This window comes from Bos javanicus, chromosome 29 (genome assembly GCF_032452875.1).
Source record: "Bos javanicus breed banteng chromosome 29, ARS-OSU_banteng_1.0, whole genome shotgun sequence".
Classification (NCBI taxonomy): Eukaryota; Metazoa; Chordata; class Mammalia; order Artiodactyla; family Bovidae; genus Bos; species Bos javanicus.
This window is the reverse complement of record NC_083896.1, coordinates 5,542,225-5,614,313: the sequence shown is the minus strand read 5'-3', so window position 1 is coordinate 5,614,313 and position 72,089 is coordinate 5,542,225. Positions and strand designations below refer to the sequence as shown.

Genomic DNA, 72,089 nt, shown 5'->3' with positions numbered 1-72,089 from the left:
TTCTCCCTATTCAGAGAAGAATAGTAGCATGTTTGATCATTAACATATCAGCCTGTTGTCAAAAATACTTCCTATATACATCTTAGAATTCATAATCAACTCTCACTTCCACATCCTGAGGTTTAAGCACCTGCAGTTGGGGTACATTTATTCTAGAAAAATGTCCTAGAGTAACAGGATCTGAGCAGTTCAAAGGAATGCCAGTCAAGAATGCTGTGTATATGCATTAAGATGGATTATTATGTGAATAGAGGCTACAGAGTTCAAAGAGGCTACAGAGATGGAGGAGTCTCATGGTCTGCTCTCTCTAAAGGAGAGGACCAAAAGATCCCCTTGATAACTCAGGCCAGTGCTTAGGACTGAAAATAGGAGGAGCTCGTGATGTAACTCCAAGTGGGAGGCTAAAGGCCTGAGAACCAGGGCACTACTCAGGTAGGTCCTGGAGTCTCAGCTCAAGAGCCAGAAGTAGCTATGTTCACGGGCAAGAAGAGAATGAGGGAGAGAAGACAGTACCTTGTTCCGTTCAGGCTCCCAGAAATCAGATGAAACCCAACTGTGTAGGTGAGGGCGGATGTCTTCACTCATTTGATGGGTTTAAATGCTGCTCTGTTCCTGGAACATCATCTCAAAAATACCCACTCTTATAATGTCACATAAATTTAACCAACACAGAGATCATAAACAAAGGGCACCCAAATGGAAGCTCCTGCTGAAGATTCAAGAGCTGGTATTGTTGGCTCTGGGGATGGAGTGGATATTGGGCTGGGGGGAATACAGTGGGTTGCTATTCCCTTCTCCAGGGGATCTTCCTCACCCAGGGATTGACCCCAGGTGTCCCACATTGTAGACAATTTCTTTACCATCTGAGCCACCAGGGAAGTCTTATCCTATAAATCAATTAGATGAAACATGTTAAGGCCTTGTCACTGGACCTGTTATAGAGTATGAGCTCAATAAATGAGTCTTTGCCTTCTTTTCCCTTGCTAGCAGACACCCAAAGGATTCCTCATTCCTCAGGCTTACTCTACATTCCTATAACAGGAAGGAAAGAAGGAAGGCTCAGCACGTACGTGAGGCCATGAATGGATCAGAATTCCCCTAAGCTGCTTTAGTAGCCATCAGAGGAAGGGACAAGAGTTGCTCATAGGAAAGATTCCCCTCCTCTCTGGGGACAGACATCCTGAGCCTTAGAACTCCTAGGAGACCTGCTGGTACATCAGCCCAGAGGACATGAATTAATGTTGCAAGCAGGGCTATGGGGTTCAGCATCCTATAAACATCTGCTGTAAAGTAAATGCATTTGTGCTGTGATTTATATAAACATAAGGACTTCCCCTTAGCTCAAATGGTAAAGAACCTGCCTGAAATGCAGGAGAGCAGGGTTCGATCCCTGGGTCGGAAAGGTCCTCTGGAGAAGGGAATGACAAGCCACTCCAGTATTCTTGTCTGGAGAATCCCATGGACAGAGGAGCTTGTCAGGCTACAGTCCATGGGGTTGCAAAGAGTCGGACATGACTGAGCGACTAACACACATTATATAAACATAGAAGATATACACTGTCTTTTAAAATTATAAAGGAAATTTAGTGAAAGGATGCATGTGGATTTGGAGTCTCCAAAGAAAAATTTCATTAAAATGGATTTCAAAGATCATTCAAAAAATAGTTCCTTTAAAAATATTTAGAATAATATTTCAGAACTGGATTTTAATTATCCTTTTTAAGGTAGACTTTACATTGAACAGCAATTTTGTGTTCAAAGTAAAATGGAGGACACGGTGCAGACAGTTTCCACTAAACCCTTCTCCCTCCACATGCATTGCCTCCCCAGCTGTCAACATTCCATATTCTACTGGTATATTTGTTATAACTGATGGGCCCACATTGACATATCATCATCATGCAAAGTGGAGAGTTTATATGGTACTTCCCTCTTGGTGTTGTGTGTTCTATGACTTCTAACAAGTATATAAGGACAGTGTAAAATCACACAGAGTGTCTGCTCTGCCTGTTTATCCCTCCTCCACCTCTACCCCTGGAAAAAATACTGATTATTTCATTGTTCTCCGAGTCTACCTTTTTTAAAATGTCATGTGGTTGAGCTCACTGTATGTAGGCTTCTCAGATTGGTTCTTTCACTTAGTAATAGACATTGTGGTTTCCTCCATGACTTTTCATGGTTTAATACCATTTCATTGTCTGTATATATCACAGTTCATTGGCTCTTTCACCTACTAAAGGACAGCTTGGTTCCTTTCAAGCTTTGGCAATGAGGAATAAAGCTGCTCTAAGCTTCCATGTGCTTGTGTTTGCATGGAAAGAATGTTTCAAGTCATCTGAAAGGAGCAAAATTGTTGGATTGTAAAATACCAATATGTACTAATTTTTTTTTTCTTAACAAACTACCAAGTTAGATATTGTCCAATAAATGGTAAGGACAATGTCCCTGTGGTCTCATAACTGATCACAGAGACTGGCAAATCAGTAAATGGTTATAAATGCATGATCCATAGAAAATTTTATCATTAGCATTTGGTGAAATATTATTGTTTACTAAAATGCCAACTCGAGGTAAATCAATGCTAGGCCAGGTGCCAATACCACAAATATAAACATATAGAAGAAATAACTCTTCTGGTAAATATATATGTTCATGAAAATTACTTATGAAGGAAAACTCCAATTTTTACCATACTTTTTAGTTTCTCCCAAATAAAAACACTTTCTAATGCTACAGATAGAAGAAGCATCTCTCATGAACTTCTTTCTCGTAAGTGTGTGTGTGTGTGTGTGTGTGTGTGTGTGTGTATATACACAAACGTGTATATATGTATTATTATGCCATGAAGAGAAAGATATCCTACCATATTCCACAAAGCAGGATGAATTTAGAGGGCATTATGCTAAGTGAATTATGTCAGCGAAAGTAAATACCATATATGCTTCTTTATCTGTGAAATCTAAATAACTGAGCTCCTCTTTCTCTTTCTTCCTGTGAGCTGTTTAACCCTGTCTCCATTTCTCCAATTCATTGTGTGCTTGCTCTAGATTTTCCAAAAGGATCATGGCTTTATTTTCAACACTGGTCATTGAAAAGACTGATAACAGAGAATATTCAATAAAATACAGAAAGTTGAGTGGAAATACAATAAAAATTCCCAGAACTTTGCAATCACCAGTGCTTTCATCTTAATGAAATTTCATCTTAATGAATCTTAATGAAATTTCATCTGGACATTTCAGCATGCTGATCATGATGCTCATAGATATGAATTTCCATCTTTGTGGTAATTATCATATCTGTTAATATATCTGTTTCATTTTCCTGAGAGTGAGCAAGAAAAACAATAAAGTTCTGATGCTTGCTTCTTGGATAGAAAGCTATGGCAAACCTGGTCAGCATATTAAAAAGCAGGGACACCATTTTGCCTACATCACTTTGTATAGTCAAGCTACGGTTTTTCCAGTAGCCATATACATGGCTATGTGAGAGTTGGACCATAAGAAAAGTTGAGCGCTGAAGAAATGACTCTTTCAAATGGTAGTACTGGGGAAGACTCTTGAGAGTCCCTTGGACAGCAAGGAGATCAAACCCATCAATCCTAAAGGAAATCAGTCCTGAATATTCATTGGAAGGACTGATGTTGAAGCTTAAACTCCATTATTTTGGTCATCTTATGTGAAGAGCTGACTCATTGGCAAAGTCCCTGATACTGGGAAATATTAAGGGCAGAAGGAAAAGAGGACAACAAAGGATGAGATGGCTGGATGGTAACACCAGTGGAATGGACATGAAATTGGGCAAACTCTGGGAGACAGTGATGGACAGGAAAGCCAAAGAAATAAGCAAAGGACTAAGAGGTGCTCTTAACAGAAGAAAGAATGTGCAGGAATTGTAAGGTTTTGGATCATAGACAACACAGTGCTTTTTTAAAAAATCAATAACTGGAGATTGCTGAGGTATAAGCTGAAAAAGAGAGTACTAAATCAGGGAAGGCAGCAGTTGGTTTTCAACAGCAGTTTCTTTATTTATGACAATTGCTTTAGAAGCATCTACCCAGGGAAAATTCCAACATGTGGATCTCAAACCCACATGCAGCTCCAAAAATTGAAGTGCATATTTGATTGTATAAATACATATCCCCCAAAGTTCCAACATCTCCCAGAGTCTACATTTCCCATTGCAATCCAGCATCCCCACAGGATCGTCTTTCCTCTCCCTTCCTGTTAAGATGATGTCTGAAACCGTCGATTGGTTTTCCGTTCCTGATGCATCTACTGCCTAGATTTTAGTTTGAAGGTGGCCAGAAGTGAACTCTGACAGATGCATCCACCTAGGCAGGAGTGTAACAGTGGTACAGAAAGGGCTCCTCAAGATCGAATGTCTTATTGCCCCAGTGAGGACACAGGCTGGAGCTAAGCCAGATGGACCTTGCATGTCATAAATCCCACAAAATCTCAATGAGTTTATCTTGAAGCTGGACGAATCAGCCCAGGTGGAGGGCTCCATGAGAGCTGCTGCTCTCCTGAGGGGCAGGATCAAACTCATCACTTAATTTGCTCAGCCCAGTGGTGTGACTCAGAAGCTTCTCCAGGATGGTCAGAGAGGATATTCCCACACAGACTGAAGGTCACAAGCTTGAACAGCGGGTCAGGGCAGACAGAATGGACTCACATTTGGATTCTGTGATCCCACACCACTCTAAGTTCATTCCTGGAGGGTGGCTGCAACTTGTTCCAGAAGTGGAGGATCTCAGGACTAAAGTCCGTCATGGTGACCACACTCAGATCCAGGCCTTTGAGCTGACACATGTTTGGGCTCTGGAACAGATGGGGCAAGTCCGACTCTCTAAGCTGCCAGTTAGTTACTGCCAGGTGGGCCAAGGGGGTCCTTGGGCATCTGAGGAGAAAGCAAACAATTAGGTCTTAGAACTCAGGGTTACAGCTGAGCTAAACTTGTCAGATAGGTGATTTGCCCTAAGACAAGGTCCTTCTAACCACCTCCTGAAGGTCAGTACCCAGAATGATCCATCTCATTTTGGCGTGGCACTACCTCTCTGCATCTCCTGCAAACCACCTGCAGCTTTGTATGATCTCTGGCTCCTGCTCCACTATGATCCTCTCAGAATTATGCATAACTTAGTATTAACTAACTTATTGGGAGCAATAAGTCTCAAATCCCTTATTATTATGCAGTGGAAGTGAGAAATAGATTTAAGGGCCTAGATCTGATAGATAGAGTGCCTGATGAACTATGGAATGAGGTTCATGACCTTGTACAGGAGACAGGGATCAAGACCATCCCCATGGAAAAGAAATGCAAAAAAGCAAAATGGCTGTCTGAGGAGCCCTTACAAATAGCTGTGAAAAGAAGAGAAGCGAAAAGCAAAGGAGAAAAGGAAAGATATAAACATCTGAATGCAGACTTCCAAAGAATAGCAAGAAGAGATAAGAAAGCCTTCTTTAGTGATCAATGCAAAGAAATAGAGGAAAACAACATAATGGGAAAGACTAGGGATCTCTTCAAGAAAATCAGAGATACCAAAGGAACATTTCATGCAAAGATGGGTTCGATAAAGGACAGAAATGGTATGGTCCTAACAGAAGCAGAAGATATTAAGAAGAGATGGCAAGAATACACAGAACTGTACAAAAAAGATCTTCAAGACCCAGATAATCATGATGGTGTGATCACTGACCTAGAGCCAGACATCTTGGAATGTGAAGTCAAGTGCGCCTTAGAAAGCATCACTATGAACAAAGCTAGTGGAGGTGATGGAATTCCAGTTGAGCTATTTCAAATCCTGAAAGATGATGCTGTGAAAGTGCTGCACTCAATATGCCAGCAAATTTGGAAACTCAGCACTGGCCAAAGGACTGGAAAAGGTCAGTTGTCATTCCAATCCCAAAGAAAGGCAATACCAAAGAATGCTCAAACTACGGCACAATTGCACTCATCTCACATGCTAGTAAAGTAATGCTCAAAATTCTCCAAGCTAGGCTTCAGCAATATGTGAACCGTGAACTTCCTGATGTTCAAGCTGGTTTTAGAAAAGGCAGAGGAACCAGAGATCAAATTGCCAACATGTGCTGGATCATGGAAAAAGCAAGAGAGTTCCAGAATAACATCTATTTCTGCTTTATTGACTATGCCAAAGCCTTTGACTGTGTGGATCACAATAAACTGTGGAAAATTCTTCAAGAGATGGGAATACCAGACCACCGGATCTGCCTCTTGAGAAATTTGTATGCAAGTCAGGAAGCAACAGTTAGAACTGGACATGGAACAACAGACTAGTTCCAAATAGGAAAAGGAGTATGTCAAGGCTGTATATTGTCACCCTGTTTATTTAACTTATATGCAGAGTACATCACGAGAAATGCTGGACTGGAAGAAACACAAGCTGGAATCAAGATTGTCGGGAGAAATATCAATAACCTCAGATATGCAGATGACACCAACCTTATGGCAGAAAGTGAAGAGAAACTAAAAAGCCTCTTGATGAAAGTGAAAGTGGAGCTTACAGCTCAACATTCAGAAAATGAAGATCATGGCATCCAGTCCCATCACTTCATGGGAAATAGATGGGGAAATAGTGGAAACAGTGTCAGACTTTATTTTTCTGGGCTCCAATATCATTGCAGATGGTGACTGCAGCCATGAAATTAAAAGCGGCTTACTCCTTGGAAGGAAAGTTATGACCAACCTAGATAGCATATTCAAAAGCAGAGACATTGCTTTGCCAACAAAGGTCCGTCTAGTCAAGGCTATGGTTTTTCCAGTGTTCATGTCTGGATGTGAGAGTTGGACTGTGAAGAAGGCTGAGCACTGAAGAATTGATGCTTTTGAACTGAGGTGTTGGAGAAGACTCTTGAGAGTCCCTTGGACTGCAAGGAGATCCAACCAGTCCATTCTGAAGGAGATCAGCCCTGGGATTTCTTTGGAAGGAATGATGCTAAAGCTGAAACTCCAGTACTTTGGCCACCTCATGTGAAGAGTTGACTCATTGGAAAAGACTCTGATTCTGGGAGGGATTGGGGGCAAGAGGAGAAGGGGACGACAGAGGATGAGATGGCTGGATGCATCACTGACTCGATGGACGTGAATCTCAGTGAACTCTAGGCGTTGGTGATCCTGGCGTGCTTCGATTCATGGGGTCACAAAGAGTCAGACATGACTGAGTGACTGATCTGATCTGATTGGGAGCAAAAGGCACCCTTTTAGGGACTGGTGATTTGAGACAAGTTCATTGTGTTCAGGAATCTGGTAAGCACAGAGCTTTTCTCTCTGTCTCTCTCCTGAACTTACTGTTTTCATTTTTCTTTTCTGTGCACACTGCACAGGTTGTGAAAATTCTTCCCTCACCGGGGATCAAACCTGAACTTTCAGCTCCAAAAGAGAAGAGTCCTAACCACCGGACCACCAGGGAATTCCTCAGACCTTGTCTTTCAAATTTCTCATATCTGAAGTGGTTTCCCTTCTTTAATGCCCTCTTCACTTACCTATTTTTTAGTCATCTGACATAGCTTTCACTTCCTAAGGAAGAATGCATGCCTGCCATCACTGGATCCAAACTGCCCCATCCAGAGATTTCTAGTGTGTTGTCTCTGCTCCTCCCCCTTGATTTCCGAGGTGGAGTGATTCCACAGCTCAGGATAGAAACACAAAGGACCCAGTGTGCTTGACATGCCAGTGTTGTGTTCACTGTTTCCCAGGCAGCGGTCCACCCTCACCTGAACGTTTGGTCCAGGCAGGTTCAGAGAAGGAGGGAGAGTCCAGGTAGTCAGAATGGAGACGGTGCAGCTTAGAAACTGAGGGGGAAATTGAACAACTTCCTTTTGCTGCTTCTCTCGGGCAGACTGTGAATGTGGGAGAGATGGGGTCTCTGCACATTGCTCGTCTGACCCAGGAGAGGAGCAAAGGTGGCCAGGATGGACAGATGCCAGATCCAGGTCACTTGCACCTCCTGGATGCAGTCCAGCTGCACCATATTCAGGACCTTCGTGATACTGTCCAGGGTCACTGTAGAGATCATGAGCTTTTTACAGCACAGGTATGTGCAGTGTTTTCTTTAGTCAAAGCAGTGGTTTTTCTAGTAGTCATCTATGGATGTGAGAGTTGGATCATAAAGAAGGCTGAGCACTGAAGAACTGATGCTTTCAAACTGTGGTGCTTGAGAAGACTCTTGAGATTCCCTTGAACTGCAAGGAGACCAAACCAGTCAATCCAAAAGGAAATCAACCCTGAATATTCATTGTAAGCACTGATGCTGAAGTTGAAACTCCAGTACTTTGGTCACCTGTTTGGAAGAGCTGACTCATCACCTGTACATCCATGGCCGCTTCATGTCAATGTACGGCAAACACCACTACAATATTGTAGTTAGCCTCCAATTAAAATAAATTAATTAATTTTAAAATTATAATAACTAATCTTAAACACCATTAAATATATACCATTATGAAAAAAAAAAAAACCTGACCCTGGGGAAGATTGAGGGCAGGAGGAGAAGGGGTCAACAAAGGATGAGATGGTTGGATGGCATCACCACTCAATGGACATGAATTTGAGCAAACTGTGGGAGATGGTGAAGGACAGGGAAACCTGGCATGCTGCATTCCATGGGGTCACAAAGAGACGGACATGACAGAGCAACTGAACAGCAACTCAGTTCTACTTCCAGTCTTCTCCTAATCCATTATCCACTGCAGCACCCCCCCGCCCCCCAAGACAGTGTGCCCTGAGGGGAATTCAAGGAGAGGAAAACAGGACAGTGTCCTGAGGGAGTTAAGAGGCATATCATAAACATGACTTCAATAAGCCCAGACTCTTGCTTCTTTTCACAGAGAAAATCATGAAAAGAGACTTCCCTGGGGGCCTGTGGTTAAGAATCCACTGGTCAGCACCAGGGATACAGGTTGGATCCCTGGTCCAGGAAGACCTCACAGACTGTGTAGCAACTAAGCCCAAGTACCACAACTACTGAGCACCCGACTAGAGCCTGGGGGCCATGACCACTAATGCCCACACCCTGGTCCCAGAGTCTGCGATGAGATGCCATCAAAAGGAGAAGTCAACACATTTCAGCTTGACAGTAGCCCCTGCTTGCCACAACCAGAAAAGGCTGCCCTCAGAAAGGAAGAGCCAGCACAGTCAAAATAAGCAAACAAATAAATAAGATTATAAAAATAAATAAATAACAATTGTTTAAAAGCATGAAAATCATTAATTTGAAATGTATCAAGTTTATCATCCACAATAATCTTTTGATGCTTTTGAATGTTTGCTTTTGAATCTTTTGAATGTTTTTTCAGCCCATGACCTTATGCACTCTGGCTCCCCTTAATACTTTTGAACAGTTCCTCAGAGCCACCTGAGAAGACACCTTTCTGGCTACAATCTTCCGTAAAATCACTGAATAAAGCATATTTGCCCTGTTTTAGTTTGTTCATTTTTTTGTCATTTGACCTGCTCTTCCAAGACCTTTTCCCAACCCACAGTGTCTTGTCCCTGCTCACCTGAGTTCCAGGGATTAGATGGAAACTGTCACCTGAAAGTAGAGTCATTTTATTTCATGGGAGAATTTAAGAACCAAGCCTGGGCTTCCTTGGTGGCTCAGAGGGTAAAGAATCTTCCTGGAATGCAGAAGATCTGGGTTTGATCCCTGGGACTGGAAGATCTTCTGGAGGAGGAAATGGCAGCCTGAGAATCTTGACAGGTGAGTCCCTGACCCCTCTTGCCTCCTGCTGCTGCCCTGCACCTGTCCTTCTACAGGAAAGGGATCAGAAGTCCACGTTCTGGGAAGGAAGGTCTAATGATGTGGAGCAGCTGGGTCCCACAGCCGAAGAGGCAGAAGTATCTCTAGGGTTGAGCTGCAAGACTCCTGGCTTCAATTTCATTTCTGGGATAAAAGGGAAAAGCTGTCTGGCAGGCACTGGGCAGTGCTTCCTGCTTTCCTCCCTGTCTTCTCAACCAAAATATATGTTTAGATTTTCCTAGGGAAAAGAAATCCACTTAACATTTTGTGGGTGTGAATGAACTGTGAGCAAGACATTTTGGAAGCACAAAATCTTAATCTTAAATTAGATCCTATAGGACTGGAGTTTCATTCCCAGTTCATGTATATGTGAAGCAACAGATAAATATATATTTTAGTATTTTGACCAATGTTGTCTTCTTCTATTAGAAAATACAGAATTTTAGCCTATATTCATCTAGTTTTTGTGTTTTCCTGCATGTTTCTTTAAACAATTTTTATTTGTATTGCAGTATAGCCAGTTATAATTCTGTGGTAGGTCTTCCCTGTTGGTCTAGTGGTTAAGAATCTACCTTCCCATGCAGGGGACATGGGTTTGATTCCTGGTCCCAGAAGATCTCACAGGCCCTGGAGCACCAAAGCCCATGTGTCACAACTACTGAGCCATTGCTCTAGGGCCGTGCTCCAAAACCTGGGAAACCACCCCAGCGAGGAGCCCAAGCACTGAGTTGCCTCAGCTTCCCCTGACTGGAAACATGCCCTGCACAGCAAGAAGACTGAGCTCATTGAAAAGTAAGGAATTAATCTGTAAAAAAAAAAAAAAAGAAAGAAAGAAAGACAGAAGGAAAGAAAGAAAAAGAGAGAGGATAGAAGTAATAATATTCTGGTAATTTGGTAATTTCAGGTAAAAAGCAAAGAGGCTTGGCCATGAATATACCTGCGTCCATCCTTCACCACACTTCCCTCCCATCCTGGCTGCCACACAAAACTGAGCAGAGTTCCATGTGCTCTACAGTAGTTCCCCAACTGTATATTCATGGGGAATAAAATACTCCACTAAGACATCATGGATGAACAGGAAGTCTCCAAATTCAACACTTTTCATATACAAGAACAATACTTGTGTGATATTATTTGTCCACAAGAATAAAAAATGAAAATAGTCAGCAACGTTTAGAAAAAAAAGTTTAATGAGATGGCACTAGCTTTAAATACAGTTGCAAATACATCAATAAACCAAAATAAAAATGTGTCACAGTGGTAGATGAATTCCCAAACAGTTTAATAACTGTGAATTAAAATAGTGACACACAAACTATAAGTCATAATATAATACAATTTGAAAGTGAAAAGTGAAAGTGAAGTCGCTCAGGCGCGTCCCACTCTTTGCGACCCCATGGACTGTAGCCTATCAGGCTCCTCTGTCTATGTGATTTTCCAGGCAAGAGTCCTGGAGTGGATTGCCATTTCCTTCTCCAGGGGATCCTCCTGATGCAGAAATCGAACCTGGGTCTCCCATATTGCAGGCAGACGCTTTACTGTCTGAGCCACCAGGGAAGCCCATGCAATTTGAGTCTATGGTAAAAACATGATTCACTTACAGCCTGGAGCAGGAGGAAGGTTGTGGGGCAGAAACCTGCAGAAATTCAGACATGGCCTGAAAACTCAGGGCCACTGGGTCAAAGGAGGCTGGTTTTAAGGAAAAGCTAATTCAGGTGGAGGGGTTACATGTTTTTAGTTTTGAGGTTTTGATCAGTAAGAAAATCTCATGGACAGTTCACAGGATGCACACACATGGAAATGCTGCTGTCCACGTGCCTGCCCCACTTTGAAGGTAAGGAAAGGCCAGCTCCTCACTTCAGAGAGAAGGGCCAGAGACATCAGGGCCTGACAGCTTTCTTTAAGGCAAGTCTCCTGCTCCTGCTGCTTCTGCTAAGTCGCCTCAGTCGTGTTCGACTCTGTGCGACCCCATAGACGGCAGCCCACCAGGCTCCGCCATCCCTGGGATTCTCCAGGCAAGAACACTGGAGTGGGTTGCCATTTCCTTCTCCAATGCAGGAAAGTGAAAAGTGAAAATGATGTTGCTTAGTCGTGTCCGACTCCTCGAGACCCCATGGACTGCAACCCACCAGGCTCCTCCATCCATGGGATTTTTCAGGCAAGAGTACTGGAGCCTTACCCAGCTCACTGCCTGAGTCCTGAGGGACAAGGTCACAGAGAAGGGGCTCACAGCCCCCTGGAGCCCCTCACACGTCTGGCAGGCAGAGGGTGAGGAGAGCAAACCTTTCCAGTTCAGGGAGCTCAGTCTAGTCCAGGGTGCCCTGCAGCCCAGTCAGCTCAGGGTTTATTCCACGAGGCGTCATTGCATTGACTCTCTCAGGGTGAACATGGGGTGGATGGAAAGGCTAGAAATTACAGTACAAAATTCATTCTTTCCAACAGGTCCCACTTTGTATGAAGAGGGAGGGAAAGAAGGAAGGCAATGAAAAGGCGTGGAGAGAGAGCCCATGGACTTTTGCTGAAAGTTCTGTCCCTTCAGGTTGTGAACTAAACTCAGTTGGAATCTGAGTCAGAGGAGTCCCCCGAGGACGATGAGCTGGAGCTGCTGTCCTCCGGCTCAGAATCTCCATCTTCATCCTCACTGCTTGGGGCTGAGCAGCGGCTGCCTTCCTCCTCTTCCTCATTTTCTTCTGATCTCCCTGAGGCAGGAGAATGTTTTCCAGTCGTGTCTGATGATGCTAACTCTGCAGCCTGAAGCCCCGGGTCCTCTCTAAATCTTCCTTGCAGATTCCCTGATGATGGGGACTGCAGACCCATCCTTCTAATCTTGGGGTTCGGGCCCCCTGTCACGCTCATGTTCTTACGCTTAACACAGGTCACCTCTCTGTAAGCAGCATATTCTTCAGGAGGCAGAGTCCTGAGCCAGAGATGAAGGTCCACCTTGTACTGTGTCTGCAGTCCCTCCGCCTGCTTCTTATAAAGCTCCTTCTGGTCCTGGGGGACCCGCTGCCAGCATCTACTGATCTCCACCATGTGCTCCCTCCGGGGCACCACTTTCAGCTCCTTGCTTGACCAGAGATCCTGGTGGAACTTGTGATAGCCATTCATCGGGAGCTTCTTGGGCTCTCCGTGGAATTTCCACTTCATGGGTAAACTCTTTTCTGGGGGAGACTTCACTGTTTGAACATTCTCCTGAAGCTTCTCTGGCACTTTCATTTCACTTCTTTGAAGGACACCGGATTTCTCGGGGTTTGGGACTAGATCAGGGTGCTGTGCTCTGAACAGAGCTATTTTCTCCCTAATATCCTCTTTCTCTTTCTCAAGATCCTGACTTTGTTTCACCCTCAGCTGCTCAGGCACCTTCCTGTGTTCCTCAGAAAGAACCCTGGTCAGCTCCTGGTTGCTTATCTTGGGGTGTTTTGGGATGTACTGAGGTCGCATCACTTGGGAAATGTGCCGGTAAGCTTTCAGGGATTTCTGGAACAAATAAACACATTTCTTGTGTTTTCTGGTGTTTTCTTCTGTTTTCTGTGTTTTCTTGTGTTTTTTTTTGGAAGGATTGCTAACATTCTCCTTAGCTTCCAGGACTAATTCTTTCAGCGTGTGGAACTTTCTCACCTTATGGGAAACCTCTAACCATTTGAGTTTGCACATTTCCCCAGAAAAATCTTTAAAAGCTACTTTTTCCCAGTCCATCACTGACTGGGTTGTTTTGAACATGTGTCCGTCACTGGATGGAATGCTTTTCTCCATACTTTCCAGTAACTGCACAATGTCTTCCTTGGACCAGTCATCTTGGCGTTTAGGCATCGCCATTTCTAGGTCTTTGGGACAGTTATTTGATTCCAGCAGTTCAGACACCTCAGCAGAATCTTCAGCTTCTTCACTCTCAAGATTCAGCAGGTGAGTTATTTCTGAAGTCCTGCAGTGTGTGTGATCCTCTGTTTCTGTGGAGAAAGAAAAGGAAAGTTACTCTCCTATGTGACACAGGAGAGAAGCACAGCCTGCTTGAGATATGTCCCTTCTGTAATTTCATTTACCCTCAAGAACGTAAATGAAAAATCTCTCAAAATCTGAGTTGAGAGTCCTGTTGAGCATTATGAAGCTTCTTTTCACAATTAAAAATCCTCAGGCCTGAACCCAACTTGCCTTCTAGTCTCACCACAGTGGGTTTTACATAGAAATGAACAAGAGCCTGAGGATTCACTCACAGGACAAAGGATGAGAGAAAAGGAAGGGAAGTTAAAAATTGAAATGTCTGACAAGCAAGAGGGCTTTAAAATAGCAATGAGATACCACAGCACATGGAGAAGAATGGTCAAAATCCCAAAGAAGGACCAGGTACTGAGGATGGCTATCAGGAAATTGGATTTATTTCCTAAGGCAATGAGAAACAGTATAAGCTTTCTGAAAGAGAATAAGGCAATTTGTTATAAAACTAAATATCCTCCTACCACATAAGTCAGGACTCATGCTCCTTTGTATTTGTCCAAATTATTTGAAAACCTATATCCATAAAAAAGAAAAACAGACCTGCAATGGGATGTTTATAGCCACTTTGGGCATAATTACAAAACTTGAAAACCACCAAGATGAATGGATAAAGAAACTCTGGTATATCAAGGCCAAGAAATAGTACTCAGTTCTAAAATAAATGAGCAATCAAGCCAGCAAGAGACAAGGAGTATTATTTTATTCATATCTCTAAGTGAATGAAGCTAAGCTGAAAAGCATACATATTTCATGAGTCCAAATATACGACATTCCCGGAAAGAGGAATATATGGAAAAGAAGAGAAATATATGAGGACAGTGAAATAAACTTTGCTTCCCAGCAGTTAGGGTGGTGGGTCTGATGAATAGGTGATCACAAATGACTTTCAGCAGTCTAACCCTTCTGGATATTATAAAGCTGGATACTTGTCACTGTATATCAGTGAAAACTAACAGAATGCACAACACCAAGAGTGAACACTAATGTGAAACCATAGACTTGGGGTGATAATGAAGAGTCTGTTTAGGTTCCTAAATCATAGTAAACACACCACTCTGAGACATAATGTGATAATGGGGGGAAAATGCCTGCTTATTCTGGGGAGGCAGGATGTAGACAGGAATTCTGTACTTTCTGCTCAGTGTTACTGTGAATGCAGTCTTCTCTAGAATGGTAATACTCCTTAGGACTCTGAGCATACCTCTCTTCTAAGAAAAGTCCAGAAGGCCATAGACTGAATGTGCAGTGAGATGATAATAGATATAATTCGTCTAAGAAACATGTCATAGAAGTACAAAGGGAAGATGAAGAGAGGAGAAGGGTAAACATGTTTGTGTAAGGATTGTAAAAGAGTTTAAGTGATCAATATTTCATTTCTAGGGAGGTCAATAGACATTATAATAAGGCATATGAAATACAACTGTATACAACAAGACCTTTCCTTGTGACTCAGCTGGTAGAGAATCCGCCTGCAATGCAGAAGACCTGGATTTGATCCCTGGGTTGGGAAGATCCCCTGGAGAAGGGAAAGGCTACCCACTCCAGTATTCTGGCCTGGAGAATTCCATGCACTGGATAGCCCATGTGGTCGCAGAGTCAGACATGACTGAGAGACTTCACTTCACTATTTCACAATAAGCCAGGGACTCTATTTTGGCTGAGATATAAAGATGACAAAACATGTCTCATCGGAAGCTCATAGAAATGAACACATAGGAACACTGACCTGTGGAGGAGGCGCAGGTACTTCAGGCACTGGCAGGGGAAGCCCTTCTCTTCACGTGTCTCCTGCACTCACAAAAGAAGAGTCTTCTGACCGCCTCTGACAGAGCAACCTGAGAAACAATGACACATCACACACAGTGTATCACACACAGTTATCTACACTAAACAAAGGTACTTACATTCAGTGTTCTATTTTATTCTGTTAAAACTCAGTCCCTTCTATCTCTAATAAAAATGCCTCTTAAGCATAACATTTATCTTTAACTACAACTTTCAGTTCTGAGAACTCTAACAATTGAAATTTCTCTTCTCGTTGAAAATGACACTCTTCAGTTTAAGTGACCTTAATGTAAGGGGAATCCATTTCTTTGATTAGCACATCAACATAGTCCCAATCATATCAGATTTGCTCTACTATCAGAAAAGTTTTTCCATTTGGAAACATACAAATTCCAGGTTACAATAAGATCAGTTCTGGGACTTCCTCGGAGGTTCAGTGCTTAAGATTCTGTGCTCCCAGTGGATGGGACCAGCATTTGGTCCTTCCTCAGGGAATTAGAGCCCACATTCCACAGCAAAGTGTTCACCTGCCAAGACACAGAGTTCCTGTGTGGTGACTAAGAGTTTGCATGCCCCATCTAAAGATCCCTCAAGGTGCAAGAAGGATCTGGTGCAGCCAAATTCATTAAATCCATCAATCGATAAACACACCGTTCCATCTAATATTGTAGTTGTTTAGTCCCTGAGGCCTGTGTGACTCTTCTGAAACCCCTTGGACTGTAGCCCCACCAGGTTCCTGTCCATGGGATTTTCCAGGCAAGAATACTGGAGTGGGTTGACATTTCCTTCTCCAGGGGCCCTTGAGATCCACAGATCAAACCTGTGTCTCCTGCAGGCAGTTTCTTTTCCCCTGAGCCACCAGGGAAGCCAGCCATCTAATATATTGTGCTTAAAAATATTACTGAAGTTAATAAAAGTTTTCACTTCTATATTAGAGTGAATACAGAATTTCTTTTTCTTTCAGGTATTTGGTGTGTTACCAATGTTGTTTTGAGAGCCATCATCAGGTCTGGATTGCTATTGGACAATTTAAAGGCAGAAATCCCAACTTTTCCTTACAAATATATTACTCTTCATGTTCTATAGCACAGTTTCTCAATCAAATTTTAGGTAGCACGCTAAATGGAAAAACTGTCTAGGACTTCCCATCAAGAAACTCATATTTCCCTTTTATATCATGGAATCATAAGTTCGTAGAATCACTCATGTTCATTCACAAATTCTAATGATTTGAGGGTAAGTCTATAGTTTCAGAGTGAATTCTAAGTAATTACATAATTCTTATGAACCAGTATTTTTCATTTGCTTAAGAAATTCTTAAGCCTGTTACTGCTGAATTAAAATTATTCTTTTTAATTTTTGAGAGAAATAAATATGAATCCATCTACTCAGAACAATTCACTCACCAGAAAGCTGTAGATTTGGTCTCCTCAATGTTGGTACGAAAATCAGTCCCAACCAGTCAGGAGTTCTGTGTTCTCTGGATGGGTCAGCAGCTGTAACACTCAGAGTTGACCATGGTCCAGCCAACTCATAACACGTCTGAACAGAAGAAACAGTGTGTCTGAGATCTGACTATCAGGACCCTTGAGGCCCCTTCCTGATTAGATTACCACAGTTCCCTTAGATAAACCCAATCAACACTAACTGCACAGAATCTCTTTCTAATTTCTCTGTGTTAATAGGATCTACAATTTAAGTCCCAGTCCTCATCATTGATTTTATACTGAATACCCATTCCTCTCTGATTTTAACAATGGCAACCCACTCCAGTATTCTTGCCTGGAGAATCCTAGGGACAGAGGAGCCTAGTGGGCTGCCGTCTATGGGGTTGTACAGAGTCGGACACGACTGAAGTGACGTAGCAGCAGCAGCAGCATTCTCCTTAAATTCCCTCCATATTTGATTATAGTTTACTAAGATATTTGAATATGTATCCTTCTGTTATTTCATAATTTCTGCCCTTTATTCACAAGTTCTAGGGTTTAGTAACATTTACAATGGTCATTAAAACCCCTTCAGTTCTAATCCAAATTCTACCAGTGTGTAGAATAGATAAAAATATGAATAATTATTGTAGATTAGTTTAGGAATTTGAGAAAAATAGGCTCCAAATTCTGGCATCAATGATTGATTTAATTCTGATTCTAGAGTGATTAAATAGGAATATTGCATTTTTTAAAATTCAGTTGCATTGTTGAGAACAATTTGATTCAACCCAACATGGTCAAAAGCATATCTGGCTTGAAATGACTAGTTAATAGACCAAAGAATGTTTTCAATAACAGATTTCATAACTGTCTTGAAATTGACTTCTTCTATTTCCAAAATTATATATAAATACACTTTGCAACTAATACTTGTGAAACATGTAACAGTAGGATATCATTTGGAAAAAGCTAAATCAGTGAACTATTTTGATACTTAGCTCCGAAAAACAGTCAATAACTATGCCATCATTTTGGGTATATACTTTTACTTATGGATGTGCACAGGCAAAGCTGAAATCATATATCAAAATATACACTGGATTGCTAAATTTTTGGAGAATTCCATAGTAGCTAGTAGATGGGATTTGCTAAAAGTAAATGTTTTGCTTTCTATATATAATTCATAGATTTTGATGAACTGCTCTTGAAAAAGCAGAGCTATTTTTATTACATACATAACATTCACATAAATAGTTTGCAGAGGTCAGTAGTTCTAATTAGTTTTAATAAAATATTTTATCATCCATAAAAATTAAGGGAATCAACAATTGTTGCATTATTTATAATGCAAAATTAAGATTAAATATTAGTAGATTCACTATTAGAGAAAATTAAAAAAAAAAAAAACTTCCAAAATGTTCAGGTTCCAAATAGGGAAAGGAGTACGTCAAGGCTGTATATTGTCACCCTGCTTATTTAACTGATATGCAGAGTACATCATGAGGAACACTGTGCTAGATGAAGCACAAGCTGGAATCAAGATTGCCGGGAGAAAGATCAATAACCTCAGATACTCAGATGACACCACCCTTTATGGCAGAAAGCAAAGAACTAAAGAGCCTCTTAGATGAAAGTGAAAGAGAAGAGTGAAAAAGTTGGCTTAAAGTCAACATTCAGAAAACAAAGATCATGGCATCTGGTCCCATCACTTCATGGCAAATAGATGGGGAAACACTGACAGACTTTATCTTTTGGGGCTCCAAAATCACTGCTGATAGTGACTGCAGCCATGAAATTAAAAGACGCTTACTCCTTGGAAGAAAAGTTACCACCAACCTAGACAGCATATTAAACATTAGAGATACTTCTTTGCCAACAAAACTCCGTCTAGTCAGAGCGATGGTTTTCCCAGTAGTCATGTATGAATGTGAGAACTGGACTATAAAGGAAGAGCTGAGCACTGAAGAACTGATGCTTTTGAACTTTGGTGTTGGAGAAGACTCTTGAGAGTCCTTTTGACCCCAGGGTGATCCAACCAGCCGATGGACTTTAGGATGTTTTGTATATATGCATTCAAGTCCTTAAAAAGTATATTTGCCTTTGACCCAGTAATTCTAACCTTGAAAAAACCTCAAAGGAATTCACTGGAAAAAAACTCACAAATCTGAAACCTTGCTTTAACTATTTCTCTCTCTATTGCATATAATCTATGTACAAATAAAGAAAAAATATTGAGGTTTTTACTTTCCCCAGAAAAATCTGAGACCTCTTGAATTTAGGACAACATTCTTTCATTCTGTTCACAAAGTAGTGAGTTAATGCACCCATTGTGCTAGGGGCTCAGTCGTGTTCCAACCTCTGCGACCGCATAGGCTGTAGCCTCCAGGCTCCTCTGTCTATGGGATTCTCCAGGCAAAATACTGGAGTGAGTTGCCATGCCCTTCTCCAAAATGTGCCCCTTATCTTCTCCCAAATTATGTCCAAATCCCAACAGCCAGTATCTCTGCGACTTTATTTTTAGAATAGAGTCTGTGCAGACATAATCAGGGTGAAGGTACCATGATGAGACCATCCAGGGTAGAGAGCAGACCCTAAAACTGCTGACAGGTGTCCTGATGAGAGAAAGAAGAAGGATGTTTTAGATGCACCAGAAAAGGTCCTGTAAGGAGGCAGAGATTCAAGTTAAATGTCATAATTTGAGGATTGCCAGGAGCCACCTGGCACTGGAAGAGACAAAAACAAATTCTTTCAGAGCCTTTGGAGGGAGTACGGCCTTGCCCACACCTTGATTTCCAGCCTCCAGATCTGTCAGAGAATACACTGGTTTTAAGCCACCCTGTGTGGGGTCGGGTGTTGTGGGAGCGATAGGAAACTGATAAAATTAGTGACCTCCAGGGACAATGGCTAGGCCTTCATCTTCTCAGCTTTGAGGTCCTTCACCACCTCTTCAGTTCAGTCCAGTAGCTCAATAGTTTCTGACTCTTTGTGACTCCATGGACTGCAGGATGCCAGGCTTCCCTGTCCATCACCAACTCTCAGAGCTTGCTCAAACTCATATCCATTGAGTCGGGGATGCCATCCAACCATCTCATCCTCTGTCATCCCCTTTTCATCCTGCCTTCAATCTTTCATGGAGTCAGAGTCTTAACTAATTAATGAGTTCTTCCCATTAGTTACCAAAGTATTGAAGCTTCAGTTTCAGCACAAGTCCTTCCATCAAATATTCAGGATTGATTTCCTTTAGGATTGACTGATTTCACCTCCTCTCAGTGCAAGGGACTCTCAAGAGTCTTCGCCAACACCACAGTTCAAAAGCATCAATCCTTCAGCACTCAGCTTTGTTTATGGCCCAACTCTCCCATCCATACATGACTAGTGGTAAGACCATAGCTTTGACTAGATGGACCTTGTCGGCAAAATAATGTCTCTGCTTTTTAATATGCTGTCTAGGTTGGTCATGACTTTTCTTCCAAGGAGCAAGCGTCTTTTAATTTCTTGGCTGCAGTCACCATCTGCAGTGATTTTGGAGCCCAAGAAAATAAAATCTGTTGCTGCTTCCATTGTTTCCTTATCTACATTCCATGAAGTGATGGGACCAGATGCCATGATCTTCGTTTTCTGAATGTTCAGTTGTAAGCCAGCTTTTTCACTCTCCTCTTTCACTTTCATTATGAGGCTCTTTAGTCCTTCTTTACTTTCTGCCATACAGGTGGTGTCCTCTGCATATCTGAGGTTAGTGATATTTCTCCAGGCAATCTTGATTTTGGCTTGTGCTTCATCGACCCTGGCATTTCACATGGCGTACTCTGCCTGTAAGTTAAATAAGCAGGGGGACAATATACAGCCTAACATAGTCCTTTCCCAATTTTGAACCAGTCTGTTCCATGTCTGGTTCTAATTGTTGCCTCTTGACCTGCATACAGGTTTCTCAGGAGGCAGGTCAGGTGGTCTGATATCTCCATCTCCTGAAGAATTTCCCACCATTTGCCTTGATCCACACAGTCAAAGGCTTTAGTGTAGTGAATGAAGCAGAAGTAGATATTTTTCTGGAATTATCTTGCCTTTTCTATGATCCAATGGATGTTGGCAATTTGATCTCTTGTTTCTCTGCCTTTTACAAATTCAACTTGAACCTCCAGAGGTTCTCAGTTCATAAAGCCTGGCTTGTAGAATTTTGAGCATTACTTTGCTAGCCTGTGAGGTGAGTGCAATTTGTGTGGAAGTTTGGACATTTTTGGCATTGCCTTTCTTTGGAACTGGAATGAAAATTGACCTTTTCCAGTCCTGTGGCCACTGCTGAGTTTTCCAAATTTTCTGGCATATTGAGACCAGCACTTTAATAGCATCATCTTTTAGGATTTGAAATAGCTCAGCTGGAATTCCATCACCTCCACTAACTTTATTTGCAGTGATACTTCCTAAGGCCCACTTGACTAAGCACTCCAGGATGTCTGGCTCTAGGTGAATGATCATACCATCATTGCTATTAGAGTCACTAAGATCTTTATATATATATATATATATATATATATATATATATATATATATAGTTCTTCTGTGTGTTCTTCCCACTTCCTCTAAATATCGTGTGCTTCTGTTAGGTCCATACAGTTTCTGTCCTTTATTGTGCCCTTCTTTCCATGTTCCCTTGATAGCTCCTGAAGATTTCTATTTTTTTCCCATTATGATTTTCCTCTATTTCTTTGCACTGATCACTTAGGAAGCCTTTCTTATTTCTGCTTGCTATTCTTTGGAGCTCTGCATTCAGATGGACATATCTTTCCTTTTTTGCTTTGCCTTTTGCTTCTCTTCTTCTCTCAGCTGTTGGTAAGGAGTGACCATGTTCCTGTAGAACTATGGATGGAAGTTCACAACATTGTACAGAAGGCGGTGGTCAAAACCATCCCCAGGAAAAATGTTTTTAGGCATTGGGTTAATTCCTGTTATATGATTTAACCATTTTAGTATTCTCAGCAATGTTCACTAATTTTTACCCCCAGTTTATAAATAAAATACTTGACATACTGTGAGTAATATTTTACTTCTCCAAAAATCACATATGGAACAAATGTTTGATGCAGGGCTTAAAAACAGATATCACTGGAAGACAAAAAAAAAAAAATAGCTTTTCTATCCATAATTACCATTAAAGTTTCATTTTTAACTGTATATAGCTCAAATTCATCGTACCTGGATTAGAACTCACCTCAGTACTGTTACAGAAGTCTTCTCTCTTGTTCAGTAGTCAACTCTGTTAAATTCAGTTCAGGGTTTAGTTGCTCACTTCCTGGTGGCAAACACCTTCAAGTCTCCACAGTCCAGTCAATTCCAAAGGCAACAGCTCTGGGCCCTGGAGAAGAATGAGCTTGGATCTTTGCTGGTTGCTTTATACATCCTCTGAACCAGGTCCACTTCCTCACGGTGATAGGGCTATCAACCCTGCACAAAGGTATAGGGACATGTGATTAGATTTTTCAAGAATGGTAAATCTAGATGCCAAGGATCGAAGTCAAACCTTTGAAAAATTTACTTAATCCAATTACCATAATCCAATCTCAGGTAAAGAGTCACAGATTGAGTTCACACTTCCAATCCATGAATTTTGGTTAATAAATTAACTCCTCACTTATAAATTTCATATCTCCATTTAGAGTTTATTATAGTCCTAATTGAAGCGACCCACTAGTTTTGGTTACCCGTCTGAATTTGCCTGCATTACTTCCTGGATATTTCTCCAGGAAGAGGAGTTCTTCACATTCTGTTTTTCAACCCAAAACAGTTAACTCCCCAGTGAGACCACTTACTACTCTTGGCTTCTGCTGTTTGATGGATGGCCTCAACCACTTCAGAACTAAAGTCTATTAACTTTTATTCATTCAGTTTTCCATGAAATTCTTCCCTCCGAGGCTCACTTTGGTTACACACTATTGTTTTGCTCTGGCTATTACTGCACACAGAACAGCAGTTGGTGGTTATTCTCTAAGACTCTGTTCCTTTTAGTCACTCCCTGCATATCACCTTATACCCTTTCATTCTATTATTCAATAAGTATGTATATTTGAAACATTGATGTTAAATTATGAAATTAAGGATTATTGCATAGTTGTGCACTGCAGGATAGACTAAAAAAATCATAGACAATCTGAGAAAGAAATGTGATACTGTCTATGAAGTTTGGACAACTATCTTTTAAGATTTTCTTTATTTTGACTCTGTTTGCATTCTATTCCTCAAAACATTTTCATATTTAATCAAAGATGTTTCATGGTGCTCCACTCAGGGAAAGATACTAGATGGGAAAATTTCTTTACTTATTTTTAATTTTTTTGAAATATAGTTGATGTACAATATTGTATTAGTTTCCGGTGTATAGCAAAGTGAATCATATATATATATATATATATATATGTATAAAATCTCACCTCTGTTTTCCATAATGTTCATAGGTTCTTGGGGCAAGAACACTGAGGTGGTTTGCCATCCCCTTCTCCATTGCAACACGTTTTGTCAGAACTCTCCACCATGACTCGTCCATCTTTGGTGGCCCTACAAGATATGACTCATAGCTTCCTTGAATTACACAAGGCTGTGATCCATGCAATCAGTTCAAGAAGGCAAAGTGCTTGTCTGAGGAGACCTTACAAATAGCTGGGAAACAAGAGAAGCAAACACAATAGAGAAAGGGAAAGAGATACCCATCTGAATGCAGAGTTCCAGAGAATAGCAAGGAAAGGAAAAAATGCAAAGGAATAGAGGAAAATGGGAAAGACTAGAGATCTCTTCAAGAAAATTGGGGATACCAAAGGAACCCTTCTTGCAAAGATGGACACAATAAAGAACAGAAATATCAAGGACATAACAGAATCAGAGAGATTAAGGAGCAGTGGCAAGAATACACAGAACTATACTAAAAAGGTCTTAATGACCTGGATCACGACAATGGTGTGGTCACTCACCTAGAGTCAGACATCCTGGAGTGTGAAACAAAGTGGGCCTTAAGAGGTATTACTAGGAACAAAGCTAGTGGAGGTGATGGAATTCAGGCTGAGTTATTTCAAATCATTAAAGATGATGCTGTGAAAGTGCTGCACTCAGTATGCCAGCAAACTTGGAAAATTTGTAGTGGCCATGGGACTGGAAATGGTCAGTTTTTCTCCCATCTGAAAGAAAGAAATGGCAAAGAATGTTCAGACTACTGTGCAACTGCAGTCATTTCACATGCTATCAAGATTATGCTCAAAATCCTTCAAGCAAGGCTTCGGCAGTTTGTGAACAGAGAACTTCCAGATGGGCAGGCTACATTTAGAAAAGGCTGAGGAATCAGAGACCCAATTGCCAACATCTGTTGGACCATAGGAAAAGTAAGGAAATTCCAAAAAATGAATTACATCTGCTTCATTGACTACTCTAAGGCCTTTGACTATGTGAATCAAATAAAACTGTGGAAAATTCTTAAAAAGGTGGGAATACCAGACTACCTTCCCTGTTTTCTAAGAAGACTGTATGCAGGAAAGGAAGCAAGAATTGTAACCAGACTTGGAACAAGATAGTGGTTCAACATCGGGAAAGGAGGATGTCAAGGCTACATATTGTCACCCTGCTTCTTTAACTTCTATGCAGAGTATATCATGCCAAATGCCAGGCTGAATGATTCACAAGTAGAGTCAAGATTGCTGGAAGAAGTATCACAACCTCAGATATGCAGATGATTTAGACTTTCTCTAAACCCTAGTCATTCACCATATCATAGCTCATCAACAGCTTTTCCAGGAAGTTTTTCCTGACTCTCCAGACCAGTTTGCTTTCTATTAAAACATACTCTCTGGTCAGATACCATTTCATCATAATATTCAACAAAATTTCTTTAAATAACTAGGTGCATTTTACTAGGGGACTGCAAATTCTGAGAGAGTAAGCACAATCTTTGCCTTATTTACTTCTCTGTTTCCACTATCCAGTTCAGCACTTAGAATGCGGCACACATAAATATAAGGTGGATGAATAAGCAAATACATGAGAGAAAGAGTTAAAAGTCTGAAATATTACTCTATGGTTATTAAAGTTTTCCAAAATCTACCTAACATATTACAGATAAAATAATAATCAATAATGTCAACAAGAGATAGGAAGTTGATTTTCAGAGTCATAACCAATAAAAACTCCATTAGCTTGAGATTTGAAATATCTATCGTGTGATATTATTATATGGGGCTTCCCAAGTGGCACAGAGGTAAAAAATCCGCCTGCCAATGCAAGAAACACAAAAGATGTGAGTTCGATCCTTGATCAGGAATATCCCCCAGAGAGGGAAACAGCAGACAGCTCTAGTATTCTTGTCTGGAAAATTCAGCTCCAGGAGTCTTGCCTGGAAAATGCCATGGACAGTACTCCTAGCAGGCTAGCGTCATTGGGGTGTCAAAGAGTCAGACATGACTGAACGTGTGTGTGCACATGCACGCACACACACACACACACACACACACACTGTACATTGCTTCAGATGATGAAACAGTCACTTGCGATGTCCCTTTGTTTGAAAATCTGAGATGTCTGCTGGCTTGGTCCTGATCATTCTGGTGTCAACAACACTCCATCAAGATCTAACTATTTTCTTGCCTGAGGAGCTGAGTCATTTATTTCAGGTCAATATTATTGGGAAGTGAACGTGATGGGCTGTTGCAACTGGGCTATGGGATTTTGTAATGATTCTTGATCCTGGGAGAATGACATGGTCCTTGATTCGGAGGGAATTTTTCCGCTTCTTTGTATCAAAGAGAACACTCAGTGCAGGCTACTACCCGTTCCCCACTATCACCTCAATCTGTCAGAAGGCCTCTGGGACCTGTGGGGGTGTTACTAGTTCATGGTGGTAGTTCTGTGAGTTTGCCTGTGTGTCCAAGAGTTCCGTCATTTGCAGTTTCCACTACTGTTCCTTCTCTTTTCCTCTCAAACCTTTTCTTTGTTCTGGACACCACTGATGAGGGAGAGATCAAACCTCTGACCCCAGGGGTCAGGAATTCGAATAATGGAGATTGTTAATTTAGTGCCCACTTGATCACCCTGCTTATTTAACTTTTATGCAGAGTACATCATGAGAAATGCTGGGCTGGAAGAAACACAAGCTGGAATCAAGATTGCCGGGAGAAATATCAATAACCTCAGATATGCAGATGACACCACCCTTATGGCAGAAAGCGAAGAGGAACTCAAAAGCCTCTTGATGAAAGTGAAAGAGGAGAGTGAAAAAGTTGGCTTAAAGCTCAACATTCAGAAAACGAAGATCATGGCATCCGGTCCCATCTCTTCATGGGAAATAGATGGGGAAACAGTGGAAACAGTGTCAGACTTTATTTTTCTGGGCTCCAAAATCACTACAGATGGTGATGGTGACTGCAGCCATGAAATTACAAGACACTTACTCCTTGGAAGGAAAGTTATGACCAACCTAGATAGCATATTCAAAAGCAGAGACATTACTTTGCCAACAAAGATTTGTCTAGTCAAGGCTATGGTTTTTCCTGTGGTCATGTATGGATGTGAGAGTTGGACTGTGAAGAAGGCTGGGTGTTGGAGAAGACCCTTGAGAGTCCCTTGGACTGCAAGGAGATCCAACCAGTCCAGCCTGAAGGAGATCAGCCCTGGGATTACTTTGGAGGGAATGATGCTGAAGCTGAAACTCCAGTACTTCGGCCACCTCATGTGAAGAGTTGACTCATTGGAAAAGACTCTGATGCTGGGAGGGATTGGGGGCAGGAGGAGAAGGGGACAACAGAGGATGAAATGGCTGGATGGCATCACTGACTCGATGGATGTGAGTCTGAGTGAACTCCGGGAGTTGGTGATGGACAGGGAGGCCTGGCGTGCTGCGATTCATGGGGTCCCAAAGACTCAGACATGACTGAGTGACTGAACTGAACTGAACCAACCTTCTGTAACTTCACCTTCTTTTATGAAACCTATTTTTTAATGTAAGCAATGGCACCCCACTCCAGTAATCTTGCCTGGAAAATCCCATGGATGGAGGTGCCTGGTGGGATGCAGTCCATGGGATCGCTAAGAGTCGGACACCACTGAGAGACTTCACTTTCACTTTTCACTCTCCTGCATTGGAGAAGGAAATGGCAACCCACTCCAGTGTTCTTGCTTGGAGAATCCCAGGGATGGGGGAGCCTCATGGGCTGCTGTCTGTGGGGTCACACAGTGTCGGACACGACTGAAGCAACTTAGCAGCAGCAGCAGCAGCAAGTATATATATTTGTTTGTTTTCTTGAAATAAATATAATCTCTCTGGAAATATTGTGCAACTGTTATTCTGTCTTGTCTGTTCACTTGATTTCTAAGATACCTGGAGGTCAAAGAGTATCATTTATGTTTCCCCAGCTTATTGGGTTAAAGTAGTAACACATATTTTTCTCACTGGAAAATTTAGAAACTTCTCCCTGCTATGCATCTCCAACATCATCTTCCTTCATCATGTCTAAGTTTGAAAGTCATTATTTCATAGATTTATTTTTGAAGTTACTGACCGAATGAGATCATTTTTTTGGATAGACTTGGCACATGTCATATTTTTTTCTGTTTAAAGCTCACAAAACTAATACAATTATGTAAAGTTAAAAATAAAATTAAATTAAAAAAAAAATAAAGCTCATAGCCTAATATTGCCCCCCCCCATTTAGTTTACCTATTAGAAGAACATGTGTATCTACCATCTGTACAGATAAATTCTACACAAGTAGCACAAATCTATCTGTCTAAAATATGTGTTCGAGTAAGTTAATATAGGTAGCAGGTCATATATAAAAACTTAATCTACCAATATATTTTTTAAGTAACTTAGTTTTATTTTCTGCTATAACCAGCACTGAAGCATCCCACTCCTCAAGCAGCATGGAAACAAAGCCAGTGAACCAAGAGATACCGACGGCCAGTGCAGGCAATAAATGAGACTCAAACAATGAGGGGGCGAGTTGGCTTCAGTGTGAGCTCCCTGTGTCCCCCGAGCAGCAGACAGGATCGGGCCTCAGCCCCTTTCCTCAGCCTAGGCTTCTGGGGGGGGGGAACCCCAGGCGCCGAAAGTTCCAGATCACCAGGGTAAGCTGATGGAGGGTTGGTTGATGGAAATTCAAAAGAAAGCAAGGCCTTCAGCATCCACCAACCCTCAGATCACTGCCATTCCCTGTCAGTTCCTCCAGATCACTCCTCGGTTGCCGTGGCAGGCTGAGATCAGAGATCTGTGCCTACGTCCACCTCCGGGGTCGGGAAAGGTGCTGAGTGTGAACTCTAGTCCACTTACCGGCCTGAAGGCCAGTGGCGCTGCACCCGATACAAGGTTGGGTCCCGGGCGGCTCCCAGCACGAGCTGCAGCGGCTCTGTCCGCCTCCTCTGCGGGCCTCGCCTCCTGGGCCAGACCGTCCTCACCCACAGCCTCTCCGGCAGGAGGCGCCATGGAGCCCAGGATCACCTCAGCCTCTCCCCAGGACTCCCTGAGGCTGCAGGGACCGCACGGCTCCTCTGGACACCACACATCATCCACCGACTTTCAAAACTGAGTCAGCTGGAGGCCTCCGGCTCCCTGACCTCAGACTGTACTAGTGATCAGGAGAGCAGGGTACTGACCCTGAAACAGAAAAGCAGATCAAGGAGACAGGACAGAAATCGCAGAGAAAACCCACACACCTATGGTAACCTTACTGTTGACAAAAAAGGCAACAATATATAGTGGAGCAGACAACCTCTTCAGTAAGTGGTGCTGGGAAAACTGGACAGCCAGCCCCACTCCAGTATTTTTGCCTAGAAAATCCCATGGACGGAAGAGCCTGGTAGGCTGCAGTCCATGGGGTCGCGAAGAGTCGGACACGAGTGCACTTTCACTTTTTACTTTCTTGCATTGGAGAAGGAAATGGCAACCCACTCCAGTGTTCTTGCCTGGAGAATCCCATGGACGGGGAAGCCTGGTGGGCTGCCGTCTATGGAGTCGCAGAGTCGGACACGACTGAAGCGACTTAGCAGCAGCAGCAGCTGTAAAAGAATTAAATCAGAGCAAACCCTAACACTATACATCAAAACTCAAAATGGATTAAAGACCTAAATGGAAGTTCATGCTCTATAAAATTCTATAGGAAAACATAAGCTAAACATACTCTGATGTAAATCACAGCAAGATACTTTTTGACCCACCTACTAGGGTAATGAAAATTCAAACAAAAATCTTAAAATTTTAATGAATAGTACCTTCCTATCACATGGTCCTAAATTAGTATATATTCCCTCAATTTCACCTCTGGGTCTTTAATTAGAAAAAATCAAACAGACTACATGGAAAACATATATGCACTCCAATATTCATCATAGTGAATATGATCTCTTGTGTCTCTGAATATGAAGTTATTCTGGGCTCTTTTTCCCCACTGACCTCTTTTGTTGCAGTGGTATATTTTGAAGGCTTCAAGGTATAAACCGCTAAAAATTTGCTACCTATGCTTTTAAGATTCAAATTCATAAACTTCTTCAAGCTTGTAGGCTAATTTTCCCCAGGTTGCAGGTAACAGAGGCAAGTGCCTCTGAGAGTCAGGACAGTGGAAGCAGACAGGCAAAAAAAAAAAAAAAAAAATTGGAAAGATTTTCTAAGAATGATACAAATTCACCTGATGTTTCTGCCTGATTAGTATAATATGAGAAAAAGTTCTGATGAACTCTTTCAGGTTAATGTGTATTAGTAAACACTGATGAAACCTGTGGCACCAAAAGAGGAACTCTTGTGGGAATCCTCACTGCAGGAAGGAGTCAGTCTTGCTGTCCTTGTGTGGGCCTGTGACCCCGGAGCTCATTTCAGGAGCCATCACTTGGCGATGGTCAGGCTCAGCCACTTGCTATGAACTTACAGCAATACACAGGTCACAACTTTCCTGTGCCATGAAAAGAAATCAGAGAAACATAGCTATGATTTCCCTACCATTTATAATCTCAGAATTTTTACATTTCCCAGTTTCTTCTGTAGACTGTGCTTGGCACTGATATTTTTCCATTCAGAATTCCCAGAATGTCATAGCCTGTTACTTTTTTCCAGAAAGACTCTAGGTGGAGGCTCTTCTATGAGAGACAATTTTATTGTTAAAAAGGATTTTACTGGACTCCCCTTTGGTTTCCAAGGTGTAAAGTTCCTAACAGTACAGGACTTTGCCCTCTTCTGGTCTCCTGCCTCTATGTCATCTGAAAGTGAAAGGCACTCAGTCCTGTGCAACTCTTTGCCACCCATGGACTATACAGTGCATGGAGTTCTCCAGGCAAGAATACTGGAGTGGGTAGCCATTCCCTTTTCCAGGGGATCTTTCCAACCAAGGGATCAAACCCAAGTCTCCCACGTTGCAGGAAAATTCTTTACCAGCTGAGCCACAAGGGAAGCCCAAGAACACTGGAGTGGGTAGCCTATCCTTTCTTCACTGGATCTTCCTGAGTTAGGAATAAAACCGGGATCTCCTGCATTGCAGCCAGATTCTTTACCAACTGAGCTATCAGGGAAGCCCCTATGTCATCTAGGTTTTTGGTTTGTTTCTTGGTTGGTTTGTTTGTTTTTTCCTCCTGATGGCTCAGTGGGTAAAGAGTTCACATAAAATGTAATGCAGGGGACACATGAGACACGGGTTTGATCCCTGGGTTGGGAAGGACCCCTGGAGGAGGAAATGACAACCTACTCCAGTATTCTTGACTGAAAAACTCAACGGACAGAGAACCTTGGTGGGCTACAGTCCAAAGGGCCCCAAAGAGTCAGACGTGGCTAAGGGCACGTGCACTGTGCACACCAAACAAGTATTTCGGAAACTTTCTCAATTTCCTAAACCCTTCCACGGCAATAAGTTTTTAACTCCAATATATACAATGAATTCAAACTTGTCTTACTCTGAAGAATCTGTGGTCAACATGGGAAGCTATTAAGTGAAATGAAACTTGGAAATTAAGACAAAAATCTCTTAAATCTTCCCATTAAAGAGCTGTAACTTCCTAGACAACCTGTTCATGTTGGTGGTAGGAATGATACAGACAGGAAACTGCATGAGAGAGTGGAATTGTTGGAGGAAGAAAGGAAAGGGAGCAGCATGGTTTCAAATCTCACTAGACTCCTTTGATACAAGTTCTTCTCATGTGTATACACACACACACACACACATATATAGACATACACAAAAGTATGGATATATATATACATACACAAAAATATGTACATATGTATGTATATGTGTGTTTCATATATATGTCTTCACATATTTCATTCTGGTGAAGTCACACCATGGTTTACACTTGTTATCCATGAAGTTGTTGTTTGGAAATAATTAAAATCCTCAAATATGAATTTCATACCTTCATTTCATGAACAATATAATAGTCTTAATTTCATTGATCCATCCAGGCTCATCACCCACTAGATTTACTTGTCTGTCTGAATTTGCTTGCAATCACTCTGACACTTCTTCAGAAAGCAGAGTCCTTCAGATTCTATTTTTCAACACGGGACACTCAGTCTCCCCCAAATACCACTGACTGCACTGACATAGCCCGCTAGTCTCTGACAGGTATTCTCAACCTCATCTGAACTAAAATCCTTTCATGTTTTATTCTTTTCATTCAGTTCTGCATGAAATTTTTTCCTTCAGAATTTTTTTATTTGCTTATTTTTTGTTTTGTTCTTTTGTTTCGGTTACACACTATTGTTTTTTTCTCTTTATGTCTGTAACTCCACACACAATAGCTGTTGGTGGTTTTTTTCTAAGACTCTATACCTATTCCTCATTCCTGCATATGACCTCATGTCCTCGCACTCTATTATTCAATATATATGCACAGTGGAAATATTGATGCTAGGTTGTGGAGTTAATGATTATGTCATTGTTTTGTACAATACAAGATTGACTAGAAAATAATAGACAATTTGGGAAAGAAATATGACATTGTCTGTTAAGTTTGGGCAACTATCTCTTCAGGTTTTCTTTATTGAACTGTGTTTGCATTCTAGTCCTGAAAACGCTTTTCTATTTATTATGATGGGCCATGACACTTCACTCACGGAAGGTTACTAGATGAGAAAATTTATTTATTTTTAAATTTTCATTGGAATATCCTTGATTTTCAAGGTTGTGTTAGTTTCTCTTGTATAGCCTGGTTAATCAATTACATAAATACATATATCCACACTTAAAAAAATTTTTTTTTCCCATACAGGTTATTGCAGAGTATAGAATAGAATTTCCCGTGCTACACAATAGATCCTTATTTATTAAAGTTTTATGCATAAGAATGGGTGTATGATCATCCAGATCTCCACTTTATCCCTCCCATCCTCCACCCCATTTCTTAGCGCCTGGTAACTTTAAGCTTGTTTTCACATCTGTGTCTTTCTTTTGTAAATAACCTCAGTTGTACCATTATTTTAGAGCCACATATGGTCAATATCACATGATATTTATCTTTTTCTGACTCAGTCATTTCTCTCCTGAGTTCACCCTGGACAGAGAACCACCATAGGGGCCTTGCACAGGAAGAGGCAGTGGGTGGGCAGTTGCAATGTCGGGGAACCTGCAGGGTTCAGGCGCCAGCGGAGCTCCTGAGAGCCTCGATGAGGTCGCAGGCCCAGAATCCACCCTGACCCCCTCTGGCTCAATGGTCCAGCACCCGTTTCCAACACTGACTCTCACCAAGACCCACACATGGTGCCCGCGGATCTGAGTTCCTTTCTGACCTTGGGCCACGTTCATCGGGAGACAGTACCCTCAGGATTGCCTGGACTCCGGGGCTCCATCAGGCACTTGCAGACAAAAAGATATGGGAGTTCCCTGGAGCAGTCGGTTTAACATCCGGGAATACAGCCATTCTCCCATCGCCACACACGTCCTCCTGACTCCCTACTGGGCCTGTGGATTCCTGGGTGGACAGAAGCCAAGATCCTTCCCAGAAATGTGGGCTCTGAGCTCTGTGACCATGCGGACTTGGCGTCCCTCCCGGAGCCCCAGAGCGGGTGTCTGAGCGCCTCCAGCCCCGCGCCCCCTTGGGAGGGTCCCACAGCAGTGGGCCGGAGCCCACTGACCACCAGGGCGGCCCCGGCTCAGACCCCGGTGACCGGGTTCTCCTGAAAGACACGCTGCTCTTGGGGAAAGCAGGTCTCAGTGGAAAGAGATAGCTCCATCAGCAATGATGACAGAAAAAGGACACTGTCTAAGGTCTCCTTAGGACTCCAAATGCCCATCTCCAGGTGGAAACCTTGACCCTGAGTCGGGGTTGGGGCTGCTTGTCTCCAGCCCTGCAGGTCAGAGCCCTCTTTCTGCTCTCCCTCCCACTGCAGTGACCTTGGAATTCTGGGCTGTAGGGGTTCAAACTATGGAGCTGAAGCCTTTATATACTGTTTTTGATTCAATATTTTTCTGTAGTAACACTTACATTTTTTGCTATATGTTTATTTTTCAAAATAAAAAATCAGTAATGGTGATTTCAAAACATCACACTTGTATCATCCTCTGAAAGGCTCACATTGTGAATGGTAATTTTCTGACTGAGAATGTTATCCAAGGGAGAAAGAGAAAAACCAGGTCAGTTAATGGCATTTCCATATCCTCAGAGAGAAAGTCTCTCTATTCAGTGAGTTAGTTCAGTTTCCCTTCTCCAAGGAAAGACAGAGCACAAACCCCAAAGAGTTCAGACTGACTTTTCTCAGAAGAAAAGAAGTTATTAGTATCACTACCGCATATAGAAACACCTCCAATCACATAGAGAAAGTAAAACAAAAGCAAGAGAGGTATATTATAAACTGTGAAGTCTGATTTAATGTCAGCCTCTTGATACTTTTGGGATTCGAAGGAGGGTCTGTGGCAAAAAAAAAAAAAAAAAAAAAATCTGCCTGCTAATACAGCTGACCCAGGAGATCAGGTTTGATCTCTCATTCAGGAAGACCCCCTGGAAAAGGAAATGGCAACCTCCTCCAGTATTCTTACCTGGGAAATCCCATGGACAGAGGAGCCTGGCAGGCTATAGTCCATGGAGTCACAGAGTCAGACACACCTGAGCATGCACATTCTCTGTAATCTTGATACTTTTTTTCAGGACTCACCCAAAACATTATTTTTATCTTTCAGTAGAAACTTTTTCTTGTGTCCATTCTTTAAACGCATGGAGCATGCAGATGGCACTTTGCTATCATGTGGATATTTATTGGGGGTTTTCTCTACCTATTACATTTTCAAAGGTCCAAAAATTTTATAGCAATTCATCAGTGAATACAGGAAATTTAAAAAAGAATGTTCTGGATAACCATGTTCACATATCTCTTGCCTTTCAGTTACTTGATATTGATCTAATATTTAGATTCTGCATATGCTCCTTACAATTATTTGGCCTAAAACAATTTTAATCTTTTTTGTCAATTCTTCCCGATTTTACAAATAATAAATATTCTTTGTGCAATGAATAATAGACTCAGTTATAATACAGAGAAAATGAAAAACCAGCAATGGCACCTTTGGGAATATAAAATCTTACCATGTTATGTTTTCAAACTATAAATTATATTCAATTTAAACTTTCCTCTTTTTCTCAGACATTATTTCAATTTTCAACTCATTGAACTTCATTCCCTTCCCCTATCCAGTCAGGTGAGGCAAAGTTTGCTGCATTTTAGAGAACAAGCGGGCTTGCTGTGATGGAAGAAGCTGAGTCACCGTGACTCCTAGAAGGAAAATCACGTCCCTTTTCTCACCTGTGGGCTTCCCAGGTGGCACTAGTGGTAAAGAACCTGCCGATGCAGGACACATAGAGCTGAGGGTTTGAGCCCTTGGTTGGGAAGATCCCCTGGACGAGGGCATGGTAATCCAATCCAGGATTCTTGCCTAGAGAATCCCACAGACAGAAGAGTCTGGTGGGCTATGGTCCATGGGGTCCCAAAGAGTCTGACTCAACTAAAGAGACTTAGCACACACACATTCTCACGTGTTACTGTTGAGATTACTGGTTGCTGTAATTAGGGCTATCATATAGTTTGTGAAAGAAGATATGAAATTCTATCCTGGGGAGTTCAGTTCTTTCCAAACAACAACTTCTGGCTATCTTAGTCAGAGCAGTATGTGGTATTTTGGGGAGCTTGTGTACCCTGGTTGAAAAATAGAATATGAAGGACGGCTGATTCTGAAGAAATAGCACCGAATGAATGCAGGCAAATTCAGAAAAGCAAGTAAATCTAGTGGGTGATAGGTCTAGATGGGTAAGACAGTTAGTCAGTTCAGTCTCCCAGTCGTTTCTGACACTTTGCAGGCCCATGAATCGCAGCACGCCAGGCCTCCCTGTCCATCACTAACTCCCGGTGTTTACTCAAACTCATGTCTATCGAGTCAGTGATGCCATCCAGCCATCTCTTCCTCTGTCGTCCCCTTCTCCTTCTGTCCCCAATCCCTCCCAGCATCAGGGTCTTTTCCAATGAGTCAACTCTTCTCATGAGGTAGCCAAAGTATTGGAGTTTCAGCTTCAGCATCAGTACTTCCAATGAACACCCAGGGCTGATCTCCTTCAGAATGGACTGGTTGGATTTCCTTGCAGTCCAAGGCACTCCCAAGAGTTTTCTCCAACACCACAGTTCAAAAGCATCAATTCTTCAGTGCTCAGATTTCTTCACAGTCCAACTCTCACATCCATACATTACCACTGGAAAAACCATAGCCTTGACTATATGGACCTTTGTTGACAAAGTCATGTCTCTGCTTTTTAATATTATATCTAGCTTGGTCATAACTTTTCTTCCAAGGAGTAAGGGTCTTGTAATTTCATCACCAATCACCATCTGCAGTGATTTTGGAGCCCCAAAATATAAAGTCTGACACTGTTTCCACTATTTCCCCATCTATTTTCCCATGAATTGACTGGACTAGATGCCATGATCTTAGTTTTCTGAATGTTAAGCTTTAAGCCAACTTTTTCACTCTCCTCTCTCACTTTCATCAAGAGGCTTTTTAGTTCCTCTTCACTTTCTGCCATAAGGGTGGTGTCATCTAGATGGGTAGGTGCTATTAAAACTATAATATAGTTCATTAAATAGAGATGTGAAATTCATACTTGGATAGTTTATTCCAAAACAAAATCTTCGTGCATTACAAAGGTAAATGCATGGTGAGACTTTTGTCAGATGTTGGATTGTGGCAATTGGATTAAGTAGGTTTCAGTTTCAATTCAATCATTGGCGCTCTGATGTGTTTCCAAGTTTGCAAAATCTAATCATGTGCACCTATACCTTTTCAAGGAGTTGATAAACCCTATCACTTGGGAGAAATGGGCGTGGTCATTGGAGAATATAAAGCATCCAGCAAGAACCAAGCTCAATCTTCTCTGGAGCCCAGAGTTGTGGTGTGTGGAGTTGACTGAGCTGTGAGGAGTTGGCTGAGCTGTGAAGACTTTTGAAAGTTTCTGCCACCAGCAGTGGAGCACCTAAATCCTGAGCTGAATTTGAGAGTTACCTACTGAAAAAGAGTGGAAATTTTTATTAACTACAACCGAAGGTGAGTTCTGATCAAAGTAGAATGAAATTCTGATATGTTAAGTTAAAAATAAAACTTTAATGGCAGTCCTGCACACAAAAGCTAGTTGTATTTATTCTGTCAGTACTATCTATGTTTGAGCACTTCTTCAAGCATTTATTCCATGTGGGATTTGCTGACAAGTAACTTATTTTTATCCACACTATATCATGTAACGTCCTTATAAAATGTGAGTAAAAATAGAAAATTAGTAAATATTGTTGAGATGATAAAAACAGTTAATCCATAGGAAAGGATTTAACTCAATGTTGAGAAATACTAGGCAACACATATTAAGTTCTCCTATTGTTTTAATATTATCATGGTCATTGATGCTATCAGTCTACAAATGATTATATTTATGCTGACTATTGTTTCCTGATTATTGTGATACTTGAACATTCACCAGTTCAAAATATGACATACTCTGATGATATGAACCGACTCCAGGAAAACTTGCTTTCCTGAACTAGAAATGACTTTTTTTTTTCCTTTTTGTGTTGAAAGGAGCAGTTTTGTTATTTAAGTTGGAAGCAAGCTCTGAACTCTTTAGTGTTAAGACAGCAGATTAAAGCCAACATTGATTGTATGAAGTTTAAGTTCTTCGTAAACAAATTTATTTGTCTTTAGTAAAGCACTTCTCTCACTTTGATGACGGAAGGAACTGAGGCCATGAGGAGAGAAACGAAGGGTGTGCTAGTGTGGCTTCCAGTCAGGGAATCCTGGAGAATGAGAGAGAGCCAGACAGGTTCTGTGTGTGCTTCTGTCAGAATCAGCTAATAAACGTAACTCTGAAGTCATCCCAACACTTACTCTCCATTCTAATCTTTAAGGGGCTTCCCAGGTGGTTCCATGGTAAAGTATCCACCTGCCAATGAGGAGATGCAGGAAACACAGATTCAGCCACTGAGTTGGGAACATCTCTTGGAGAGGGAAATGGCAACCCTTTAGAGGGTTCTTGCCTGGGAAATCTCAAGGGCAGGAGAGCCTGGTGGGCTACAGTCCATGGCATAGCAACAACTCAGACAGTACTGAGCACACTCACACTAATCTTTAAGCTTCTCCATGTATTAATAATTTTAGTATGATTGAAATCCTGGTTTATTTTAAACAAAAAAAGGTTGCTAAGGACTCTTACTGTATTTCATCTTTTGTATAATAGTTCAAATCCATGGTGTATGTAGTCACCATTTCTAGGTTTATTCTGGGGAGGTAAGTAAATAGGGAAATTAGAGTTCAAGACAGGATTTTGTTGAAAGGATTTATCTTTCCTGATGAGGGCAGAAGAAAGACTTTTTCTCTTACCCTGTCTTATTTCTTTCTTTAGTTTTCAGAAACATGGATTCAGACACACTGCAGGTCTTTCAGAGTGAACTCACCTGCTCCATCTGCACGAAGTGCTTCCTGGACCCCGTCACCATAGACTGTGGGCACAGCTTCTGCCGTCCCTGTCTGAGCCTTTGCTGGGAAGAAAGCCAGACCCCAAGGAGCTGCCCTGAGTGCAGGGAAATACCAGAGTGCTCTGATTTCAAAACCAACATTGCCCTCAAGAGGCTGGCTTCCCTTGCCAGACAGGCCAGAGCTGACCACGACCACAGCTCTGAGGAGCAGATCTGTGTGACACACCAGGAAGCCAAAGGCCTCTTCTGTGAGGTTGACCAGACCCTGCTCTGTGGGCCCTGCTCTGAACTCCCCGAGCACGCAGCTCACAGCCACAGTCCAATACACAGGGCTGCTGAGGAGTCCCGGGTAGGTGATGCCTCTCAAGCAGTTTGGGATCTAGAGGCTCCTAAGTCAGAGAGGAAAACGAAGATGCTATGGGGATGGAGATAGTGGAGGTGGGATTTCTGAACGTGGATCCTCACATACAATGTGTCCTCTCAGTGTTTTGCCCAATTGTCTACACGTGTGGAAATGCAGCATCCCGGGGCGGGTGGCACCAGGGACACAGGCTTCTGATGGGAGCTTGAGGCTTTCTTAGTCAGGCCATATTAAAGTGTGAGACTTAATTTTTTAGGAAATAGATTCCATTATTGTAAAGTTCCCCCAGTTCTCTAGTATTTACTTCTGTAAAGTCACAGAAGTAAATACCGATACTGATATACTATGATATCAGTATTAGAATCAAATTAGAATAATGTGGAAAACTCTGACCATAGCATTCTATGCAAGATTTCCATGTAACCAAAAACTGCCTTTCTTCATCATGAACAGGATGAAATTTATGGTGTCATCTTCTGGGTCACTAAATCTCGTGGGTATTTTGCAGGAGAAACTTGTGAAGAGAATGAGAACTTTATGGAAACTGAGAGAAGAAATGAAAATCAGTCTGAATCAGGAAGCTAATAAAACTCAGTCATTTGAGGTAAGAATAAAAATGTTCCAATTTATTTGTATAGACATTGATATGATTCTAGATTTTAGGTCCGTTTAAGTTTCCATTAAAGGATATTTGTCTCTTCCCTGGAAAAGTAATAGTTTAAAATGACTTACTGGTAATCACAATTAGAACAAGCTAATGCAAGTTGCTTTTCAACAGTGTGTTGAAACACAGAGACTTTTCTCTGTATACAAATATCTGTATAGTCTCAGGCTATAGTCTTCCCAGTGTTTACGTATGGTTGTGAGAGCTGAACCATAAAAGAAGGCTGAGCGCTGAATAATCGATGCCTTTGATCTCTGGTGATGGAGGTGACTCCTGAGAGTCCCATGGACAATGAGGAGATCAAACAAGTCAATTTTAAGGGAAATCAACCCTGAAGACTTGTTGGAAGGACTGATGCTAAAGCTGAAACTCCACTACTTTGGTCATATGATGCAAACAGACAGTTCATTGGAAGAGTCCCTCATGCTGGGAAAAATTGAGGGCAGAAGAAGAGGGTGTCAGAGGATAAGGTGGCTGGACAGTATCACTGATGAAGGATCATGAACTTGGGCAAACTCTGGGAGATGGTGAGGGACAGTGGAGCCTGGCATGCTGCGGTCCATGGGGTCACAAAGAGTCAGACACAACTGGGCAACTGAACAACAACAAAAATGCAAGTTAGCTCAAAGAAAGCTAGTAAATAGGAAAAGCAAGGCATGAAAAGTATTCTTAGGCCAAATTTTGAAGATTTGAATAAACCTTCTCAAACATGGAAAATAAGATGACATTGCCCTAAGAGTGACATTGAAGGAGAAGATAAAAATATAGTGTTACCTAGAGGAAAAATAGAGCATATTTTATGAACTGTGGTAGATGGGGTTTATCTCATAAAATAATATTTATAAAAATCAGGGTGAGGAGCAAGAGGAAAACAAGCTTCAGGGAAGAGGGGAAATAATTGATGGAGTAAGAACCCTGAAAAATCCTCCTAGGAAGGGAACCTGGGACTCTTTAGATGGTTTGATTTAAACAAGGAAAGAGAATAGGAATTCAGAGAAAGGACAGACAGGAAGGACCAGCAAATATTCAAGACCATTAGATGTGTGAGGCAGAAAGTTTGTAAAAAAAAAAAAATGTTCTCAATGGTATTAGGGAAATAATATTCGAAGCTTTCTTTTGAATGTGAGCATAAGTAATCCTCTGAATCCACTGTCTCTGCAGAATTATGTGGCCTTAAGGAAGGCCATGATTACAGTTCAATATCAGAGGATACCTCTATGGCTTCATGAGGACGAGAAAATGCATCTGGAGGCCCTGGAGCAAGAAGCCAAGGAGATTTGTCAACAACTCAAGGGGAGTGTGTTCACAATGACTGAACAGGCAGAAAGTATGAGGGAAAGGTACAGAGACCTGACTGAGATGTGTCATAAGCCGGACATGGAGCTGCTCCAGGTGAGAAAGGAGGATCCATCCTCAGAGAGAGAAACAGTCTTCTAGACAAGTTGCTGTAACATTGAAATGTTACCTCACATATGGTTACTTTCAGCTGAGGGATGGTACTCCTTGACTCCCATTATATTTCTCAAATTCCTCTCTCATCATATCCTGGTGATCTTTGAAATATTTTTGCCCTTTTCCTAGTTCACATAGGACCAGATTTTCCAATGTGGTCAGGAGTACTATCCAGACAGATGATCCAAAATCAGCAAAATTCTGTGACCAGGGGACAGTTAACTTTCTTGGAGTAAATCTCAATATATGTTCTGCTAAACCCTTATCACTCTCCGTTATCTCACACTTCCTGGGGACACTGAGATTTTGCCAGTTTTCTGTGCAAGATTGTTAGAAATCATCATCTGTTCCACTTCATTCTATAAATCCTTCTTATGGGTCCCTGTTTTGCTTTAATTGTTATCATAGATGGTGAGATCTCTTTGGGAGTAGCATGGGATCCTAGATGTGGCTGCATCATTGCACACACTCTTCCTGGCCTCCTTCCTTCCTTAATGTGCCCTGAGGAAGCCCATTATGTTCTAGTTTAAGCTCTGTTATTAAGATAGCTTCTGACTGTTCCTTAGAAGAGAATGAGAAAGTAATACCTTTTCAACAAACAGAAGTAGGAAAGAAGATACAAAGGGACAGAAATCTCATGAATAATCTGGTCTTTTTTTCCTTGCAGTCCTTGGGAAGTGTCCCTTCTTGCAGGAGTAAGTCAGTGCAGCTGCACCTGCCCCAGCCTGTAGTTCCTGAGTTCAATGTGTGGCCCATCCCTGGACTCATAGACTGGCTCAGACAATTCCAAGGTAACAGGCAGCTCCCTGGTTGGGGAGCTGAATGCATGTCTCTTTTCATGTTCTTTCTGAGACTTTCCTCATTGCCCAACCTGTGGACTTATTTTGGGAACTTTTATAACCAAATTTACCCTTAGAGTAGATTTCCTATAGCTCAAACAGTAAAGAATCTGCCTGCGAGGCAGGAGACCAGGGTTAGATCCCTGGGTTCAGAAGTTCCTCTGGGGAAGGGAATGGCAACCCACTCCAGTATTCTTGCCTGGAAAATTCCATGGACAGAGAAGCCTGGCAGGCTACACTCCATGGGGTCACAAAGAGTCCTACGTGACTAAGTGACTAACAATACAGCTTTATAGTAGAATAATACACAATGTTGGGCTGGCCAAATAGTTCTTTTGGCTTTTTTCCATAAGATCTTAAAAAGAAGAAATCTTGGCAAAGTCTCTGTGTATATACACTTGCTTTTTCCCTAGATACCAGTGTTTCTCACATATATATCTGGTATCTAGGGAAAAAAGCAAGTAAATAATGGGAAAAGATAATTGATGTCCAATGGCAGGCTGGCATGCTGTTGACTATTTCCTTGAAATATGTAAGTCTGTCTGTACATTCAGTACATTCCAAGTTTTAGGGAAGGGAGGTTATCACTGGTTGTGAGATATTTGGAGAGTATTAAGTTGGTCTATAAAATGATTTGTAATAAATTCAAATCATGTTTTCTGGACATTGAACAAAATCCTCTCTATGATCAGTTTTATTACAAACAAGCATACTATGAAATTTTATAAAGTTTATTAGCAAGATTGGCAAAGTAAGCTGGCAACTTATTTTAATAGATTTACGCTTCTTTTGTTTTTCAAGGTATAAGAGCAGAAAATTCTCACAAAGAAACCACTTCAAAAATATGATTTTTTAAAAATTTTAGCTTAATCTTGAATTCTTTAATGAAAATCCTTGTCAGGAAAAGTGATCACTCTTGAAGTTATCATTGATATTATATTTATTATTGAACATTTTCTAATGATATGGGCAAACTATTTTTTTTCTGATAGTGAATTTTATTTCATTGCCTATTTCAAATGTTCCAGAGAAAACAATGGCCAAAACTAAGCAGTAGGTCTCCTAGATAAAATTCATGTTTTCTCCCATTTGGTCTGGCTCAAATTTTCTTCTTACGAAGACAGACAAGAAGATCTTAGACGGCACTCTTGCATTCCTCATGCTCTCTTGCTGTCCTGCCTCCAAGTTCTACTTATAAGCTAAGAAACTCAGACACTGTATAAAGCTCATGGCCAGCAGGAATTTAAAACACCATTCATTAATATAATTTTGTTTCCTTTTTCCTACAGTGTACATTGAGTTGCATAATGAAAGAATCACTCATCACCTCCCTGTGTTTGAAGATCTGAGATGTCTTCTGGCTGGTCCTGATGGTCCTGATGTCGACTACACTCCACCAAGATCTATATATTTTCTTTCCTGGGGAGCTGAGTCATTCACTTCTGGTCAGCACTACTGGGAGGTGGATGTGGCGGGCTGTTGCAACTGGGCCATTGGACTTTGTAATGACTCCTGGGCAAGGGAAAGCGACATGGCCCTTGATTCCAAGGGAATTTTTCTACTTCTTTGTATCAAGGAGAACAGTCAGCACAGTCTCTTTACCTCCTTTCCACCGTTACCTCAATATGTCAAAAAGCCTCTGGGCCAGGTGGGGATGTTCCTGGATTATGATGGTGGAATCCTGAGCTTTTATGATGTGGCCAATAGTTCCCTCATTTGTAGTTTCCTCTACTGCTCCTTCTCATCGCCACTCAAACCATTTCTTTGCTCTAGATACCCATGATCAGAGGTCAAAACCTGACCCCAAGTGTCAGGAATGTGAATAATTGAGATTGTTAAGTAAGCACCCACTTGACTTTCTGAAACTTCACCTTTCTTCATGAAATGTATTGCTTAATTTTTTTTGAGTTTGATATATTAAGTGTATAAATTTATTTCTGTTTTCATGAAATAAAATCTCTCCTGGAATACTGTGCAGTCATTATTCTATGTCCTGTGTGTTCACTGGTTTCTAGTCTCCCTGGAGACCAAAGAACACCTGTCATGCTTTCCTAACTTTGTGTGGTAAAGCAAGAACACAGGGTTCTTTTGACCGGCAGACTTGGAATTCTTGTCTCCCTGCTATGCATCTCTAACATCGTTTTCCTTCATCATGTCTCCATTTCAAAACCATTAGTCATAGATATATTGTTAAAGTTACCAGACTAATTAAAATCATCTTGCTGGATAGACTTGGAACATCTTATATTTTTCTTTGCAAAGCTAACAGCCTAATATTGGCCATCCCATCCAGTTTACCAATTATAAGAAGGTTTATCTGTTTATGTACAGATAAATTCCACACACATAGCACAAACATAAGTGTCTTAAATATATCTACTGAGTTAATAGAGATACTACATCATATATAAAATCATAATCTACGCATTTCGAAAAGCTTATTGAGCCGGAGAAATCTGTCTCCCTGGCTTCAGCGTATACTACAAACTACAGCAATCAAGCTAGTACAGTACTGGCACAAAAACAGAAATATAGACCGGTGGAACAGGATAGAACTCCCAGAGAAACCCACACACGTATTATCACTTTATCTTTGACAGAAAGGCAACAGTATAGAATGGAGAAAAGACCACCTCTTCAGCATGTGGTGCTGGGAAAACTGGACAATTGTATGTAAAAGAATGAAATGAGAATACTTCCTTTACCATGGACACATGTGCTAAGTGGCTTCAGTCATATCCAACTCTATGGACTATAGCCCTTCAGGCTCCTCTGTCCATGAGGATTCTCTAGGCAAGAATACTGGAATGGGTTGCCATGTCCTCCAGGGGATCTTCCCAACCCAGGGACCAAACCCATGTCTCTAATGTCTCCTCCATTGACAGGTGTGTGCTTTGCCACTAGTGCCACCTATGTAAAAATAAACTCAAAATGGATTAAAGACCTAAATGTAAGGTCACACTCTGTAAAATTCAGAAGGAAAACATAGGCAGAACAGACTTTGGTGTAAACTGCAGCAAGGTCCTTTTCGACCCACCTCCTGGAGTAATGAAAATACAAATATTTTACAAACGGGAGCTGATTAAACTTAAAACTTTGTGCACAGAAACTTCTTGTGGTCCAGCATTTGGAATCCCTATTGCAATCAGGGGATGAGGGTTTGATTCCTGTTCAAGGAAGTAAGATTCCACATGCCTCAGAACAACAAAGCAGGAGACAAAACTCCTGAGCCACGTGCTCTGAAGCCCATGCATCACGACCATCAAGCCTGCGGGCCACAACCAGAGACTCTGTGCATCGCAATAAAAGATCCTGAATGATGTAAAAGAGATCCCGTACAGCAACTAAGATCTGGGGGAGCCAAATAGATAAGTAAATAGTTTTAAATGTTTTTGTACAACAAAGAAACCATAAATAAGACAAAAACACAACCTTAAGAACAGGAGAAAACATTTGCAAATGAAGCAACTGACAAAAGGTTAATGTCTAAAATACATAAGCAATACATGCTGCTCAATATCAAATGATGAAACAACCCAATCAATAAACGAATGGTTAATATGTGTCTTGGGGTGTTTATCCCTAGGTTTATCCTGTTTGGGACTCTCTGGGATTCATGGACTTGGGTGGCTATTTCCTTCCCCATTTTAGGTAAGTTTTCAACTATTATTTCCTCAAGTATTTTCTCATGGCCTTTCTTTTTGTCTTCTTCTTCTGGGACTTCAGTGATTCAAATGTTGGGGCATTTGACATCGTCCCAGAGGTCTCTGAGGTTTTCCTCATTTCTTTTAATTCTCCTTTTTTCCCCTCTCTGCTTAATTAATGATGATCAAACACAAAGAGCAAATATTAAAAGCAGTAAGAGAAAAGCAACAAATAACACACAAGGGGATTCCCATAAGGATAACAGGTGACCTTTCAATAGAAATTCTTCAGGCCAGAAGGGAATGGCAGGATGTACTTAAAGTGATGAAAGAGAAAACCCTACAACCCAGATTACTATACCCAGTAAGGATCTCATTCAAATATGAAGGAAAAATGAAAAGCTTTATGAACAAGCAAAAGCTGAGAGAATTCAGCACCACCAAACAAGCTCTTCAACAAATGGTAAAGGATCTTCTCTAGATAGGAAGCACAGGAAAAGTTTATAAACTTGAACCCAAAACCACAAAGTAAATGGCAATGGGATCATACTTATCTATAATTACCTTAGATGTAAATAGGTTGAATGCCCCAAGCAAAAGACAAAGACTGGCTGAATACATACAAAATTAAGACCCCTATATATGCTCTGTACAAGAGACCCACCTCAAAATAAGGGACACATACAGACTGAAAGTGAAAGGCTGGAAAAAGATATTTCACACAAATGGAAACCAAAATACAGCAGGAGTAGCAATACTCATGGAGAAGGCAATGGCACCCCAATCCAGTACTCTTACCTGGAAAATGCCATGGATGGAGGAACCTGGTAGGCTGCAGACCATGGGGTCGCTAAGAGTGGGAAACAATTGAGTGACTTCACTTTCACTTTTCACTTTCACACATTGGAGAAGGAAATGGCAACCCACTCCAGTGTTCTTGCCTGGAGAATCCCAGGGATGGCGGAGCCTGGTGGGCTGCCATCTATGGGGTTGCACAGAGTTGGACACGACTGAAGCGACTTAGCAGCAGCAGCAGCAATACTCATATCAGATAAAATAGACTTTAAAGTAAACGCCATGAAAAGAGACAAGGAAAGACAGTACATAATGATCAAAGGATCAACCCAAGAAGAAGACATAACAATTATAAATATATATGCACCCAACATAGGAGCACTGTAATATGTAAGGCAAATGCTAACAAGTATGAAAGAGGAAATTATCAATAACACAATAATAGTGGTAGACTGGAGCTATCCCACGTTGAAGGTTGTTGGGAAACGTAGTGCAAAATAGCCGTAAAAGGAGAAAGTCCTTGGGAAAATGGTGAAGGGCCAGAAGTACGCAGCTTTGCACTACGGACAGAAAGACATCTCCTGCCTTTGGTTATGCTCGGCGCCAAGAGTTAATAATAAATAGGGATGTTACTTGTGAGAGCGGGTGGTGGGAGAAGCCCATGAGTCGTTTAGAGCACACTGTCCTTGAAATGTTTCTACTGATTATGTGTTAACTCCGTATGCGCTCTGCTGGCTGCATACTTTAAGCTCTGTTCCTGCTTCTATAAAAAAGCTTGACTGCGGAAATAAACTTGTCAGTCCTTGCAAGAGACTGTCCAAGTGTCCTTCTTTCAGGTTCGACGCTTCCAAATCCCAGGGAGAAAAACCCCAACAAGTGGCACCCAAACAGGGACTTGAGAGAAAGGCTGAACAAAGCGACGAGCCCCTGCAGAAAGAGGTAAGCAGGATGGGACAACATAGCAGTAAAATTCCTTTCATTTCTATAATGCATCATTTTTTGAAACAAAATGGTATTAATGTTTCAAGAGATCAGTTGAATGACTGCTATCATATACTAGTGGAACATAATCCATGGTTCCTGGAGGAGGGGACTCTTGATCTTGATGTATGGAAAAGGGTTAAGAATAATGTGATGTGAGCATATGGGCAAGGAGTTCGCATTCCTTCTCAATGGTGGGTTATCTGGTCACTCATACGGGCTGTCATAGAACAAATTGAAGGACATAATGTTGATTTGGAGGTAGAGACTGTTCAGTCTTTGCATGAATACGAGCTTGATGAACAAGACATGCAAGGTGCTTTGAACAGCAAGAACGTCATGCTCAATCAAACACAAACCCTGGAAAAACAACTTGAGGATGTATCTATTAAGGATGTGCCAAAACCAAAACCGCTTACGGCGGAAGTCATTTTGTTCAGTGGACAGCCCAAATCTGAGGCTTTTCCTTCTGCTCCATCTGTAACTGCAGTCGCTAACCTTGCTTGTAGTAACCGCTTCACTCCTCCTCGGGAGATGCCTACTTGTGCTTTCACTTTCCCAATACAATTTGATCAACCCGTCCAGGGTCAAAATTCTTGGGATGTTATAGATTTTAGCATGTTGTCTAATTTTAAGAAAGCATGTACTCTGTGTGGACCTACTTCTCCTTACTGTAGAGAATTTCTCAGCGGATGGGCTGACCATTGGATGCCATATGATTTTTTTCAAGTAGCAAAGATGGTTTTAAATCCTCAACAATTACTGCAGTGGCAAATGTGGGGTGGTGATGAGGCCTGACAGCTGATGACTGACCAGCAATCTCGTGGTAACCCTGCCAATTTAACCTATGATATACTGACTGGAACAGGGACTATGGCCGATGTAATGGCACAATTAGCTAATGTTACCCTTGAGATGTTACATTTCATTAAAGAAACTGCCTGCAGGGCATGGGCAAAGGTTGATAGCGCTAACTCTGATGGTTCATTTGTTAAGATTATTCAAGGACATGAGGAGGAATATTCTCAATTTATAGGAAAATTAAAGGATGCAGTTGAAATATCTATTAAGGATGTGACTTTACAAAATATTATTTTAAAACAACTTGCTTTTGAAAATGCTAATGAGGAATGTCGATCTGTGCTCAGACCTATTCAAGAGACTGGCTATCTTATGGAATATTTGAAAGCATGTAGGGACATCGGATCTATGTCCCATAGAGCAAAATTGGCAGCATTGGAAACCTTTAATGTACAAAAGGCTGCTAATACCAAATGTTTTAACTGTGGGAAGCCAGGCCATATGAAAAAACAATGTCGCCTGCCAACACAGGCCAGAAAAAATAATACTACTTCTAATAGGAAGAGACCCCCAGGAGTATGTCCAAGATGTAAAAGGGGGTTTCATTGGCTGAATGAATGTCATTCTAAATTTGATAAGGATAGAAACACTTTGAACCCCAGTGCACAGCAAAAACAACAGGGAAACTGATAAAGGGACCATCCTCTAGTCCCACTACAAAAGGAGGACCTAGCATTATGACGCTACAAGCAGCTACATCTAAGAGTGCTTGCATTGATATACCTAGTCCTTATGATATGGAACTAATAGAATTATACAACCCCCACAAAATTCCCACTGGACATTATGGCCCGATTCCACCCGGGACAGTGGGACTGATTTTGGGACACAGTAGCTGCACAATGAGAGGTTTAATGGTTTTGACCACTGTTGTGGATGAAGATTATGAAGGGGAAATACATGTTATGGTAAATGTTGTGAAAACGGGAAATGCATACTTATAAAAAAGGGAACGTTTTGCACAGTTATTACTTTTGCCATATGTTAAACCAATGAAGGCGTCTGATAAAGTTCGGCAGGGAGGCTTTGGCAGTACCAACCTTACTGCTGCACTATCCACCTTATTAAAAGAACATCAGAAACCCATGCTTACTTTACGCATACGGGGAAAGAATTTCACAGGCAAGTTAGATACTGGAGCTGACATTTCAATCATTAGAGCTGCAGAGTGGTCCCTCAATTGGAGTAAGGTTGTGGCTCCTTCTAGACTATTAGGAGTCGGTGAAGCTGATGCCACACAAACTTTTGTCAGTGCATCCTATTTACAAGTGTATGGCCCTGATCAAATTGTAGCTTATCTTAAACCACATATTACTAATGTCCCTATCAATTTATGGGGATGGGATTTTCTTGAACAAACGAAAGCCACAATTTCTTTAAATGAACCTTTTTAATGGGGGCCATTGAGTTAACAACGCTGCCCCTCGAATGGGAATCTGATACCCCAGTATGGACACCTCAATGGCCCCTAACTAAAGAAAAATTGGCAGCTCTTATGCAATTAATGAACAATTACAAAAAGCTCATATAGAACCTTCATTTTCCCTGTGGAATTCCCCTGTTTTTGTAATAAAAAAAGAAGTCAGGAAAATGGCGAATGTTGAAAGATTTAAGAAATGTTAATAATACCATGTCACCTATGGGGCCCTTACAGCCCGGATTGCCTTCCCCTTCTATGGTACCAAAAGGATGGTCTGTAGTTATTATTGACTTACAAGACTGCTTTTTTACTCTACCTTTGCACCCTAAAGATAGAAAACGTTTTGCCTTTTCAGTTCCTTCTATAAATCACATGGCTCCTGTTAAAAGATTCCAGTGGAAGGTGTTACCTCAGGGGATGATGAACTCCCCTACCATTTGCCAATATCTCATATCTGTTTTATTACAACCCATTAGAGACAAGTATCCTACTGCATTTATAATTCATTGTATGGATGATATACTTCTCTCTATGGAATCTGAACTCTGTTTACAACAGTTATATAATGAAGTTACTATTACTCTTCAAAATCATGGCCTGCTTGTTGCATCAGATAAAATTCAGTGGAAAGCACCCTTTAATTATTTAGGACATGTTATGGAAGAATCTAAAATCAAACCTCAAAAAACTCAAATTTCTGTGCAATCTCTATGCACGCTGAATGATTTTCAAAAATTGCTAGGAGATATCAATTGGCTGCGGCCATCTGTCGGCATCCCCACCTATGCCTTACAAAGTCTATTTAAAATTTTAGAGGGGTCCCCCGACCCTAATAGCCCTAGGCAGCTAACAAAAGAGGCCAAAGAAGAACTGGCCTTAATGGAGAAACGCATTCAACAATCTTTCAACTCGGCTAGATTATGATCAACCAGTTTCTTTATATATATTCCCCACAGAACATTTGCCCACAGCAATTATAGCTCAACATAGCCCAATACAATGGGTATATTTACACACTAAACAGTCTAAAAAATTGTATCATTTATTGAGAAAATAGGGCACTTAATTGTGTCAGGAAGAGGCCGTGTACAAACTTTGACTGGATTTGATCCATATGCAATACACGTTCCCTTGACAAGAAAGGAATTGCAAATTGCCTTATAGTATAACCTGACCATGCAAATGGCATTAAGTGATTTTCAGAATGTTATCTCATTTCATCTGCCGAAAGGAAAATTTTGGGACTTTCTACAATGTACTAAATTCATTGTAATGAATATCATTCATCCCAGCCTATTATCAATGCACCCACCTATTTCATTGATGGCAACAAGAAAGGCATAGCTGGGATTGTCGGCCCTGATATCAAAGAGAAATTACCCACTACCTATTCTTCAGTACAGAGTTGAATTGTATGCTTTATATGCTCTTTTGTCGCTTCAACCATTATCCTTCAACATATATACTCATTCCAAATACCTTGCTTCCCTTTTTCCTGATTTTGTTACCGCCTTTTTATACAACCTAGATGAAGAATTATGTACTCTCTTTTCACAGACTCAAGCTTTAATTCGTTCACGTACAGAACCTTTGTTTATTGCACGTATACACGCTCATTCAGGTTTACCTGGCCCTCTGGTCGCAGGAAATGATGCTGTTGATAGGCTCATAGCTCCCATTTTTACATCTGCCAATGATGAACATGCTAATCTTCATACCAGTGCTAACAGATTGCACTCTAAATACCATATTCCTCTCACGGAAGCGTGGCATGTTATTAAAACCTGTGATGTCTGTGCCCCTCTGCACGTGCATACTATGATTTCAGGAGTTAATCCCTGAGGGCAACAGCCTAACTCCCTTTGGCAATCTGATTTCACTCACTGCTCCTTAGGAAAGTTTTCTTTGCTTCTTGTCTCAGTTGATACATTTTCAGGCTTTATCTGGGCAGAAACTGTCTCTTCAGAATTCAGAAAACACAATATTTCTGCACTCTTACTCACCTTTCCTGTTATGGGGATTCCTTTTGTCTTGAAAACCGACAATGGACCTGCATTCACCTCGCATTCGTTTCATTCATTTTTATCAGAATGGAACGTCACACACATTAGAGGAATACCCTATAATCCTCAGGGGCAAGCCATTATCGAAAGAGCCCATCGCACCCTAAAAACTCATTTACTAAAACAGAAAGGGGGAATATGGAAGAGGAGGTACACTTCTTATCCTATGAACCCTCAATTACTATTATCTTTAACTCTTTATTCCCTAAATTTTTTAAACTTAACAAAAAATAATTCTGACACTCGTGCATATAGACATTTTGCAGAAGACCAAAACAGCAAATTAGAAATCAATACACCAATATGGTATAAGCAGTTTAATCAGTGGCTTCCAGGAATCCTAGACAAGGGTTATGGTCTTGTCATTGCAGATGGAGAGGAAATCTGGGTTCCCCTTCGCCATGTCCGTTGCCGAGAGGGACCCCAAGACCGGACTCCCTTGGGAAGTGATGAAGTTGACACAAAGGGTCTCATCAATGACCCTGGAGGAGCCAATGAGGAAACGCCATCGTCTGAATCCTTACCCTACATGGGCTCAAGTGAAAAACATGACTCGTCAGGCTGAGCAGACACTGAAGAGCACTGGAACTCCTATGACTCCAGATAAGCTGTTTCTGACAATGTTATCTGTTCTTTCCTGTTCCTCTGGGGTAAGTGCAGAGTATGTTTATTGGGCATACATACCCAACCCACCACTTCTGTCCATAATGGATTGGGTAGATAAAGCCCCTATGATCTTTACTAATGATAGCATGCATTTCCCAAGTCCCTGGTCGACAAAGCGACCAATCCATGAAGAAGATGAGGGAAAGCCAATCAATATTTCCATGGGATTCAAAACCTGTTTTGGATCTCATCCCCTTTGCATGACTATCTTCCCGCAGTGGTGGGCACACTCTGCTAACAATGGGACTGCTTCACATCTGGGAATGTTTGCCGTGGCATCTTTCTTACTTGATGGTTCCGAGCGACATTATCCAGGCCAGATAGCCAACTATTTGAACTCGTTTTTTCAACCAGAGGAACCTACATGTCATACTGTATCTTGGAGAAGAAAACAGGAGATACAACTGTTACATTGGTCTGATTGTCGAAGCCAATTTGGGAAAGTTTCTATAATTCAGCAAAATCATACCAATCATGCATTTATATTTGTTGACTGGGGACCTCACGGTTTGTTTGTAAACTGTTCTGAAGAGCAGGAGGAACATCATAATTGCTCCTGGTTTAATAGATCAAACATTGGAGGCTTTCATAAATCCAAGACAAGTTTCTGGACTGATAAGGACATACTGCTGAATTGGTATAACGGGGGCTTATCACCCCCACGACCCAGGATTGTCATCCCCATTGTGGGGCCGGAGCAGTGGCACATTTGGAAAATTCCAGCAGCTTTAGAGCACTTCGCTAGTGTTTTGGGGACTGTGGGTGTGTTTCATCCTTCTAATTACACCTTCCTATATAATAGTACTGGCTATATTCAATCATGTGTTCACCTTCCATACTTGTTTATTGTAGGGCATTTTGATATTGACTTATCAGCCAAGATTGTCAATTGTACTGCATGTGCGTTGTATACCTGCCTTAATCACACCATTTCATATCACAATGCTAGCATTGCACTAGTTAAACAAAGATCTGAGTTATGGCTTCCCATAAACTTAACTGAGCCTTGGACTGATTCTATATTTCTTTCTGTACTGTTAAAAACTGGGTTTAGGCGATCTAAGCGCATCCTTGGGTGGATTATTGCAGGCATCTTAAGCCTTATCTCCATTGTGACTGTAGGAACTTTGTCTGGTATGGCTTTACATAATTCTATACAAAATCATGATTTTATCAGTGCTTGGCACAAAGACTCTCATGATCTGTGGACTCGACAAGCTCAAATAGATCAGCAATTACAAACACGAATTAATGAGTTACAAACTGTGGTTATCTTCTTAGGAGATCAAATGCAGCAACTGACTTTCCGAACACCTATGGGCTGTCACTGAAATTTTACTTCTTTTTGTCTGACTAACATGCCCTATAATAGCACTGAATATCCTTGGAATAAGGTTAAGGCACATTTGCAGGATCTCACAAGTAACTCAAGTTTAGACATTTATTTGTTGAAACAACAAGTTGCTAATTTTCAAATTAGGGTACCTAGGGAATTGTATAGTACTCAATTCTATGATACTTTAACCAAAACCCTATCGTCTCTAGACCCTAGAGCTTGGCTTCCAGGAAGCAATATTTTCATATATGTATTCATCACCCTGCTCTTTTTGTCCTTGATTATAGGATACAGAAGTCTCTACTCAAGACTCCATGCTTCCCACAATGGAGTCCAACTAGCCGCCGCTGTGCTTAATTTAAAAATAAAAGGAGGATATGTTGGGAAATGTAGTGCAAAATAGCCATAAAAGGAGAAAGTCCTTGGGAAAATGGTGAAGGGCCAGAAGTACGCGGCCTTGCACTATGGACAGAAAGACACCTCCTCCCTTTGGTTATGCTCAGGGCCAAGAGTTAATAATAAATAAGGATGTTACTTGTGAGAGCGGGTGGTGGGAGAAGCCCATGAGTCATTTAGAGCACACTGTCCTTGAAATGTTTCTACTGATTATGTGTTAACTCCGTATGTGCTCTGCTGGCTGCATACTTTAAGCTCTTTGTTCCTGCTTCTATAAAAAAGCTTGACTGTGGAAATAAACTTGTCAGTCCTTGCAAGAGACTGTCCAAGTGTCCTTCTTTCAGGTTCGTCGCTTCCAAGTCCCGGGGAGAAAAACCCCAACAAAGGTCAGGAAGAGTGGTGGTGAGGAGATACCCCTCGTCCAAGGTAAGGAGCAGTGGCTGCGCTTTGCTGGAGCAGCCATGAAGAGATAACCCACGCCCAATGTAAGAGAAACCCAAGTAAGACGGTAGGTGTTGCAAGAGGGCATCAGAGGACAGACACACTGAAACCATACTTATAGAAAACTAGTCAATCTAATCACACTAGGACCACAGCCTTTTCTAACTCAGTGAAACTAAGACATGCCCTTGGGGCAAACCAAGACGGGCGGGTCATGGTGGAGAGATCTGATAGAATGTGGTCCACTGGAGAAGGGAATGGCAAACCACTTCAGTATTCTTGCCTTGAGAACCCCATCAACAGTATGAAAAGGCAAAATGATAAGATACTGAAAGAGGAACTCCCCAGGTCAGTAGGTGCCCGATATGCTACTGGAGATCAGTGGAGAAATAACTCCAGAAAGAATGAAGGGGTGGAGCCAAAGCAAACACAATACCCAGCTGTGGATGTGACTGGTGATAGAAGCAAGGTCCGATGCTGTAAAGAGCAATATTGCATAGGAACCTGGAATGTCAGGTCCATGAATCAAGGCAAATTGGAAGTGGTCAAACAAGAGATGGCAAGAGTGAATGTCGACATCCTAGGAATCAGCAAACTCAAATAGACTGAAATGGGTGAATTTAACTCAGATGACCATTATATCTACTACTGCAGGCAGGAATCCCTCAGAAGAAATGGAGTAGCCATCATGGTCAACAAAAGAGTCTGAAATGCAGTACTTGGATGCAATCTCAAAAATCGACAGAATGATCTCTGTTCGTTTCCAAGGTAAACCATTCAATATCACAGTAATCCAAGTCTATGCCCCAACCAGTAACACTGAAGAAGCTGAAGTTGAACGGTTCTATAAAGACCTACAAGACCTTTTAGAACTAACACCCAAAAAAGACGTCCTTTTCATTATAGGGGACTGGAATGCAAACGTAGGAAGTCAAGAAACACCTGGAGTAACAGGCAAATTTGGCCTTGGAATACGGAATGAAGCAGGGCAAACACTAATAGAGTTTTACCAAGAAAATGCACGGGTCATAACAAACACCCTCTTCCAACAACACAAGAGAAGACTCTACACATGGACATCACCAGATGGTCAACACCGAAATCAGATTGATTATATTCTTTGCAGCCAAAGATGGAGAAGATCTATACAGTCAACAAAAACAAGACCGGGAGCTGACTGTGGCTCTGATCATGAACTCCTTATTGCCAAATTCAGACTGAAATTGAAGAAAGTAAGGAAAACCACTAGACCATTCAGGTATGACCTAAATCAAATTCCTTATAATTATACAGTGGAAGTGAGAAATAGATTTGAGGGACTAGATCTGATAGATAGAGTGCCTGATGAACCATGGAATGAGATTCCTGACATTGTTCAGGAGACAGGGATCAAGACCATCCCCATGAAAAAGAAATGCAAAAAAGCAAAATGGCTGTCTGGGAGGCCTTACAAATAGCTGTGAAAGAAGAGAAGTAAAAAGCAAAGGAGAAAAGGAAAGATATAAGCATCTGAATGCAGAGTTCCAAAGAATAGCAAGAAGAGATAAGAAAGCCTTCTTCAGTGAGCAATGCAAAGAAATAAAGGAAAACAACAGAATGGGAAAGACTAGAGATCTCTTGAAGAAAATCAGAGATAACAAGGGAACATTTCATGCAAAGATGGGCTCGATAAAGGACAGAAATGGTATTGACCTAACAGAAGCAGAAGATATTAAGAAGAGGTGGCAAGAATACACAGAAGAACTGTACAAAAAAGATCTTCAAGACCCAGATAATCACGATGGTGTGATCACTGACCTAGAGCCAGACATTCTGGAATATGAAGTCAAGTGGGCCTTAGAAAGCATCACTATGAACAAAGCTAGTGGAGGTAATGGAATTCCAGTGGATCTATCTCAAATTCTGAAAGATGATGCTGTGAAAGTGCTGCACTCAATATGCCAGCAAATTTGGAAAACTCTACAGTGGCCACAGAACGGAAAAGGTCAGTTTTCATTCCAATCCCAAAGAAAGGCAATGCCAAAGAATGCTCAAACTACCGCACAATTGCACTCATCTCGCATGCTAGTAAAGTACTGCTCAAAATTCTCCAAGCCAGGTTTCAGCAATATGTAAACCGTGAACTTCCTGATGTTCAAGCTGGTTTTAGAAAAGGCAGAGGAACCAGAGATCAAATTGCCAACATCTGCTGGATCATGGAAAAAGCAAGAAAGTTCCAGAAAAACGTCTATCTCTGCTTTATTGACTATGCCAACGCCTTTGACTGTGTGGATCACAATAAACTGTGAGAAATTCTGAAAGAGATGGGAATACCAAACCACCTGACCTGCTCCTTGAGAAATCTGTATGCAGGTCAGGAAGCAACAGTTAGGACTGGACATGGAACAACAGACTGGTTCCAAATAGGAAAAGGAGTATGTCAAGGCTGTATATTGTCACTCTGCTTATTTGACTTCTATGCAGAGTACATCATGAGAAACGCTGGACTGGAAGAAACACAAGCTGGAAGCAAGATTGCCGGGAGAAATATCAAGAACCTCAGATATGCAGATGACACCACCCTTATGGCAGAAAGTGAAGAGGAACTAAAAAGCCTCTTGATGAAACTAAAAGTGGAGAGTGAAAAAGTTGGCTTAAAGCTCAACCTCCATAGATACCACAAAAGAGAAGAGGGAGCATCAAGCAGAACTGAGAGGAAAAGCAGAACCTGCTGTGGAGATTCAGATGGATGTTCCCCCATTACACTTCCACCATCACATCAGGCTTCCTCCCAATACACACACTGAACTTGTGACATGAAAAGCAATGCTATTTTACAGAAAAGCAATCATATTGTACAGTTTTTTTAAACCGATATTTTACAGAAACTCAGTTATGTAAATTCTTCCAGAATTTTCCTTCATTAGAGAAATAAGCCATGAAGATCTTTCATATTAGTACATGCAGATTTTTATACTTTTCATCTTCTATATAGTATTACATTGTGTGAGTTTAACAGGTCATACAGAAATTCCATTCTTGAAATGCTGATCTTTAAAAGTTTAGGAAATTTTTGCATCTTATTGTGAAATAATTGTAGAACTGTAGAAAAATTGAACAAAAATGACACAAAAGAGATTTATCAAATACCCCTTCACCCAGATTATTATTCTCCTGAAATTATCAGTCTCTTAAGTTGTATTTGTCAAAGCAACTATTATCTCTAAATTTTTTAATTCCAAAATTTATTTATGTTGCAATTGTTTTTTACAATATTTTCTTTTTCCTTTTCCAGGAACCCATCCAGGAATGTCTATTGTGCCCATTCTCATGTCTGTTCTGGTTTGCGACAGCTTTTTTCTTGATTTTCATAACCTTTACCATCTTCAAACATACTGTCCAGGTCTTTTGTAAAATGACCCTCTATGGTGGGTTTTCTTATAATTAGACTGGGTTTGTGTTTTTGAGGTCCATATAGTCAAAGCTACGGTTTTTCCTGGTGGCTCAGGTGGTAAAGAATCTGCCTACAATGCAGGAGACCCAGGTTCTATCCCGGGGTTGGGAAGATCCCCCAGAGAAGGAAATCGCAACCTAATTCAATATTCTTGCCAGCAAAATCCCATGGACAGAGGAGCCTGGGAGCTACAGTTCATGGGTCATAAAGAGTCAGACACAACTGAGCAATTAACACTTTGAGAGATGTGTTTTCCATAGTCATGTAAAGATGTGAGAGTTGGACAGTAAAGAAGGCTGAGAGTTGAAGGATCGGTGCTTTCAAATTGTGGTGCTGGAAAATACTCTTGAAAGTCCCTTGGACAATCAATCCTAAAGGAAATCAACCTTGAATATTCATTGGAAGGACTGAGGCTGAAGCTGAGGCTCCAATACTTAGGCCACTTGATGCGAGGCATGGACTCGTTGGAAAAGACTCTGGTGCTGGGAAAGACTAAGGGCAGGAGGAGAAGGGAGCAACAGACAACAAAATGGTTGGATTGCATCACCAACTCAATGGACATGAGTCTGAGCAAACTTTGCTGAAGTCTCCAGAGTTGCAAAAAGTTGGACACAACTTAGCCACTGAACAACAGCAATTGTTTTAGAGAGGAACAGCACAAAGATGCATCATTCTTCTTACTGCATCCAATCAGAAGTATCTGGTATCAACCTGACATAACTGTTGATGTTAAACATGATTGCTTGGTTAAGATAGTATTTGGAAGATCTCTCACCTGTAAAGTGAAAATTATCTTTTATTATTCTGTTCTATGAAATAAAACAAAGTCACTAAATCTTGTCTATTCTTTTTAAAAAGGTAGATTATGCTTTGGTTTCTGAGGGTTGATGTTGTTGTTCAGTCACTAAGTTATGGCAGAATTTTTGCTATGCCATGAAATGTAGTGCACCAGGCTCCTCTCTCTGCCACTGTGTCCCAGAGTTTACTGAAACTGATGTCCACTGAGTTTGTGATGCTATCTCACTGTCCCATCTTCTACCACCTACTTCTCTGTTTCTCTTCAATCTTGCCTAGAATCAAGATTTTTCCCATGAATTGGCTCTTTGCATCAGGTGGCCAAGATATTAAAGCTTCAGCAACAGTCCTTCCAATGAATATTCAGGGTTGATTTACTTTAGGATTGAGTGTCTTGATCTCCTTGAAGTTCCAGGAACTCTCAAGAGTCTTCACCAACATCACAATTTGAAAGCATCAATTTTTTCAGTGCTCAGCCAATGTGAGCATTATGGACCAACTCCCACATCTGTACAAGACTACTGGAAAAACCATAGCTTTTGCTATTTGAACCTTTGTCAGCAAGATGATGTCTCTGCTTTTTAATACACTGTCTAGGTTTGTCATACCTTTTCTTCCAAGAAGCAAGCATCTTTTAATTTCACAGTGGCAGTCATTGTCCACAGTGATTTTTGAGTTCAAGAAAAAAAAATCTGTCAGTACTTCCACTTTCTTTCCTTGGATATTAGCCATTAAGTGATGGGATTGGACGCTATGATTTTAGGATTTTTAATGTTAAGTTTCAAGTCAACTTATTCATTCTCCTTTTTTACTCTCATCAAGACTCTTTAGTTCCTTTTCACTTTCTGCCATTAGAATGATATCATCTTCATATCTGAGGTTGTTGATATTTCTCCCAGCAATCTTGATTCCAGCTTGTGATTCATCCACCCTGGCATTTTGCCTGATGCTCTCTGCATATAAGGGCTTCCCCAGTGCCTCAGCGATAAAGAACCTGCCCTCAATGCAGAAGATGTAGGAGATATAGGTTCCATCTCTGGGTAGGAAAGATCCCCTGGAGGAGGACATGGAAATAAGCTCCAGTATTCTTGCCTGGAGAATCCCATGGACAGAGGAGCCTGGTAGGCTTCAGTCCACAGTGTCGCAAAGAGTCAGACACAACTGTAGTAACTGAGTGTGTGCGTGCGCACACACACACACACACACACACACACACATACTCCATATAAGTTAAATGAGCAAGGTGACAAAATACAGCCTTATCATATTCCTTTCCCAATTTGGAAGTGGTTCCTTTTTCCCTGTCTGGTTCTAACTGTTCCTTTTGATGCACATACAGGTTTCTCAGGAGACAGGTAAGGTGGTCCAGTACTCCTATGTCTTAAGAATTTCCTACAATTTGTTGTAATCCACACAGTCCAAGTTTTAGTGTAGTCAGTGAAGCAGAAATAGATGGTTTTCTGGAATTCCTTTGCAGAATTTGATCCAACAAATGTTGGCAATTGGATTTCTTGTTCCTCTGCCTTTTTGAAATCCATCTTGTACATCTGAAAGTTTTCAGTGCATGTACTGCTGAAGCCTAGCATGAAGGATTTTGAGCATAACCTTGCTAGCATGTGAAATGAGGACAATTGTAGGGTAGTTTGGACATTCTTTAGCATGTCCTTTTTTGAGATTGGATTGAAAAGTGACATTTTCCAGTTCTGTGGCCTCTACTGAGCTTTCCAAATTTGCTGACATATTGAGTGCAACAGTTAAATGGTATCATCTTTTAGGAATTAACTTGTTCAACTGGAATTCTATCACCTCCACTAGCTTTATTTGCAGTAATGCTTCCTAAGACCCACTTGACTTCATATTCCAGGATGTCTGGCTCTAGGTTGATGACCACACTATCGTGGTTATTCAGGTCATTACGAACCTTCTTGTACAGTTATTCTGTGTATTCTTGCCACGTCTTCTTAATCCCTTGTGTTTCTGTTCAGTCCTTACCATTTCTGTCCTTTATCATTCCCATCATTGTAAGAAATATTCCCTTCATATCTCCAATTTTCTAGAAGAGATCTCTAGTTTTTCCCATTCTATGGTTTACCTTTATTTTTTACATTGTTCATTTACAAAGGCCTTCTTATCTCTCTTTGCTATTTTCTGGAACTCTGCATTCGGTTGGGTATATCTTTCCTTTTCTCCTTTGCCTTTAATTATTCTTCTTTCCTCAGCTATTTCTAAAACCTTCTCAGACATCCACTTTGCCTTCTTGCGTTTCCTTTTTATTGGGATGGTTTTGGTCACTGCCAGCTGTACAGTGTTATGAACCTCCATCCATAGTTCTTCAGGCATTCTCGCTACCAAATTTAATGCATTGAATTTATGCATGACCTCCACTGAATAAAGGTTTTGATTTAGGTCATACTTGAAGAGCCTAGTGGTTTCCCCTACTTTCTTCAATTTAAGTCTGAATTTTGTAATAAGAACTCACAGTCTGAGCCACAATCAACTCCAGGTCTTGTTTTTACTGACTGTATAGAGCTTCTTCACTTTGGGCTGTAAAAAACATAATCAATGTGATTTTGGTATTGACCATCTGGTGATGTCCATGTGTAGAGTCATCTCTTGGGTTGTTGGAAAGGGTGTTTGCTTTGACAAGTGTGTTCTTTTGAAAAATGTCTATTAGCCTTTGCCCTGCTTCATTTGCAATATGAGGCCAAACTTGAATGATATTCTGGGTTTTTCTTGACTTTCTACTTTTGCATTTCATGTTGTATAATGTAAAGGACATCTTTTTTTGGTGTTAGTTCTAGAAGGTGCTGTAGGTATTCATAGAACAAATAAACTTCATTTCTTCCATATCAGTGGTTGGAGCACAGATTTGGATATTTGTGGTACTGAATCATTCACCTTGGAAACAAACTGACATCATTTTATCATTTTTGAGATTCCACCCAAGTACTGCATTTCAGACTCTTGTTGACTATGAGAACTATTCCATTTCTTCTAAGGGATTTTTACCCAAAGTAATAGATATAATTGTCATCTAGAATTAGAAATATAGTTCATTAAATGGAGATATTAAATTCATACAGTGTTGTTCATTTATTGTCCAAACAACTATAAATTCAGCATATGACTTTTTAGTGAAGATTTGATTGTGATAATTGGATTAAGTAGGTTTCAAAAGTTTGACTTCAATCATTGGCATCTTACAGTGTTTTCAACAGTGCAAAATCTAATCATGTGCACCTATATCTATTTGCAGGGCCCATAACACTATCACTTGGAGGAAATGGGCGTGGTCTTCAGAGAATTTATAAAGCATCTCTTGAAGATGCAAACTCCTTCTTCTCCAGAGTCTAATAGATGTCTGGACTGAAGTAGGTTGCACTGTGGAGACTTTGGAAACTTTCTGCCAGGAGGAGGTGAGCACCTAAGCTGAACTGAATTTAACAAAGTTACTTAAGGAACAGGAGTAGAACATTTCATCAACTGTATCCAAAGGTGAGTTCTATCAAGGTACAATGAAATTCTGCTATGTTCACTTCAAAATGAAACTTTCAGTGACTGTGAACAGAAAGGTAATTTTTTTTATCAGAAATATCTATAAGTGAATGCTGCATCAAGCATTTATTTCATGTGGGATTTTTAAACTAGTAACTTATTTTACCAATACTATGTTAAGAAGTGAAAGAAAGTGAAAGTCACTCAGTCATGTCTGACTCTTTGTGACCCCATGGACTCTGTCTCTTTTTTTGACCAGGCCTATATTCTCACCCTTGGAAAGAAGTCACCTCTCCTATTCAATTTCTTATAGACAGGGAAGAAAACAGGAATCATAGTTAAAGTAAATATTTGGTCACAGAGTATGATAACTGAAAGTATATATTCATGCCCACTTTCTCTCATCCAAATGCTTTTCATTACCTCTTTACTTGTATGGGTCTCATCCAAGAAAACAAGTTGTTTTTTTTTTTAAGTTTTTTAAATGACTTAAAATTTTAAAATAACTGTTAATAAGTTAGTTTTAATATATTTCTATTTATAATATTAAGCTATTTCATCATTATTTCATGACCATATGTTATTATATGTTTTTATGTCTTAAAAGAGTTTTCTAGAGACATGAATATTTATAAAACACACGTGTGTGTGCTTAGCCCCTCAACTGTCTGACTCTTTGTGAACCCATGGACTGTAGTCTGCCAGGCTCCTCTGTCTATGGGATTTTCCAGGCTAGAATACAGGAATGGGTTGTCATTCCCTTCTCCAGAGGATCTTCCCAACCCAGGGAAATAAAACATATAATACTCCTAAAATGTTCAACATAATGTCTACAATTCATAGATGAATATGAATTAATGGATTAAATTAATCAGAAAATCTTCTTGAGATGGTCACATTTGCTATCATTTTAAAGTCCTCACTTTTCAGTCCATAAGTGAAAAGTGTTCAAAATAGATCCAATCAACTGGTAAAGATTCCAAAGAAGTGGAATGGGCAAAAAGGGAAATATAAGAAAATAAAGAATCTGATGTTTTTCTATTAACCAAATGTCTGGAATTTCTATTGTAGAGAGGAAATCCTTGTATATAATAAAACATATTTCTTTGGTTTATTAAATAATTGATTATTTTTTTACTGATTATTGTTAGCTGGGAATATTCACCAGTTCAAACTATGACAGGCTCTGGTGGTTTAAATTGACTCCAGGAAAAATTGTTTTCCTGAACGAGCAATGACACATTTTTTTTTTCTCTTGTAAGGAGTAGTTTTGTTATTTAAGTTATAAGCAAACACTGACCTGTTTACAGTTTTTCCTATTTCTGTATTTAGCATTTAGAAACATGGATTCAGACACACTGGAAACTTTCCAGAATGAACTCACCTACTCCATCTGCATGAACTACTTCCTGGACCCCGTCACCATAGACTGTGGGCACAGCTTCTGCTGTCCCTGTCTGAGCCTTTGCTGGGAAGAAGACTGGATTCCAAAGAGCTGCCCTGAGTGCAGGAAAATATCAGCAAAGCCCCATTTCACAACGAATATTGTCCTCAAGAGCCTGGCTTCCCTTGCCAGAAAGGCCAGAGCTGACCACGACCACAGTTCTGAGGAACAGATCTGTGTGACACACCAGGAAGCCAAAGGCCTCTTCTGTGAGGCTGAACAGACCCTGCTTTGTGGGCCCTGCTCTGAATGCCCCGAGCATGGAGCTCACAGCCACAGTTGGATACAAAGGGCTGCTGCGGAATCCCAGGTAGGTGATGCCTCTAGAGCAGTTTGGGATCTAGAGGCTCCTAAGTCAGAGAAGAAGACGAGGATGCTATGATGGTGATGGGATGGAGATAGTGGAGGTGGGATTTTTCAGTGTGGATCCTCACATATAATGTGTCCTTTCAGTGTTGTTGCCCAATTGTCCGCACGTTGAAACGCAGCATCCCGGGGTGGGTGGCGCCAGGGACACAGGTTTCTGATGGGAGCTTGATGCTTTCCTAATAAAGCTATATAAATATGAGTCTCAATTTCTTAGGACATGTATTTGAGTATCTGTAATGTTTCCCCAATTCTCTAGCATACACTTCTGTCACTCTAATATTCAAGCGTTAGATGCAGATTAGTGTGGGAAAATCTGACCACAGCATTCTAACTCAAGGTTTCTGTGTAACCAACAGCTGTCTTTGATCATGAATAGGTGGATGAAATTTTCATTTTCATCTTCTATGTCACTAAATCCCATGGATATTTTGCAGGAGAAATTCCTGAAAAGAATGGGCTTCTTCAGGAAAATAAGAAAAGAAATGGACACCATTCTGAATCAGGAAGCTTAAAAAACTTGGTCATTTAAGGTAAGAAGAAAAAGTTACTATTTATTTGTATAGATATTGATATACTTCTGGCTTTTAGACCTGTTTACATTCTCATTAAAGGATATTAATCTCTTCCCTTGAAAAGGTGTGGTTTCAAATGACCTATCAGTTATCACAATGAAACAGGCCAATACATGCTAGTTCAAGGAATGCTAGTACGTGGGAAAACCTCGGCATGAAAAGTGTTCCTAGGCCAAATGTTGAGGATTTGGTTAAAACTTCTCAGAAATGAAGTATAATACAACACTGCACTCAATGTTACTCTCAAGTAGAGAAGAGGAATAGAGTAGTACCTAAGGGGAAAAGAGGGCATATTTTAAAAACTGTACAAAATTAGACTTACCTCATTAAAGAATATTTAGAAAAATCATGGCAAGGAACAAGCAGAAAACAAGATCCACATTAGAGAGGAAATAATTGATGGAGTAAGGACCCTGAAGAATCCTCCTGAGGGCAGAATTTCAGACCCTTCAGATGGCTTGATTCAAACAGGGAAAAACTAGAATTCAGAGAAATCATGGATAGAAAGATATGTGAGGCAAACAGTTTGTCAAGAAATTTCTTGATGACATCTAGGAAATGTTATTTGATTTTTTTTTTTAATGTAAACATAAGCAATGCTTTGAATCCTCTATCCCCTCAGAAATATGTGGCCTTAAGGAAGATGATGATTAAATTTGAATATTAGAGGATGCATCCGTTGCTTCAGGGGGAGGAGAAACTGCATCTGGAGGCCCTGAAGAAAGAAGCCAAGGATATTTGTCTACAACTCAAGGACAGTGTGTTCAGAATGGCTCAGTACAGAGAAAGTCTGAGAGAAATGTATGGAGAGCTGACTGGGATGTGCCACAAGCTGGACACGGAGCTGCTCCAGGTGAGAAAGGAATGTCCAGTCTCAGAGAGAGAAAAACACTCTTCTAGATGAGCAGCTGTGACACTGAAATATTACCTGCATATACTGTTACTCTCAGCTAGGGTATGATGCCAGTAGACTCCTATCATTATATTTGTCTAATCACTTATTTCACTGTATCCTGGTAATCTTTGAAAGATTTTTGCCCATTTCCTAGCTAAAATATGACTATATTTTTCAGTGTGATCAGGAGTACTATCCAGACCAATGATCCAAAATCAGAAAAATTCTGTGACCAGGTGAAAGTTAATATTCTTGGAGTAAATCTCAATATGTGTTCCCCTAAATCTTTGTCACTCTCCATTATCCCAAATTTTCTGGAGACATTGAAGTTTTGCCTGTTCTCTAGGCAAGATTTTTAGAACAGTCATCAATTTCACTCTAATTTGTTTTATATGGTTCCCTGTTTTGACTCAATTGTTTTGTTAAATGGTGAGCTCCGTCCTTTGGAATAGCCCTGGCAATTAGTAATAATGGAATCCTAGGTGTTGCTGCATCATTACACACTCTTCTGACCTCCTTCCTTCCTTAATGTGCCCCAAGGGAGCCCCTCATGTTTTAGCTTAGGGTGAGTTATTAAGATGTCTTCTGAGTATGCCTTAGAAGAGAATTAGCAAAACAATCTTATAGAACAAAGAATAGAGAAGAAATAGAGAAGTAGCAAAACAATATTATTGAGTGAAGGGATGGAAATCTCATGACCGTTTTTTTTTTTTTTTCCCCTCGTTGCAGGCCTTGGGAAACATATTGCAAACGTGAGTATATACTAATGCTTTTTGAATTCTAGAACGGTTGTTCTCTTTTTTAATAAACTGGATGCACAGTCATTCCTTAGTATTGTTGCAGGAAAGGGGACCCCTTCCAGGGCCTTAAAGCAGGCTCTTGTCTAACACTTGGAAATGAATTATCCAAGGAGACACATGTGCTGACAAAGCAAGAGATTTTTTTAGGAAGGGCGCCGAGGCAGAGAGCAGGAGGGAAAGGGAACCCAGGAGGACTGCTCTGTCACCTGGCTTTCAGCCTCAGGGTTTATGGTGATGGAACTCATTTCCGGGTTGTCTTTGGCCAGTCATTCTGACTCAGAGTCCTTCCTGGTGGTGCACACGCTGTTCAGCCAAGATGGATGCCAGAGAGAAGGATTCTGGGGGGTGGTCGGACTTGTGGTGTCTCCTTTTGAACTTTCCCAAACTCTTCTGGTTGGTGGTGGCTTATTAGTTCTATGTTCCTTACCAGGGCCTCCTGTCATAAAACAACTCATGCAAATGGTTAGTATGGTGCCTGGCCAGGGTGGGCAGTTTCAGTCAGCATGCTTCCCCTAACAGCAGCATGGGAGATTGTTTTCAGGTCCTCCCCAGTATCTAAATTCCAGGATGCAGGATTCCTTATACAAAATGCCATAGTATTTGCAGTTAACTTACAAGCATGCTCCAGTACATTTTGTCATCTATAGACAATTTATAACAACTAACATATACAATGTAAGTTAAATGCAATGTAAATAGGTCCTTGGCCTGTGGAATATTCAATATTACTTTCTGGAATTTTTTCTCAGTGTTTTCCATCCAGAACCAGGGATAAGGTTGTGAAAATGGATAGATTGGGAATTTCATATTGACATGTACACATTGCTAAGTTGCTTCAGTCATGTCCGACTCTGTGCGACCTCATAGATGGCCTCCCACCAGGCTCCCCCATTCCTGGGATTCTCCAGGCAAGAACACTGGAGTGGGTTGTCATTTCCTTCAATGCATGAAAGTCAAAAGTGAAAGTGAAGTCGCTCAGTCATGTATGACGCTTAGCAACCTCATGGACTGCAGCCTACGAGGCTCTTCCTTCCATGGGATTTTCTAGGCAAGATTATTGGAGTGGAGTGAGGTGCCATTGCCTTCTCCATATGTAGTACACACTACTACATTTAATATATACTTTAAATAGCTTTGTCCCAGAAGTACTTCTTATAAAATACATAAATAAATGCATAAATAAACAACCCAGAATTTACAGATTTAATCCTTGTATAATTCTATAGGAGTAGAACCTTCATATATAGATGACCAATATTGTCTTTTTGGTTATTTTCTATTTTATTTCAGAAGAATTTGAATCCTTGGCCTCTAAAGTTTTCTTTTTCATTTGGCTGAAATCAGTATATCTGAAAACATTCTGGCATTCTGGGCTATGTTTTACCCACTCACTCCATCCTCTCCAGCCTCACCACAATAAAACTTTAGAAGGAATTTTCTAATATCTCATAGAGGAAATACTACCCCAGTGAGTTGGAAGGTAAAAATGGCCCGAAAGAGGCAAATTCCCTAAGAATAATAAGAGGAATTGTGCTTTCATTCTGAGGAGTAGTAGTGACTCAGTCTTTCATCATTGCAAGCTCCCTTGTAGGCAGGACCTCAGAGTGGCTTTGCTCTGCCCACTGAGAAGTTAAGACCTTTTGGACTAAGGTAACCAGATTGGAAGGACTGATGCTAAGGCTGAAACTCCAATACTTTGGCCACCTCATGCGAAGAGTTCACTCATTGGAAAAGACTCTGATGCTGGGAGGGATTGGGGGCAGGAGGAGAAGGGGATGACAGAGGATGAGATGGCTGGATGGCATCGCCAACTTGATGGACATGAGTTTGGGTGAACTCCGGGAGTTGGTGATGGACAGGGAGGCCTGGTGTGCTGCAAATCATGGGGTCGCAAAGAGTCAGACATGACTGAGCGACTGAACTGACTGACTGACTTAACCAGGTTGCAATTAGAGACCCTAGCTGACCTGACAAGAGCTAACAGGTCTGGTTCAATGACCTCTTCCCTGTAGACACTGAATATATCCTTGATGACAACTTGCTGACTGAAATCTCTTGCTGACTGAACTTTTTCTCTCTGTACAATGCCCAGGATCTTTGTATTACATGAGATGGAATAGAGGAAGGGAATGAGGTTCAGTGAGTTGAAAACTGGACTAATGTCTGAGAACAATGAGGAAGTTGAAATTTGATATAATTTATATTTAGGAAAAGATATGGTAAAATTTTTATATTCCCAACTGTGTAGAATATTTTATATATACAATTCACCTCAAATTGGAGAATTCTAACAAAATGTCCTGGGTTAAAAACTACTTTCTTTTAATGGTCACATGATTACACTTTGGCCTTGAAATGTAACGGGTGTCATTTGTTACAGGACTGACTTGGCAGAGATGCAGAAGCCTCAGCCCATGAACCCAGAGCTCACTTGTTGGCCTGTCTCTGGAATTCTGGACATGCTTAACAACTTCAGAGGTAAGGGTCAGCCCTTTGGTGATCAGAACTGCATTTCTTTAGAGCTTCCTAGGAAGGTGATTTGTATTGTTATTTTTCTGAAATAATGGTAGTACATAACTTCCTAGAGTTGTTACATCTTCTCTGTCTCTGTAGTTGGATTGCAAAGATCAAAGGTGGACTTTCCAACCTGTAGTTTAATGAAAATTCAAAGTCATATACACATGTTTAGTTACATTTGACATAGACAAAGCAAAAGGGAGCAAGCTAGTTGCTCATGTGGTTCCAAAGAGACAGAATATTTAGGTTTCAGAGTAGTCATCAATATTGTGTTTATTCAGGTTATTTCACTTTTGGAAGGTTAAATGTGGCATTGCTGGATTTTAATGTGTTCTGCATTTCATGTGCATTTTTTATCCATTGTACAAAGAACATTTATTGTCCCTAAAATCAGGAGGCAGTGACACAAAACAACACAAAACGCACAAAACGACAAGTGGCCTAGGTAGAAGAACTGCAATGCTATTAGATAAACCTCAAAACAATCAAAAGGCAAGGAATATGTGAACAAAGTTAGCCAGACACCCTTTCAGAAGCTTTCAAGCTGTTCATTTATGGATTTCTATCAAATGTCATGACCTTTGGAGATATCTTTGCTTTGGGTTTCCTTGGAGAAGGGAAAAGGGAAAAAAAAAAAACACACACACACACACACAACTCACTAGGTAGGGAACTCTACCTTCTGCCTCTCAGAGACCTGGAAATCCCACTTGCTAACCTGATTTCTGCTCTTTCTGCAGTGGATAACATTCTGAGTCAGACAACGACCATTCACCATGCGATCCTCGATGATGCAAGTGTGATGTTCAGAGATAACGACCACGGTGCATCCAGGGTTGTGGAGGGTGTTGTGTCCTGGGAAGCTCAGGCCTTTTCCCCTGGGAGGCATTACTGGGAGGTCTTTGTGACTCAGTCCTCCAGCTGGATTCTGGGGGTCAGTAAGGACATCTTGGTAAGCGATACTAACTTCAATATTTATTCTGAAGAAGCATTTGTTCTATTTTCTAAGAAGATGAATGACCATTATATTCTCTTCACCGATTCCCTACCCTTAGTTCAGTTTGTGAAAAGGCCCCTGAGTAGCATTGGTGTGTTCCTGGATTATGACAATGGAGCTGTGAGCTGCTATGATGCTTTCAGGAGTTCCTTCATATATAGTTTCCTTCCTTCCTCCCTCTCCTCCCCTCTGAAGCCTTTCCTTTGCCTTGGATCTCTGTGCATGTCAGGTTCTGTGACCATTTATTTTTCCTTCTCCTCTGAGGAAATCAGAAGCAGAAGATATTAAGAAGAGGTGCTAAGAATACACAGGAAAACTGTATAAAAAAGATCTTCACGACCAGGATAATCACGATGGTATGATCACTCACCTAGAGCCAGACATCTTGGGATGTGAAGTCAAGTGGGCCTTAGCATCACTATGAACAAAGCTAGTGGAGATGATGGAATTCCAGTTGAACTATTTCAAATCCTAAAAGATGATGCTGTGAAAGTGCTGCACTCAACATGCCAGCAAATTTGGAAAACTCAGCAGTGGCCACAGGACTGGAAAAGTCAGTTTTCATTCCAATCCCCAAAAAAAGGCAATGCCAAAGAATGCTCAAACTATCACATAATTGCACTCATCTCACACGTTAGTAAAGTAATGCTCAAAATTCTCCAATCCAGGCTTCAGCAATATGTGAACTTCCAGATGTTCAAGCTGGTTTTAGAAAAGGCAGAGGAACCAGAGATCATATTGCCAACATCCACTGGATCGTGGAAAAAGCAAGAGAGTTCCAAAAAAAACATCTATTTCTGTTTTATTGACTATGCCAAAGGCTTTGACTGTGTGGATCACAATAAACTGTGGAAAATTCTGAAACAGATGGGAACACCAGACCACCTGACCTGCCTCTTGAGAAACCTGTATGCAGGTCAGGAAGCAACAGTTAGAACTGGACATGGAACAACAGACTGATTCCAAATAGGAAAAGGAGTATGTCAAGGCTGTATATTGTCACTCTGCTTATTTGACTTCTATGCAGAGTACATCATGAGAAACGCTGGACTGGAAGAAACACAAGCTGGAAGCAAGATTGCCGGGAGAAATATCAATAACCTCAGATATGCAGATGACACCACTCTTATGGCAGTAAGTGAAGAGGAACTAAAAAGCCTCTTGATGAAAGTGAAAGTGGAGAGTGAAAAAGTTGGCTTAAAGCTCAACATTCAAAAAACAAAGATCATGGCATCTGGTCCCATCACTTCATGGGAAATAGATGGGGAAACAGTGGAAACAGTGTCAGACTTTATTTTTGGGGGCTCCAAAGTCACTGCAGATGGTGACTGCAGGCATGGAATTAGAAGATGCTTACTCCTTGAAACAAAAGTTATGACCAACCTGGATAGCATATTCAAAAGCAGAGACATTACTTTGCCAACAAGGATCCACCTAGTCAGTGCTATGCTTTTTCCTAAGGTCATGTGTGGATGTGAGAGTTGGACTGTGAAGAAAGCTGAGCACTGAAGAATTGATGCTTTTGAACTGTGGTTTTGGAGAAGACTCTTGAGAGTCCCTTGGACTGCAAGGACATCCAACTTGTCTATTCTGAAGGAGATCAGCCCTGGGATTTCTTTGGAAGGAATGATGCTAAAGCTGAAACTCCAGTACTTTGGCCACCTCATGCGAAGAGTTGACTCATTGGAAAGGACTCTGATGCTGGGAGGGGTTGAAGGCAGGAGGAGAAGGGGACGACAGAGGATGAGATGGCTGGATGATATCACCAACTTGATGGACATGAGTTTGAGTGAACTCCAGGAGATGGTGATGGATGGGCAGGCCTGGCATGCTATGATTCATGGCGTCACAAAGAGTTGGACACAACTGAGTGACTGAACTGAACTGAACTGAATGGCAATATGTTTATAAAATGGCATGATCATGTTGAATGTATAAGTTTGTTAATTAAATTTTCTTTTAATAAAAATTTATTATGGAGTATTTCATAGAATACAACCAATTGCTTTTCTTTTTAAAATAATGTAATACGTTTTTTAAATTTAATTTTTATTTTTAAACTTTATAAGTTGTATTAGTTTTGCCAAATATGAAAACGAACACGCCACAGGTATACATGTGTTCCCCATCCTGAACCCTCCTCCCTCCCCATACCATCCCTCTGGGTCGTCCAAGCGCACTAGCCCCAAGCATCCAGTATCGTGCATCAAACCTGGACTGGCATCTCGTTTCATACATGATATTATACACGTTTCAGTGCCATTCTCCCAAAACTTCCCACCCTCTCCCTCTGCAACAGAGTCCATAAAACTGTTCTATACATCAGTGTCTCTTATGCTGTCTCGTACACAGGGTTATTGTTACCATCTTTCTAAATTCCATATATATGTGTTAGTATACTGTATTGGTGTTTTTCTTTCTGGCTTACTTCACTCTGTATAATAGGCTCCAGTTTCATCCACCTCATTAGAACTGATTCAAATGTATTCTTTTTAATGGCTGAGTAATACTCCATTGTTTATACATACCATAGCTTTCTTATCCATTCATCTGCTGATGGACATCTAGGTTGCTTCCATGTCCTGGCTATTATAAACAGTGCTGTGATGAACATTGGGGTACACGTGTCTCTTTCCCTTCTGGTTTCCTCAGTGTGTATGCCCAGCAGTGGGGTTGCTGGATCATAAGGCAGTTCTATTTCCAGTTTTTTAAGGAATCTCCACACTGTTCTCCATAGTGGCTGTACTAGTTTGCATTCCCACCAACAGTGTAAGAGGGTTCCCTTTTCTCCACACCCTCTCCAGCATTTATTGCTTGTAGACTTTTGGATCGCAGCCATTCTGACTGGTGTGAAATGGTACCTCATAGTGGTTTCGATTTGCATTTCTCTGATAATGAGTGATGTTGAGCATCTTTCCATGTGTTTGTTAGCCATCTGTATGTC

General features: G+C 41.0%; 3 protein-coding genes across 4 annotated transcripts; 2 read left to right on the top strand and 1 right to left on the bottom strand.

The window, feature by feature from the left end:
* Positions 1 to 12,310: 12,310 nt before the first annotated feature.
* LOC133240916 (upstream-binding factor 1-like protein 1) lies at positions 12,311 to 28,414 on the bottom strand. The gene is made up of 2 exons (XM_061405901.1): positions 28,262 to 28,414; positions 12,311 to 13,234 (listed from the first exon to the last, which is right to left on the bottom strand). The coding sequence occupies exons 1-2, from the start codon at positions 28,412 to 28,414 to the stop codon at positions 12,311 to 12,313; spliced, it is 1,077 nt and encodes a 358-aa protein (XP_061261885.1).
* A 9,308-nt stretch (positions 28,415 to 37,722) lies between these two features.
* Positions 37,723 to 40,389, top strand: LOC133241015 (tripartite motif-containing protein 64-like). The gene is made up of 3 exons (XM_061406008.1): positions 37,723 to 38,258; positions 38,779 to 38,874; positions 40,096 to 40,389. Exons 1-3 carry the CDS (start codon positions 37,848 to 37,850, stop codon positions 40,369 to 40,371), a joined length of 783 nt encoding a protein of 260 aa, XP_061261992.1. The 5' UTR covers positions 37,723 to 37,847; the 3' UTR covers positions 40,372 to 40,389.
* A 5,790-nt stretch (positions 40,390 to 46,179) lies between these two features.
* On the top strand, positions 46,180 to 70,142 carry LOC133241009 (tripartite motif-containing protein 64C-like). Of its 2 annotated transcripts, XM_061406003.1 has the most exons (9): positions 46,180 to 46,603; positions 51,361 to 53,813; positions 57,103 to 61,551; positions 62,884 to 63,305; positions 63,799 to 63,894; positions 64,559 to 64,789; positions 65,561 to 65,583; positions 68,012 to 68,109; positions 68,889 to 70,142. In XM_061406003.1, the coding sequence occupies exons 6-9, from the start codon at positions 64,607 to 64,609 to the stop codon at positions 69,431 to 69,433; spliced, it is 849 nt and encodes a 282-aa protein (XP_061261987.1). In that variant the 5' UTR covers positions 46,180 to 46,603; positions 51,361 to 53,813; positions 57,103 to 61,551; positions 62,884 to 63,305; positions 63,799 to 63,894; positions 64,559 to 64,606; the 3' UTR covers positions 69,434 to 70,142. The 2 variants fall into 2 exon arrangements, with proteins under 2 accessions (XP_061261987.1, XP_061261986.1); XM_061406002.1 differs by lacking the exons at positions 57,103 to 61,551; positions 62,884 to 63,305; positions 63,799 to 63,894; ... (2 more) ...; positions 68,012 to 68,109; positions 68,889 to 70,142 and having other exon boundaries at positions 51,361 to 53,704.
* The last annotated feature ends 1,947 nt before the right edge of the window (positions 70,143 to 72,089 follow it).

Bases quoted from the DNA above. Each gene is read 5' to 3' on its own strand.
- LOC133240916 (XM_061405901.1), bottom strand. From the start codon at position 28,414: ATGGCGCCTCCTGCCGGAGAGGCTGTGGGTGAGGACGGTCTGGCCCAG. The intron at 13,235-28,261 runs GTAAGTGGACTA...TATTTGTTCCAG, and splicing joins CGCCACTGGCCTTCAGGCCG to AAATCCCTGAAAGCTTACCG.
- LOC133241015 (XM_061406008.1), top strand. From the start codon at position 37,848: ATGGATTCAGACACACTGCAGGTCTTTCAGAGTGAACTCACCTGCTCC. The intron at 38,259-38,778 runs GTAGGTGATGCC...GGTATTTTGCAG, and splicing joins GGGCTGCTGAGGAGTCCCGG to GAGAAACTTGTGAAGAGAAT. The intron at 38,875-40,095 runs GTAAGAATAAAA...CTGTCTCTGCAG, and splicing joins ATAAAACTCAGTCATTTGAG to AATTATGTGGCCTTAAGGAA.
- LOC133241009 (XM_061406002.1), top strand. From the start codon at position 51,361: ATGGAGAGGAAATCTGGGTTCCCCTTCGCCATGTCCGTTGCCGAGAGG.